This window comes from Ambystoma mexicanum, chromosome 9 (assembly GCF_040938575.1).
Source record: "Ambystoma mexicanum isolate Mex_15411 chromosome 9, UKY_AmexF1_1, whole genome shotgun sequence".
NCBI lineage: Eukaryota > Metazoa > Chordata > Amphibia > Caudata > Ambystomatidae > Ambystoma > Ambystoma mexicanum.
In genome coordinates, this window is record NC_090931.1 from 1,209,929,202 (window position 1) to 1,210,001,290 (window position 72,089).

Below are 72,089 nucleotides of genomic sequence, written 5' to 3' on the forward strand. Positions count from 1 at the left end.
CCACCTTCCCTTTTCATTCTTTCTCCTAGGTTATGTACGGCTTCGATCACGTGGGAAAAGGAACCATTATCTGCATCTTCGGAAGGTACGAAAGTGCAGCAGGCACTTCCGATTTTTCGGCAAACACCTCCGTCCATCGCTGTTAACAGGTCTAAGACATACCTATTTTGCATGGTCATTAGCCGCAGTGCTCGCAGTTCCACTTTTATTACGTTAAATCCTTCTTCAGTGTCATTTGCCAGCTGGATCAGCTCCCAGCGTGTTATTTGGGGCCATTTTGCATGTGCCCTGGCCTGGATGCTGGGGATGAGTGAAGCGAAGAAAGTCTCTGCAGAGCTGAACAATCGATATCTGTCTGGGATCTGTGCCAGTAGTTCTGAGGTTGCTTTTGATACGTAGTTCGACGATCGTCTGTTCCGAGACAGCATCTCCCCCTTATTACCGGAAGACAGGACATATAATTGTGATTCTGCAGTTGGGTGGGCCTCATTCTGCTGAGGGGTCTCTCGCATTTTCGTGCTCCCATCAATGTGGCTCTCCGGTATCACCATTAGTGCAGAATGTAGGGTGGCCAATGAGCAGCTGCCACTCCAGGATTGTGGGAGGTGCAGGTATGCCTGGTTGCCACATACCCAATAAGTGTCCATGAGGGCCGCTGTCCCTTTTCTCAGATCCGGAATGGTGAGGGTCTTGTTACAGTTTTTGTTTCCCCCCATGATAGATTTCCCGTCTCCCTTGAAACAAAGTTCACAGTTTATTTCTTTCTGTAGCTTGAAGGGCTTTTCAATGGCAGTCACCCAGGTCAATTTTGAGATGTAATCTTTCCATACTGGTGTGCATGTCTTCTCTATCCACTGCAGTTTCTCTGGTGCCACACCTCGCAGCGCTTCAGCTTTGCACATTATCTCTTCATCGTTCCACTTATTTTCTAAAAATAATGTCCCTTGTATTATAAAAAATGGTTCTTCCAAACATATCACTCCTTCCGCTTTCGGGTAACAGGTCTTCTCATTCTGCAGCATTTTAAAAGTTACCTCGTGTGCCTGGAAGGTGTTCTTAATTCTGCACAACGTGAGATGAAGGAGGCATTGGGCATCCACAATAGGCAACTCTCTTGGCAGCAATACTTTGGGTGTACCTGAAGCATGGGGAATAAGGGAGCAGACATAGCAACTCTCATTTGTTGTTTGTTTTGCAGTTGCACTCATGTCTGCATACCATTTATTTGTCTGGTGGGGGTGTCGTGGGTCTTCCATCTTGTCCAGCTCCTACCCGTAATATTCATCGTATTTTCTCCTCCCCACCTCCCTTTTCCTCCTATTATTTCTAAGATATCTCCCAGCTTCATGGGCGAGGAACAGTTTAGACCCCCCTTTCTCCTCTCCGCCCCCCTTTTCCCACTCATATAATGCTGTGTATCTCACTGCCATCTCTTCATTCTCTTTCTTTATTCTATCGGGTAGTGTGTTCTCTATTGTGGGGGTGGTTACATGTGTGGGCACGCTGGTCGGGGTGTTGTACAGCCATGATATAACAGAGGGGTTTAAACTGCGGGCATTGTAATCGGAGACATTTGGCGGGGAAGTTGTGCTATTTTGCATTTTATCCTGCATTCTTTCATTTGGCGGGGTAACAACATTAGGCGGTTTTGTGTAATATCCCCATACAAGTTTAGATCCGTCCCACCTCAAAAAATAACCTTCTTTAGTATCCGCAGCTGTAGTTTGATTTGTTACGTTAATCCCGTTATTCCCTCCCCCCTCGCTCGTTCATCTCGATAGAGATGAACGCTATGAACCAATAAGTAACCAAGCCAAACAGCATTGTAAAAAATAATGTAATGCATACAGACAATCCACACTCGTACGAATATCTACACTTTCAGCTAAAGCATCTCTACATCTAATTAATCTATTCATTGCAGGCTGCCCGTTTGTTGCCATGGTAGTTCCTGTTTGAGATATAAAAGTGCATTAAGTACGTGCATGTAAACATTTTTGTTGGCACTGTATGTACCAGGAGGTCATAAAAAGGGAGATAGTTGGGGGGGAGGAAGGGGTGCACAGAGAAGGGAGCAGAAAATACATATATTTTACACCGTTATTTTCAATTAAACACATTTCCTTTTTTTTTTTTTTCATTTATCTCGATCAATAACCTGTAATAGAATTGTTTCATTAACAGCTTTATTTATCTGTTACACTCCTCCATTCATCTATTCATGTTCACTCATCATTTCCATTATTTTGGTTTGCTGTTGTCTGTACTTCCCCATCCACTTCTTCCTGCACACTAGTATATGCCTTCCGCACATCTGTCAAATGTATCCAATACCTGAGTCCTTTCACCTTTACAGCTGTGTGTATGGCCCATGGAACCTTGGGGCATTCCACCGGCGCACAAAGCTCCGGACATAAATGAACTCTCCTGGCATTAGTTGTCCTTGTGTGTCCTGTTCCACAAAGGACACCGTTGTGTTCCCTTCTTCTCTTGTGAATGGTGGTGAGAGCTGCCTTGAAATTGCACGCGCTGCCCTAGTTAGCTTCTTCAGGTAATCTGTGAATTCATCTCCTAATATGGTGGCGCTTCTGTGTGCATCTGAGTGTTGGCGCAGTGGGGAATGTGCTGTGTGCATCCATCTCCCTGTCACGATTTTGTGCGGGAACAGATGATGATCCTTGCTCGGCTGATTCCTCAGCTCAAACAGTGCAAGGGGTAAGCAGTAGATCCAGTTTTTCTTTAATGAAAAACACAATTTAGACAATCTTCCATTTAACAGGCCGTTCATCTTTTCAACAATGCCGTTACTTTGAGGATGATAAATCGAGGAGAGTTTATGCTTTATTCCCAATAACGCAGTCACTTCCTTGAAGAGCTCGCTCACAAAATGGGTGCCGTTGTCTGAGCGAATTACGTCACAAATTCCCCAGCGCAGGAACACTTCCCTCACTAGGAACTTTGCAGCGCTCTTAGCATCAGGTCGCGCACATGGACCCGCTTCCACCCACCTGAAGAATGGACATACAACCACTATCATGTAGCGTGCCCCATTACACCTCTCCCCCATGTCTGCATAATCGATGTGCAGTTCTCTGAAGGGCCCTGTTGGTTTTGGAATTGTCCCCCTGAGTGTCCGTAGGGTCATCCCGGAGTTATATATTTGGCAAGTTGTGTACTCCATTGTCAATCTAGATATGTGTTCCTGGAGACATGGCACGAACCAATCTTCCTGTATCTCTGCTGCAATGTGTTGTTTAGTATTGTGCGCTGGAAAGTGTAATTGCTGGAATGCTATCTCTAACAGTTTGGTGGGCATTACTGCTTTTCCTGAGTTATTTTGGTGCCACAATAAGTCTGTTGCCGATTGGCTGCACCCCCTTTTTTCCCACACCATCTTTTCTTCACAACTTGCACCTTCCTGTAGCTCTAGTATTTGCGATATGGGCATGGCATTGTATCCTTCTGGAAGCTCTTCATTCGTCTGGTGCTGCAATAGGTACTCACCTGTTCCATGTCTTTCGAAATATGACGCCTCCTTGGCAGCAGCGTCTGCTGCCGCGTTTCCTAAAGACACAACGTCGGTGTTGGACGTATGTGCTTGGCATTTCACTATTGCTATCATTGTTGGGCCTTTCAGGGCCTCAATCAATTCCTTCAACAGTTCGGCATGTTGCACTGGGGTCCCATCCGCCCTTCGAAACCCTCTCCGCCCCCACCGGGCTAGTCCTCCGTGTACGGTGGTCGTCATGTAGGCTGAATCTGTGTTTATCGTTACTGCACATCCTTTAGCTGCATGTAATGCTTCTATTAGGGCGATAAGTTCTGCTGCTTGGGCTGAGAAATGGGATGGAAAGCGGTATTGTACTAACACCTCATACTCACCTTCTTCTAGCCTCACTACTGCTAGTCCCACATGTTTCTCTCCTTTGTCCATATCAATAGATGCTGACCCATCTACAAAATACACCTCTCCTTCGCTCAGAGAATTTTCACACACCACTGTGCCCTCCCCTGTTTCTCCTGTGTATGTTGCACAATTGTGTTCTTGCATGTCCTCTAGTGTGCATGGTTCTGTAATGAATGTTGCTGGGTTTACTGTCCTGCACCTCACTACATGAATATTGGCGCTGGACAATATTATCTCATAGGCGGTTGCTCGCTGCGTAGTCAGTGTACTCTTTGATCTTTCCAGTATTGCGAACAATGAGTGTTCCACAAATAATGTGACAGGGCACCCCATTACTATTGTGGCACTTTTCTTAATGGAGAACGCGGCGGCAGCGAGGGACTGCTCGCACGCGAAGTTACCTTGCATTACTGCATCCAATGTGCTGCTATAGTAGGCCAATGGTTTGTGTCCTAGGGAAGTCTTTTGTGTCAGTACAGCCGTCATAAGAGTCCCCTTGCAATGTGAGAACAGGTAAAATTCGCGCCCATAATCAGGATTGGCGAGTACTGGAGCACTCGAGATCAGCTCTTTTAGCGACCCAAACGAGTCACTCATTTCTTTTGACCATTCTATTTTCCTGTTCTCTTGCTGGGCCTCTTTGAGTGCTTTCAGTAATGGTCTGGTGTAAGCTGCATAATCTAGTATCCATGCTCTGCAATAGTTACACATTCCTAAGAATTTCTGCATCTCCTTCACTGTGGTTGGTTCTCTCACTGATCTTATTGCTTCCACTCTGTCAGGTATTATTCTTTTTTCGTCCTTTGATATCAACTGTCCCAGGTACAGCACTTCTGACTGGCAGTATTGTAGTTTCCCTTTGTCCACTTTGTACCCTTTATTGGCCAGCAGCGTCAAGAGGGTAACTGAGTCTCTTCTGCACATCTCTTCACTCTGTGCGCAGACGAGCAAATCGTCTACGTACTGAATGATCATGCTTTCAACTGATAGATTACCCAGGTCTTCGTGTAGTATGCGGTTTAATATGCTTGGACTTTCACAGTACCCCTGAGGTAGCCTGTAATGCTCGTATCTCTTCCCCCCTAGTGTGAATGCTGTCAAGTATCTGCTTTCTTCCGCCAAGGGGATGGAGAAGAATGTATTTTTAAAAACGACCACTGTGAAATGTGATGCCGTTTTTGGGATACTGCACAATATGGATGCAGGGTTCGGGACCAAAGGAAATTCTTTTTGTATGACATCATTTAGGGGGCATACATCTTGGATCATCCTCCAAGCCCCTCCCTTTGCCTTTTTAATCGGATAGATACAGGTGTTACATGGGGAGTTTGAGGGCACTATTATCCCTTGTGCTAGCAATGCATTTATTGTCTCTTTTATCCCTTCCTCAGCTTCGCGGGACAATGGATATTGCTTCACTCGGGGCACAATTGCCCCTGGTTTGAGTTTGATTACCACTGGTCTCACTCCATGCAACAAGCCTACATCATGGGGGCCTGTTGTCCACAAATTGTTTGGCACCAGTCGCATGTCATCATCAAAAAATGACAGTGGTGCTCCCACCAGTGCCATGGCGGGCACTTGTCTTGTTTGAATTAAAATGTCACAGGGTATCGCTATTTCCATTATTATCTTGCCATCACTCTCCGAGTAAGAGAAAAGATCCTCATCAGATAAGTCTTGTAGGGCAATATCAGCATTGATGCACAGTACAGTGCGCCATTCACACCCGTCTATGTCTATCCCGATTACTGCAATCCTTTTTGCTGATACTTGTACAGCATGCAGGTCTAAGGATACCACTGAACCTGGTGCTATGTCTGGGCGTACTATTGGGTGCAAGATAAATTCTGCTGGTATCCTCCACTCTAACTTTTTTAGCTCGGGAACTACTTGGGCCAGTGTTTTTAATCCTTCGATAAACATTCTTTCGTCCACTGGCATGCCGCGTATTTCTGGTGCTGTTGCCCGGGCATGTACCACCAGCATTACGCGTAATGGGCATATTCCTGGGGTTGAGCACACTATCCCTCTTTCTGTAAATGATATTGTCATGTTAAGCTTGCTAAGAAGGTCCCTTCCGAGCAGGTTTATTGGCGATTGTTCATAATACAGTAAGGGTGTCTTTACCATTTTACCCCCCACTGTCACGTCCAAATCTTCTGTCTAAGGAACTTCAATTACAGCCCCAGAGAACCCCTGCGTCTCTAACTTCCGGTTAGATAGCGGAAACCAGCCCCCACAGATACATGATTTCTCGGCTCCCGAATCTACCATAAATATGAACTGCTTGTCTCCTATCTGCGCCCCCACCAATGGTTCCTCCACTGCATCGCGGGTGGTAGATAGTACAGGACACGCAAGTGTTCTCTGTGGGCTGTCCTATGCTGGTTGTCTCATTGCCCCCCCCCCTGGCTGAAGACGTTTCCTGAAACTACTGACACACCACTATAGGGGGCCGGGGCTGGTGCTCCATTGGCATTCGTTGCGAAAGGGTTGCCTGGGGTGTAGTGCATATTGTCGTTGTTTTGTGGGTGATTCTGTGTTCTGTAATGGTGCACTTGCCTTTGCTCTGCGTACCCCTGTTCTTGTTCCCTCTGTTGTCGTCCCATTGGAAGACCGTATGGGCTTCCCGGGTGAGGGTTACCATAGTGTTCCATCTCTTGAAATCCGTTGTTCGATCTACTCCTGCACTCTCTGGAAAAGTGCCCCCACCTCCCGCAGTTCCAACAGCTTCCCTGCGCACCTCTGGGACCTTGCCATCCATTTCCTCCGTTTCCCCCATACCCTTGTCCACCCCCTCTGCGACCCCTGTACCCACCTCGTCCCCCTCGAGGGGCCCAATCTTGCCCTGCGGACCTCCGTTCTGCTCCTGCTCATTCCACTGTAGTTGCCCTGCTCCTGCCCAATTCATTGCCATCCTCCCCTGTATTGCTACCAGCCCCTCCTCCTCCTCTTCTCCCTCCCTGCTGTGTGGGAGCGCGGCTACTGCTGCAGCGACCTTCACCAGTTTTGTCTGTACTAACTTTGCCTCGTCTGCCAATCTTTTTTGCGCTATCTCCTTTTCCCTCTCCTTTATTCTTTTACAGTGGTGAACTATTATGCTCTGTATTTCGGGCCACCCTTTCGCTTCAATACCTGCAATTTTGTCAAATACCTTTTGTACCTCTTTAGGGAGCCCTCTCTTTATTATAAAGTAAAATAATGAGGTTGACTGATACCAGGGCGTGCCCGTTTCCGCTCTCCACATCTCCTGGACCCAAAAAATGTAATCCATAGCATCTTCCCCATCATTCATCGTACATTGCATGACTGAGTGCAAATCTGGGGTGTCTGGGAATGTCTCTCTTAATGCGTCCCACACCCTTGTACATACTGTGTTAAAAGAGGCACCATCATGGCGATCGCAGTCTAACGTTACCCCCGGGAAGCCAGCCTTTACCCATACTCTGTCAGCTTGATCCCCAACTGCCGATACTAGCAGACATTTCACATCACCTATTGCTAGAGGTACCCCTGCTGTGTGTTTCTCAAATGCATATATCCACTTGCTTGCCCCTCCTGATAGCGGTGGTAATAGCTTTAACAAATTGGCCTTGTCCATCTGAGCCCAGGGTATGTAATTCGGCCTCCCTCCTCCCCTGTGTATTAGTGGGAGTTGTAACTTCCCCTTTGTTGTCTTATCTGTACTCACCTTCATTCCATTCTTTCCTAGTGGCGCCATTTTCCCCAACCTATTCCTTAGTAGTCCTGTCCATTGTTCTTCCATTGTTCTTCCCGAACATGCACCATCCAACCCCTCATTTCCTCCTCCCATCGCCATGCTTAATCTTTCACTTTCCTCTAAGTCCTCTTCTATATCGCACAATAGTTCCTCTCTACCTCCTGTGGCCATTATCTCATCGTCAGTACGCTCCTCCCTCTCTTCCAGTTCAATTATTCAAGTTGGTTCTTCTTGTATCATGAACAGTATCTCCCCCTTCTTCCACCCTTCCTCAATTGTTTTATCATAACTCTGTGCTCTTGATGTCAGCTCTGACCGAGCAGCATTAGCCCCAGTCTGTTCACATATGCTTTTTATCCTCAAGAGCTTGTCTTTTGCTACAGAGAGCCTAGACTCTAGGTCTTCTGTTAGTTTCTCTATGTTTACTATTGGTGTACTTACCTGGTCGCGCTCTCGATGGCTCTCATACGGTGGGGGTGTGCCGTTGGCCCTCAAGTCACGGTGACTGATGTTGGGGGCACGTATGTGGGATCACTGTATCCTTCTGCGGGCACTGGTATATTTAATATTGGGTACAATTTAGTTACCTCTACTGGTGGTTCCCCTTCTTGCAACACCTTGTCGTCTTTTGGTATCAGCAATGGATTGTCAGTAGTAGATGGCAGATCAGTACCTAGCTCTCTTTTTTTGAGAGGGGGTACTTCTTCAAACAATCTCCATAGATCTAATATTTCTCTCCTATTATGTAACTGCTTCCCCTTGTATCTTAAACAAATGCATGTAGCTACCATATCTAGGACACTCTTGTCAAACGACCCCCCTTCTGTCCATATTTGGGGTAACCCTTCCCCCTTTAGTTCTGTAATCCATTGATCGTGATATTTCTTAATACGTTCAGCATACCCAGGTAGATTTTTACAAATATGGGCCAATGGTGTCTCTGCCCCCATGGTTCGTGGTTGCTCTATATATATATATATATATATACATATATATATATATATATCACTAGATATATCTATGTATTTGTGTATCTCTGCGTGTAGGGACCTGTGTGTGTTTCCGCCACCTGGGCAATATGAGAATGGGCGTGCATATCCTCTATTCCGTATAATTTAGGGGGCACATACAAAAGCAAACCACCCTTTGTACACCACCAATATCTTCAGCACATTTATTAAAAAAATAGTCACTTTACTGCATCGGGCTCTTCCCCGTAAAATTTCTTCTGGTCACATTTACCATGGCCACACCATAATTATGCACTTTTTACCATTTTTACACATTCATCTTGACAAATATGTTCTGACACATGTGATGCGTACACACCAATAGGCAACACTCTATTCACAGTTCAATTTGTAATCCCTTTCCTCCCTTGCAAGCTGTCCCTTTCTTTCTTAATCTGATATGAATTTGTCTTTGTAGTTTGATATAAACTCGTCTTTTTACTTAGGTTATCTTCTTCTTTTTTATTTATTTATTATTATTTGGGTTTTTTTTGTTGGTACTAACCCTGTTTTTTCCTCATAAACCCAGAGAGAAGAATAGAAAGAATAGCAGTTACTAATGTATTCACCGTGTCTCCCTTTTACCAGACACCTTTATCTCATTTTCCACTTCTTCATATATTCCCAGTACTAGTCAAGATAGCACTATGCGGCGCCGCCTTCTACCCCCTCGCGGAGCCAGGTTCCCGTCTCTTTATCTCTTTTCACCTCTTGATCCTAATGGCCATATGCAAAGAAAAAGTAAAGAAAGCCTATAGTGGTTCTTAGTATTCCCAAAGTGTCCCTTTTCAAACAACCTCGTTCCCTGTCCTGTTTTCCTCCCCTGCTCCCTTTATGGTCCCTCGCATTTAATACTCACGTGCCCGTCTTGAACCGAGAGTCTCCGAACTGGGTCCGTCCAGGCAGTGTTGCCGTACGCTCAACGGTCAGTCCCGGCTTCGGCGAGCGGTACTCAAAGGGGATTTTTCAACCGGGATCCCGTACCCTCTCTCTGTTGAGTGCGCACTTCTGAGCGTACCAGTCGCCGTTGGCGGGCAGCCTACCGGAGCTGGCGCACTGTGCGTATCCCTTTTCGACCGGAGATTTTCGTGCCAAAGGGGACGGTAGGGATATATTTAAGGAAAAATAATCACGCTGTCGGGGTCACCACTGAAGGCGAGCGTCCCCAGATAGCACGATCCTCCCCACAATGAGAGACAATAGTGGACTCTCCCAAGATGGGAAAAAGGCTAAAACAAAGTGCGGGTGAGCTTAATGGGAGTTTATATAAGTCAAAATAGGGCATGCAAAGGACTGTGCAAACTCCGAGAGCGCTCTTTCTGACATTAGCAAAGACAGGCGTATATATTTCCAAAATACGTCATAAGAACCTGCACACTATAGGGGGCACATGTTCGTGGGGATTGAGTGGCGACGACTAACTATAGGTGCAGCTGTGATGTGGTGCGCCGTGGTTGGTGGACGTCACTGGTTGCCAACGTGGGCCGGGCAGGTCAGCTGGGCTCATCCGGGCAGTGCTTTTGTGCCAGGCGTGGCCAGTGTCATTGATGAATGTCTTCCTTGGCTTTCTGCCCTAAGGCCACGCACACCGCATTCATTCAATACCGCAATATTATCTTCCCCGGTAAATCTTCCAATAGGTTATTCTACAGGTTAATGCAACACAGGAGGAATGCACCTAGAGTGGGGTCCTTTGGTAATACATCAATACATGGTTACCATCATCCTGTTGACCGGGTATCATAGGTAATGATGTTGGGTCTCAGGGCGAGGGGCGACCTGTCCAAGTTATCATGTCTCGTTATAAGTCATTATGAATGTGTTCCTACAGTGTTGCTATAATATTGGGTGTCCTAATTTTACAGGGGCCATTAACCTGGGGTGAACTGGTGGGTCGTGGAGCCTAAGAAAGGGCACCTTTTGGCCTGCGTTTATGGCCAGGGTTTACTGCTGGGTTGTAAATAATTCAGGTGGCTGGCCGCGGCCCTGGGAGCTGCGGGGGAACGTGAATGCTTGAAGCGGCTCCAGCCGAATTGGGGGAGGTGAGGCAGAGCAGCACAGGCCTCTGCTTTCCTTCTGGCAGGCTTCAATGGGGAGGAAGGGGAATGGCCTTGGATATGCCCACAATGGTATTTTCCTCGTGTGTTGCAGATTATGTAAAAGAGGCATAAACATTCATATAATGTACAATACTCATTGAGTCTTTTCAAAGCTTATGTTTCTACATTGTTAGTGCCTTTACATGGCCATTTCAAATGCATTACCTATACCCATTTTGCAATTGATAACTATATGTTAAGTATTTAACAACCACGACATTTTGTTACATTTTATGCATGCACGGTAAGCGAGGTAGTATTAAGGTTGGTGGAGCACGCAGGAACAACTGGCCAATGAGACTGATGGCAGTGACACATGGTGAGCTTGGACATTCGAATACATTCTATGCATTTTTGTACACAATTTACATGAACTCCCAATGTGGTTGCATTTGTCTTCCTTTGCACTCTAGCAGCATTAGTTCAGTTATTGACATAGGGCCTTGGAGTACATTCTTCTCGGAGAAACATATAACATAAAAACCCTGGGACACTTTTACCATTTGCACATAGCTCCGGGGATGTGGGTACTTCAACCAGAATGCCACATGAACACACATTCTACCATCTTCATGGAGGTTACATGTTTTATCAAAAGGTCATGGAGAGAAGAGTTTCATCACAGGCAGTTTGCTCATTAGGACAGGGATGCACTGCGGAAGGTGAATGTTACAGTGTTTGCGTCTAGCACTAGCTCATGTCCGTCTGTTCGTGGGAACAGGCTCTCAGCGGATCTGCCAGGGAGCTGCGGCCGCAGGGACAAGTGAGGACTCTCCAAGGGTGGGGGCCGCGCTGCGGCGCACAGGGGCTCATGTCATTCTGCTTTCACAAAATGGTTTCCAGGGCCTAGCTTACTACAGCACGTTTGGTCAATGTTTCAGCCAGTGGCCCACCCGCCACCTGGGCCCTGTTGGCAGGGAGGACCCCCGACGAGCCATGGACTTCACAAGGGGGGAGAGAGCTGTAGGGGAGGGGGGGGTCCCTTGGACCTATCCTCCCATACAGTTCCCTCTGGGAAAACCCCGTTGGTTCGATCAACCTCCTCTCCCCCCTATGTTGGGACCCATCCGGTTGTTAAGGGAGGGATCTGAACCACTGGAAGATCCCGAGGTATTAGAGAAAGATACATATCTATTGTTCCTTCTGTTCGATTGTGCTTTGGCTAGATCCGTGAAGAACCCCTCTCTCAGATATGGGTAGGTTATTTCTTCTCTATAATTGGACACATCTTTTTGTAATTTTTTAATTTTTCAAATTCAGTTGCTTGAACTTCTTTATCTCTACTTCTAAGTCTGCTAGCAGTTTTTTTGCATCTTTGATATTTTTGTTATCTAGGAACAATTTCTCCAATTCCGCCAATTCATCACCCTGCTTCTTTGCCTCTTCTTCTGCAGTTTCCACAATCAGAAGAATCCAATCCCGCGAATATCTGTTGCCAACCCCACTGAAGTTTTTCTGAAATTTGGGATTGTCAACAAATATCCGCGGGATGTTTATAACCTGTAAACCATTGGGAATGATTCCCGCCTTGAGATATTCAAGCATCAGCTTCCCGTGTAGGTCCGTTCTTGTTAATTTTTTCATTTTCTGATTGATTTTTTCTAGGTCGTCCACCCCACCGCTATTTGAAGCCGCGGGTGTCGCATTACCTAGTAATGCCAGAGCACCCAACATTTTTTTTATAGTGCTCATCCATGAAAGAGGAGATATTTACTCCCTCCATATTTTTATTGATTCAATTAATAAATATCTTATTGCCCCTACAGCCACGGGCTGTACCACAATATTATAAATGAAAGGGGTGCCTGATTAAAGTCCCTGGCCCTTCAGGCGTCATATAATAGTCAACATAGATTGGACCAACGGAACAGGGAATAGCCACTCAACACATTTATCTATTTATAAATACCAATAAATGCTCAATTGTCAGTTATAAACAACTTTTATTTTCATATCAAAATTCATATAAAATACTGTTAAAACATTTAAACGAACAAATGTCTACATATTCCACTCAAACTGATTCACTCCTAACATTCATTCCACTTTTCGCTTCTTTATCTACCAATTCAATGGCATATATATCTTTATGGCCTCCTATTAGTCAGCCTCAGATTCTATTAATACAAAGAAAAAAAGTCCTCCATCCGAAAGTCTGATGGTTCCGTCTATGTGCTCCTAATCACATAGACCTACGTCTACACGTGTTTCGGTTGTCTTTTCGGGATGTTAACACTCATCGCCCCTTTGTTTTTGCAACCTTCTTCAGGACAAAATGTAGGGAGTTTCTTTATTCCCATAAGAACCAAGTAAGGTTGGTGACACCGCCTAAAACACAATACAAAATATCAGAACAACTAAAATGACTCAATTGTTGATATCTACAACCATTGGCTATTCCCTCTTATTTATTACCACAGTCAATGTGAAAAAAGATTCTAAACAGTAATCATTATGTCAATGTGCATGAGGAATCATCTTTAACACCCATTTCCCATTGCTCTCTGGGTTAATCCTGTCTCCATCTCTGCATAGTGGCCACCTCCATCTGCCCACACCAAGGATGCAAACAAACATGCATGTGCATTGTTGTACATTGTACTTACTCGAAATTATCAAGTCTAATTATTTAGATTTTTAGCAGAACATTCAGGTTATTTCTTCAAGAGAAGTTCTTCAAAAACACAGTCCCAGGGCGTCCGGTGGTTCAGATTACCTCCTATGGAATGGAATACTCTTTTAATAAGAGGTTGCAAAAATAGGTAATCTATTTATGGGGAAGCTGTCAAGATACTTACATCCGTATCTGGTATTATACTGCATATAATATTTTCTTATTTTCAAACTGCAGCCATTTTATTCAGCCGTGGTAGGTTTCCTTAGCCACGATCTGTAAACAGATTGGGAGAAAAACTGAAAGCTAGGCCTCCGTACTCACGTCCTTCTCAATAGTTCTCATCATCCTTTCCTGTAACTTTCCTCTTGGGTATTGCCATTGATGGTCTCACCCTGTTCATCCTAACGATCTATATCCTCCTCTCACTATACTATTCTCTATTCCTAGTGCATGGTTGCTACAAATTCAGTTAACACCCCATAGTGCAGAAATTCTTATGCATCTAGTCCATTTACCAATGTGTCACATATTTTAGCGCTTGTCCCTATTTCCAGGTATAGTCAATCTAATATATTCATTTGCTTTCTCTCCTGTTTCCTTCTCATTAGATTCCCATTGTTATGTTCCGGACATCGATCCGCCCTCTCCAATTTACCTTGTTTTTCTTTTCCCGAATTCCGTCTGTGTGTCGTCTCGTATTCGGCTTCCGGCACTTTACTTCATTGCGCGTCGCATTCTCATTTAAACTCACGAGTTAGTCAAAAACGAAAGAGGACTGCCTCAAATACTGCCGATTCATGCACACAATAAAAGGACTATCGGCCCTATGCCGATCTCGATGGATTACTAGCCTGCATAGTTCCCACAAGAGGCAAGCAAGATATGCATTATAGTCTCAAACTATGCCCTGAACCCAAAAAGTTACAGGACACACGTCTATTTTGAACGGAGATATGTTAATCCTTCTCTATATCGAACAAATAGAATCTATGTGTGTTACCAATAGATTAAAAACGGCTCTATCAGCAAATGTTATACTGATGTTATGCTGATGTAAATATATATTGCTGGTGTTGCTAGGTCGCCCCGACTATTCTACATCTGTATTATTGTGGTAATACCGGTAAAGTCAGTGTAGACACTCATAAACCTTTGTTTTGCCTCGTGGACATGGTGTGACCCCCAAGGTTCACGCTCATGTTCATTGATACCCATTAAGCTTTAGTTTGATACATATATTTGTTGCCCTAGTGTGTAATTAGGGCTCCCCACTCCACCGAAATGTTCAGGCCATTACCTACCGTATCGAGGCGGTATATCCATCGCTGTTCCAGTTTGTGGAGCATAGTGGATATATCCCCACCTCTTTTTGGTATTTTTATTGTTTAACTGACAATTAAGCATTTATTGGTATTTATAAATAGATAAATGTGTTGAGTGGCTATTCCCTGTTCCGTTGGTCCAATCTATGTTGACTACAGGTACAAGTAGGGCAGTGATAGCGAACATTTTCCTTGGCATCATTTTTCACAAAAGTGAGCAACTGCATGAAATTATTATTCAGTTCGCCCATTTTTGTTGATAACTTGATTGGTTCATTATGTAGATTTAGGCTTAGGGGCTCTCTGTGTAAATCGTCAGGTTCTCTCAAATGGAATTAGGCCCTGGTTTCCTCGTCACCACTATGTACTGTTAAAAAGAAAAGCATATTATAGGAACATTTGAACACATTACATAACATTTTTGTTTTAAAAAAATGTATTGTATACCATAAGAGCTGTTTTCTTCAGTCATTTCATTGTTGGGAAAATATTCCTCTAACCATTCTAGTGTGCTTGCCATTTCTGTTGAAACAAAACAATAGTGCTATTTCTTATAAGTTATGTATACATAACACATGGTGATAATAGAGAAAGAAATACAGTATACTCACTATTTTCTAAGAGCTTTCTCTGAAATAAGTGCCAGGTGTTGCTCAGTCTGTAAGCAGGGTTGTACTGGGGTGCTACTGTAAAGTGTGCAGTTAAGCTTTGTGCTTAGTGCATTCCATTGTATTTTGCACTAAATGAAAACATAGTTGTAGTTTCTGAAGTACAGATTTCCAATAAATATTTATTTTTGGATGTAGCACATATATCTATTGTTTTATGTATATGTCTTTGTCAGTTGAAGGATACAACATTGTAAGATAACCCCTGTGCTTTTGGTAAGTGTGAATGCTGTTTGAAGTACACAGACATTTGCGCCGTCCGCGGACTCTGCGGCTATCACTTTATGCGGCCAAATTATGGTTTTGGTGGAATTATAACTGCAAACCTAATATGAGGTTGGGGGCAGCGGGATCAGTATGATGCAAGGAACATGTAGAAAATTAAGGGTATCCTGGTAAAAACTCATGAAATTCAGTGAAAAACCTTAGTTAAAGAGACATTATGGTTAAGTTGCACTAATAAAAACCTATCAAATTCAGTGAAAAACTTTGTTAAAGGGACGTTATGGTTACAAGTAAAATCCCAGAAATTCGCCAGTTATGGTAAAGTAAGCAATCATAACTCACGCCACCACCGTGCACTGCTAAGACTAACACCCAGGATATCAAAGATGACATCTCAATTTTCATTGATGGGATCACTGATGGCATCACAAATCTGGGCCACTTGGTTTTGTTCACTGACATATCTAAGCCGGCCAGTTTTGTTAACTGACAGTAAGAATTTTTAAATGGAAAAAGTGCTGTATATCTAGACGTTAACATTTTTGTATATTATAGAAGTATTTTCCTTAGGGTTTTGTGTCAGTTTATGGTGCACAGATATGAGGCAATAAGCAGGCTTAAACAAACAATTCATTTGTGTACATGATGATGAACTGTAATGTTATTGACATTTTCTATTGATGTTGATTCTTTCTTCCTTACTTTAGTTTCCAAGTATGTGCCTCTTATTTGTATGCATTGTGGGACTTTATATGTATTGTTTGTCCTAACACAAGTATGTAGTAACTCGTGATTTGTTAGCTATGTATTCCGCGCTTAACATTACTCAAAACTCTCCAAGGATAGCTTTCATTATTTTACAAGCCAAAATTACCAGAATAAAAATATTGTCATTCTATAGTGTATGCTGCAGACATTGCCTATGTGTATGTATGATTAGGTTCCTGTATTTACCACAAGACTCCAATATAATGTTTTCTTTAGATAAGTACATTCTTTAATAAATAAAGTAGTTTGTGTTACCAACATTATAAACACAACCCCTTGTAAGGACTTTTCATCAAAATTAATTTCATAGGTGATGTCATCAGTGACGTCATCAATGAAAATTGTGATGTTGTTCTGACTTGATGGTCGTGTAGATAAATAATACCTCCGTCCCCAAGTACCGCACGAGTAAGAGTAAAAAACACTACTCGAGCAATCTTTGAGGCCACAGGTGTAGAGTGTCGTCAGCCTGGAACCGGGAACACCGGAAGAACCCCCTGACCACTGTAAGGCAATGAAGGGTTATGTTTAAGCAATGATAATTGACAACAATGGTAAGGACAGTAGTGACAATGTAACAGCGGCTTACCTATAGTGGGCAGGTGGGAGGTTGTAGGCGTAGGCAGGTAGTATGCTGACAGCAGCAGCAGGCTGAGGTGTTCTGATGGCACTCTGGGAGACACCTGAGTTAGGTATGGAACAAGAACGTAATCCGTGATCAATCCAAAACACAATCCAAGGTCAGGAGCCAAACGACAGAAGTGTAGACAGGGAAATCCAAGTACCAAGTCCAGTATCCAAGCCAGTGGTCAAAACGTCCAGATGATCAGAGAGCACGCCAAAATCCAGGTAGGGAAATCCAAAGACAGTCCAAGCAAACATTCCGTGATCAAGGTAGTACATAAATAACAAGAGTAATCCAAATGCCAAGCAGTTCTCCGTGAAGAAGCTGTGAAGCAATGTTTCCGCGTTTGCTCGCCCTTTTTCAATACAAGCATGGTCATGTGACGCAGTCACGCGACCGCAGCTACATGTCACGTGAAACGCAACGCAGTCAGGGATTGGTGTTGCGGGCGTCTTCCGGGCATGTGATGCGTGGGTTTCCCTACGCCCTTGTTCCGCCGCGGAGCGTGAAGGAGTCGCCATGGCAACCGCCAGCGTGGAAAGGGGCGTAAAGACACTGGTCCACCAGCCGGGAAACTTCTGCGGCTGTGTCGCTGCTGCTGTCGCTGCCATTGGGAGTGCATGTGGGAACTGGGAACAGAAGCAGATGAGTGATTGGACATGACAGAGGACATGACAGATGTCATCATTGATGTCCTGGGTGTTAGTGTTAGCAGTGCACAGTGGTGGCGCGAGTTATGATTTCTTACCTTGCGATAACTGGCAAATTTCTGAGGGTTTTCAGTTTTACTTGTCACCATAACATCCCTTTAACAAAGTTTTTTCACTGAATATATATGATAGTCAGTTAGCAATACGTGGAATGAACACTATTTTTGGTACACCAGACTGCAATAGAAATACATGTCGATGTGCAAGATGTATCCCAGCTTCAGTGACCAGTGCGTGTGTAACTCTAACTAAATATTGCCTATATAGACACTGTTCTATTAAATGATGGTAATAGTGCATTCATGCGTGTGACGATACAGTGTTTAGAATTATAACTGAAAACCTAATATGATCACAATAGTCAGTCAGTAACACATGGGACGAATGTAATGCTTGGAACACCAGTGTGCATTAGAAATACATGCAAAGTGCAAAATACATATCAGCTAAATGCCCAGTGTGTGTGCAACCTTAATAACATAATATTGCAAATATAGACATTGTTCTAAAAAATAATGGAAACAGTGCACTATTATGTTTGGTAATACGTTATACAAATATACAAATGCAGATTGATAAAGTGTGGGGCATAATTGCTTTAAACAAACAATTCTTTGTCATAACAGACGTTAAATTGCACAGCTCATTATGGGGAATTATTCAGCACCAAAAACACAACACTAAGACCCAAAGACAGATATCATAGCCAATGGTTGAAGGTCCGGAGAGAACAAACAAAAACAGAGGACTAACTCTCCTCTGAGAAAAGGTGGACCCTTTTCAATGTCTACAGGTGTGTGTATAAATCAGCTGAACACATGAGGGCGAAACCATGTGACCAAGCAACTAGGTTGTTGCGAAACGCGTCATTTCTTTTCTTCTTCCTCCCGTTACTTGTTTGGAGCTACAGAAGAATTTTAACTTTGTTTCTAATAAAGAGGACAATTTAAATCCTACGTTGTAGATGCTGGTTTTTTTCGGGGACAAAGAACTGTGAAGTTAAAGATCTATTCTGACTGTGAGTGTGACTCGGCCACACCTGAGTCTTCACACCAGTGAAATTTGGATATATACATATTTAATCGACCATTCTATAGTTAAGATGAAACCTATTTGCACTCACTCTTCCCAAAATTCTCTTGCTAAAACCTTTTCATGGGTTTGAATGTAATTTGACAAATACATTTTCTGTCTTGCACTGGCCTCTCCAAATTAGAATTTTGGTGGAAATGTGTTCAATGGTTCAAAAGTTATTAAGAAAACAAAAAAGCTGTTTTTATCGTATTGGTATTCATTTTCTGATAGAGAAAACTGAGTTTCAACTGAACACCTGGTGGACGGAAATAGGTTGGGCACAAAGCATTGCAGACATTGCTTTTTAGTTGTGGCTATAAGGTGGCACTTTTTCACCCCCTGTAAGCCGAAACAAATCCATTAGAGTACATCTGGTGAGAGATGGCGTAGTAGGAGGGACACAATGCCTGGAGGTGTTGTTTGGCTATTTACCCACCCGTTGACTCCCTATGGCCATGCTGATCCTTATGGCCATTTCCACCCACTTCCTGCCCCTCTGTGCCAAAAACACTTACTTGGGTGTCTTTGAGATACCTTTATCAAGCCTTAAAATCAAACTTCACCCTCAAAGTGCCTGCCAGGGTAATTTCAAAGCTAATGGGGTAATGAAAATGTCTTAACCACACATGGGCCCTCATTCCGAGCAGGGTGGTAAGGGATACCGGGCACCGGTAAGGAGACCGGTGCCGGTAATCCCTTACCGCCCTACTATGAGGTCCCTTAGCAGGTCCGTTCCTTAACGCCTGGCCTGACCAGGTGCTTAGGACGGGACCTGGGCGCAAATAACGGGCTTGGCATATGCCGGCCCGTTATTTGCACCCTCCCCATTCCCATTGAGCCCTATGGGGGCTCAAATAGGAATGAGGAATGGTTTGGTGAATGGGGATTTACCGGTCCCGGCAAGGTCTGACTAGACCGGTAAATCCCCATTGCACCAAACCGGACACAGTACCGCTATTGGTGCCAGTTATGGTGCAAATAGCGCCATGACTACCATCAACCTCGGAATGAGGGCCATGATCTGTCTTCAGTCACATGATTTATAAGCAGTATCTGTGTCCTTCAGTGAGGTCCTGTTAAAAGCTAGCATTGTTAAACCCAACAATTTTGGTGGTATGTACACCATTTTCCAGCTTCAACCATTATTGGCCAGTTAGTACCATTACGGCAATGCCTGGCAAATACCTTTTCCATGTCTGCATAAAAGCAAAAACTGTTGGCATTGCCAATGCTTGTTTTATTTGTTGTAAATCAATCCAGTCTTTTTTGGAAAATGTGATGGATAACAGGGTGCCGGGTCCTCCCAAGGTGCATTGCAGCAGTGAATCTTTTCAAAAATGAAAAGGGTACATTTTGTTTTGGCTCGATGCATGTAATTACGTTGGGTTCGGGGACATTGCTGGGATGGTCACGAATGTGACAAAAGTTTGAGGACATCCATCCATATTTCTGCATTATAGGGTCTTTAAAGAGCAGTTTTTGGATGGCTTATAACTTTGGCGCCATTCAATGAAACTGCATAAAAACATTGCCATGTCATTTTAGACCCAACATTGAATGCTTTTGCAAGGTTTGGTGCCGTTTCGCCAAGAGGGGCCAAATTTAGAGGGGTGGGGCTCCCAAAATGTTTGAACAGCTTATAAATTTGGTGCCATTTGACGAATCTGCATACAAGTATTCAAAAAGATTTTAAACCCAAACACTTTTTAAAAATAAAGCATGGATGGATTTGCAGCAAAATTGTGCGAAGAACATTGGCAGGGACCCGAAAGCAATGTGTCAGTGTTTTATTTTTTGAAGTGTCATAATATAGGTACAAAAAATAGTGATTAGAGAAAGAAAGGGTTTGCTCTCAAACTGCGCACACACATAGAATAATAAGCAATTGCAAATTAAATGAGTGGTTTTAATCAGAATTGGTGCAGCCTGACACGTGTTTCGAGCTTCCCGCTCTTCTACTGAGGCTGCTTGTGCAAAATTATAAAACATTGATGTACAACGAAAACATTTGTTAAGCATGATTCAATAGCAAAACAAACCAGTCCCCAGACCCAGGGCAAGGAGGCAGTTAGGGTTTGCCAAACCAACACATTGAGTATATGGTTTAAAGTAACAGACAGTTGCTACGAATGCACATATCAAATCAACCCAATTCAAAGAAAGAAAATGAAAACACAAAAAGTGCGTAATTCGGTGGAAAAAACATAACACATTATAAAACAATGAAAAGAGGGAGGAGAGAGAAAAAAGACAAAAGAACAACAAAATTATTCAGTGAGAGAAGATGCTCATGGTAATCAGCCAGAAATACATGTATAAGGCCACTGACTGTTAAAATTGTACCTTAATCTTGGCTAGTGTGTATTTTGAATACTAGAGAAAAATGCAAAATTAAAAAATGTTTTATCAAGTGGCAACTTAATGAATCGAATACGATAAAAAGAGGGGTTGCAAATATGTTGCGTCATAGAAAATTGTTTTAATATTATATATATAGTTTTATCCCACTTACCAAAGGTAGAAGTTGAGTAATCTGACAAAGTTAGGCGTGGGCTCCCTATAAAGCAAAAGACGGGATGGCTATTTATGTAGGAATCTGACTGACTAGATTTCCACCTAGCAGTCATTTGAAAATAAAGAAATGACATACCATTATTTTGCAGTTGCACGAATGAATTTTCAGTAAATTATTATCTTGCTGCAGCACAGGCAGGAAACGAAGAATGCAGGTGCGGCAAGAGCCAAAGAAAACAAAGCAACAAAAGGTCAATTAGCTAATTGAGTGGTTTATCTCTGTGGACATCTGAAGCAGCAAGAATTCTTGCTGGAAGGGTCCGTGTACAAATTGTCAACGTTGACTCACCAGTACTTTCACTGCTATGTGGGGAACTGGAGCCAAACGGGAACCCTCTGTGTGCCGAGTATAACTCGGAGATGTGAGGGAAGCAACAGTGAAAACGCCCGTGCACAGGCGAGTCACCACAGAGTTAATGGGAAAACAAGAGCGCCATGATGGACTAGTGTAGATATCATGTAAAGGAAATCATTAAGGCTACTCCATATAGACAAGGATATGTTTGAGGTGTGCGTATGCCGGAAATAAATTGCGCATGGTAAATGCACAAATAGAATTGGAATTACAAAAAAATAAATAAAAAATAAATAAATAAATAAATAAATAAATAAAAAAATTTGAAAAAAAAATTGCGAGACAGAAGGACATAGATCCGGAAGACATTAGTTAATTAATTGGAGTATGAAGTCACTTGAGCTGTCCACGGATGGCAGTAGTGTATTTTAAAACACCTGTGCCTGCATCTATAATAAAGAGTGTTGCATGTGCTGAAAAAGATGCTAAATAAAGGAAGTGCGCCTCGACCTGACTGGATATGCAAGGATTGTGTTAAAACGGTTGCGCCCATGCTAGCAAGTGTATTCATTAAAAAAAAAAAAAAAAAAAAAAAAGGGGGGGGGGCGCTGCACCCGGGTAGATAGCATGATAGTTGAGTAATGACATGTAAATAGCGGCTGATTACCATTGACATCCATACAAATAATCGGTACCTATTGGCATGACATGTGCGAAGACCTTAAAAAACACACGTGTACCATAACTTTTAAACAACATGTAATCACAAAAAGACAGATAGTTCATGGTCTGTGTTCAGGCCAAACTCTACAGTACGGTATTGACAAATCAATCGGGCTTCCAATTGTCTAAGTTTGAGTATCTGGTTGCCTCCACGTTGTGGAAGTGACACCTTCATCATCCCAGCAAATTTGATCATTGTCTTGTTATCCATTTGATGGGATCTTTGCCAATGCAAAGCTAGGGGATATTTGGAGTCAGATTGAGTAATTGAGTACAGATGTTCCCTGATACGAATTTTCAGCGGGCGTATTGTACTGCCAATATAGAATAGGCCGCAGACACATTTAATACAGTAAATGCAGAATTTCGAATTACAATTAATAAAAGACAAAATCTTATGTGTACCTAAGTGTCCGAAGTCGATGGAGGTAGTCTCCAGTGCATGTGAACACGTGGAGCAGCCCCCACACTTGTAAAAACCAGGGCGTGGGGGCTGGTGTAACCAAGTATGTTGCTTGGGTGGGATTGACATGAATGAAGGAGAAAGTATGTTCTTGAGGTTGTTTGCCTTAGTATAGATAAAACTTGGTGAGTTGTCCACCCAAGGAGTAATATCACGATCAAGTTGTAGGATGTGCCAATGCCGTTTGATTATATTGTAAAGCAGCGAACTATCGGAATTAAATCTAGTAATAAATTTGAGTTTCTGAGAATGAACAGTCTCGTTCCTTATTTTCGGAGTGAGTAGATCGCATCTCTTCATGGTCCGTACATCATGTTCTGCTTTTACTACTGAGCGTACGTCATAGCCTCTAGCTATAAACCTTTGGCGTATCAATGAACATTCCTGGTCGAAGTCTTTCGTAAGCAGACAATTCCGTCTTGCCCGAATGAATTCGCCTTTGGGTATATTGGAAACTACAGTTTTCCTATGACAGCTAGTAGCATGCAGAACTGCATTCACGGATGTAGATTTTCTAAAAGTTTTAGTTACAAACTGATTATCTGAGATACTGATAGTAAGGTCTAAGAAATTAACACATATGGGGCTATACGTGTGTGTAAATTGAATGCCCCAATTGTTGGAATTGAGATAAGCAACAAATTCATTTAAAAGCTCAATAGAACCATTCCAAACCAAAAGCACATCATCGATATAACGTTTCCACATGTGAATATGTGGCGTGAAAAGCTGGTTAGAGAAAACGAGTTGTTGTTCATAATTATGCATGAAAATATTAGCTAACGCTGGGGCATAACTTGCCCCCATTGCAACTCCGATCAACTGTCTGTAGTAAGTGTTATTGAAAAGAAATACATTGTTGGTAAGGGCAACAGATAGTAAATCTTTGATCATTTCGATATGTTCGAAAAACGAGGCTGAATGAGCACGAAAGATAAAGTCTATACTGCTGATTGCTTGCTGATGATTAATGGATGTGTAAAGCGCTTTTACATCAAGTGTAACCAGGACAAGATTAGGTAACATAGGCAGTTGGTTAAGCATCTGGAGAATGTGCATTGTGTCACGAATGAAAGTAGGTATGTTGTTGACTAATGGTGAAATGCATTCATTGATGTACAGGGAGGTGGGCTCCAGGATACCACCACCTCCACTCAGTATAGGTCTCCCTTCTGGTATTTTAACAAACGGTTTGTGAATTTTTGGCAGGAAATAAGTAGTTGGCATTGTTGGCCCATCAACAATTAAGAATTGTCTTTCCACATCGGTTAACAGACCTGCTGTAAGCCATTTGTCCACCACTAATTTGATTGTTGCACGGAGGGAGGTCGTAGGGTTACCAGGTAAAATTTCGTAACATCCAGGAGAATCAAGGTGGGCGAGGCCCATTGTGATGTAGTCTACTTTGTCCAGAATCACAACATTGCCTCCCTTATCTGCCTCCTTTATGATAATCGTATCAATTGAAGCCAGAGTGTGCAGAGCTTGTTGTTCTTTGATAGAGAGGTTAAATCTCGTGTTCTTTTGTTTGACAGAGTCTTGTAATTTGTGGATGTCATTGGTTACGACTTGGTGGAAAGTATCAATCAAGTTATCTTTAGGAAATACAGGAGTGAACTTCGATTTGTTTGATAATTCTTTTATTTTCAAAGTTTGTTGTTCAATATTGAGGTCATGCATCAAGTTCATTATATTCATGTTCGGGTCTGATCCATATTCATCAATAGACATGAGTACATGAGTGCTCAACATGGTTTGTAATGTGATGTCAGATGGTTGTGGTTCTTGGGGCTTACTTGTATAAAGCTTAACTTGTGTAGCGAAAAATTTCTTTAGTTTTAATTTACGAACAAATTTGAATAAATCAATCTGAATTTGAACATATTCATTGAGACCAGTAGGCGCAAAAGAGAGCCCTCGGTTAAGGACTGAACGTTCGTCAGAGGAGAGCGAATAACTACTCAAGTTATGAATTAAATCTATCTGATTTGATTCCTGAGAGTCTGTTGGTATGATGCCCGGGTGACTCTGCGTTGGGCGATCGGGGCGTTTGCGCCTGGTTGGTTGGCCGCCCCTTGTGCCCCTGGGCTTGGGTCTGGGGTTGAAATATTGACGGGTGGAGGTAATTGAAATCGAACCTGTTTGGCCGCAGCTAATGCGGCTTGGCGGTTGCCTTTTTTGTACCTGCGTATTTGTTCTAAAAAAGGCGTGGGCAGAATAATGGGTATTTGTTCCCCTTCTCTGGACTCGGTAGCATCAGAGAGATTAGGCTCAGAAGTAGCAATACCTGTTTCCGAATTAGTCTCAGAAGATGGTTTGTCACTGTCGCTATCGACTTCAGAGCTAGCAAGGGATGAAGCCAGACTACTCGTACGAGAGCGAGATACTTGATCATATTTAGGTTGATAAGTATATACCCTGTTATCACGGTAATCTCTATCATCTCGTGAGAATTTCCGTGATTTGCGTAGTTTGACTTCATCCTGATGTTTGCGTAAACGAGTATATAAAGTTTTATAGTTCTTGTCGATCGTAGTGCTGGGTGCATCATAGAGAGCAATTTCTTCTTTCAAACTATCGATTTGGACGACAATTCTGGCATACATTCTAACTAGAGATGATGATATTAAGGCTCTATTTGCCCCTAGGGGCTCGACATTGAACCCTTTCAAAAGGATGACCTCTGAAGTAGAGGACTTACGATCTAAATTTATTAAGCTTGAACGCCTTAGCATCAGAGAGATCAACAAATTTTGGGAAAAGACTACCCTTACCCATTATTTACAAGAAAATAAAATACCTAGAGGCCTACGTATATTAATTCTTCCGGACTTTGAAGACCCCTTAGATAATGACCTCGCCACGGACTGGGAAAGCAACCTATCCACCAGTTCCAATAATATGCTCAAGTTACTAATTGAACATGCTAAAAGAGAACATGCCAGAATTGTCGTCCAAATCGATAGTTTGAAAGAAGAAATTGCTCTCTATGATGCACCCAGCACTACGATCGACAAGAACTATAAAACTTTATATACTCGTTTACGCAAACATCAGGATGAAGTCAAACTACGCAAATCACGGAAATTCTCACGAGATGATAGAGATTACCGTGATAACAGGGTATATACTTATCAACCTAAATATGATCAAGTATCTCGCTCTCGTACGAGTAGTCTGGCTTCATCCCTTGCTAGCTCTGAAGTCGATAGCGACAGTGACAAACCATCTTCTGAGACTAATTCGGAAACAGGTATTGCTACTTCTGAGCCTAATCTCTCTGATGCTACCGAGTCCAGAGAAGGGGAACAAATACCCATTATTCTGCCCACGCCTTTTTTAGAACAAATACGCAGGTACAAAAAAGGCAACCGCCAAGCCGCATTAGCTGCGGCCAAACAGGTTCGATTTCAATTACCTCCACCCGTCAATATTTCAACCCCAGACCCAAGCCCAGGGGCACAAGGGGCGGCCAACCAACCAGGCGCAAACGCCCCGATCGCCCAACGCAGAGTCACCCGGGCATCATACCAACAGACTCTCAGGAATCAAATCAGATAGATTTAATTCATAACTTGAGTAGTTATTCGCTCTCCTCTGACGAACGTTCAGTCCTTAACCGAGGGCTCTCTTTTGCGCCTACTGGTCTCAATGAATATGTTCAAATTCAGATTGATTTATTCAAATTTGTTCGTAAATTAAAACTAAAGAAATTTTTCGCTACACAAGTTAAGCTTTATACAAGTAAGCCCCAAGAACCACAACCATCTGACATCACATTACAAACCATGTTGAGCACTCATGTACTCATGTCTATTGATGAATATGGATCAGACCCGAACATGAATATAATGAACTTGATGCATGACCTCAATATTGAACAACAAACTTTGAAAATAAAAGAATTATCAAACAAATCGAAGTTCACTCCTGTATTTCCTAAAGATAACTTGATTGATACTTTCCACCAAGTCGTAACCAATGACATCCACAAATTACAAGACTCTGTCAAACAAAAGAACACGAGATTTAACCTCTCTATCAAAGAACAACAAGCTCTGCACACTCTGGCTTCAATTGATACGATTATCATAAAGGAGGCAGATAAGGGAGGCAATGTTGTGATTCTGGACAAAGTAGACTACATCACAATGGGCCTCGCCCACCTTGATTCTCCTGGATGTTACGAAATTTTACCTGGTAACCCTACGACCTCCCTCCGTGCAACAATCAAATTAGTGGTGGACAAATGGCTTACAGCAGGTCTGTTAACCGATGTGGAAAGACAATTCTTAATTGTTGATGGGCCAACAATGCCAACTGCTTATTTCCTGCCAAAAATTCACAAACCGTTTGTTAAAATACCAGAAGGGAGACCTATACTGAGTGGAGGTGGTGGTATCCTGGAGCCCACCTCCCTGTACATCAATGAATGCATTTCACCATTAGTCAACAACATACCTACTTTCATTCGTGACACAATGCACATTCTCCAGATGCTTAACCAACTGCCTATGTTACCTAATCTTGTCCTGGTTACACTTGATGTAAAAGCGCTTTACACATCCATTAATCATCAGCAAGCAATCAGCAGTATAGACTTTATCTTTCGTGCTCATTCAGCCTCGTTTTTCGAACATATCGAAATGATCAAAGATTTACTATCTGTTGCCCTTACCAACAATGTATTTCTTTTCAATAACACTTACTACAGACAGTTGATCGGAGTTGCAATGGGGGCAAGTTATGCCCCAGCGTTAGCTAATATTTTCATGCATAATTATGAACAACAACTCGTTTTCTCTAACCAGCTTTTCACGCCACATATTCACATGTGGAAACGTTATATCGATGATGTGCTTTTGGTTTGGAATGGTTCTATTGAGCTTTTAAATGAATTTGTTGCTTATCTCAATTCCAACAATTGGGGCATTCAATTTACACACACGTATAGCCCCATATGTGTTAATTTCTTAGACCTTACTATCAGTATCTCAGATAATCAGTTTGTAACTAAAACTTTTAGAAAATCTACATCCGTGAATGCAGTTCTGCATGCTACTAGCTGTCATAGGAAAACTGTAGTTTCCAATATACCCAAAGGCGAATTCATTCGGGCAAGACGGAATTGTCTGCTTACGAAAGACTTCGACCAGGAATGTTCATTGATACGCCAAAGGTTTATAGCTAGAGGCTATGACGTACGCTCAGTAGTAAAAGCAGAACATGATGTACGGACCATGAAGAGATGCGATCTACTCACTCCGAAAATAAGGAACGAGACTGTTCATTCTCAGAAACTCAAATTTATTACTAGATTTAATTCCGATAGTTCGCTGCTTTACAATATAATCAAACGGCATTGGCACATCCTACAACTTGATCGTGATATTACTCCTTGGGTGGACAACTCACCAAGTTTTATCTATACTAAGGCAAACAACCTCAAGAACATACTTTCTCCTTCATTCATGTCAATCCCACCCAAGCAACATACTTGGTTACACCAGCCCCCACGCCCTGGTTTTTACAAGTGTGGGGGCTGCTCCACGTGTTCACATGCACTGGAGACTACCTCCATCGACTTCGGACACTTAGGTACACATAAGATTTTGTCTTTTATTAATTGTAATTCGAAATTCTGCATTTACTGTATTAAATGTGTCTGCGGCCTATTCTATATTGGCAGTACAATACGCCCGCTGAAAATTCGTATCAGGGAACATCTGTACTCAATTACTCAATCTGACTCCAAATATCCCCTAGCTTTGCATTGGCAAAGATCCCATCAAATGGATAACAAGACAATGATCAAATTTGCTGGGATGATGAAGGTGTCACTTCCACAACGTGGAGGCAACCAGATACTCAAACTTAGACAATTGGAAGCCCGATTGATTTGTCAATACCGTACTGTAGAGTTTGGCCTGAACACAGACCATGAACTATCTGTCTTTTTGTGATTACATGTTGTTTAAAAGTTATGGTACACGTGTGTTTTTTAAGGTCTTCGCACATGTCATGCCAATAGGTACCGATTATTTGTATGGATGTCAATGGTAATCAGCCGCTATTTACATGTCATTACTCAACTATCATGCTATCTACCCGGGTGCAGCGCCCCCCCCCTTTTTTTTTTTTTTTTTTTTTTAATGAATACACTTGCTAGCATGGGCGCAACCGTTTTAACACAATCCTTGCATATCCAGTCAGGTCGAGGCGCACTTCCTTTATTTAGCATCTTTTTCAGCACATGCAACACTCTTTATTATAGATGCAGGCACAGGTGTTTTAAAATACACTACTGCCATCCGTGGACAGCTCAAGTGACTTCATACTCCAATTAATTAACTAATGTCTTCCGGATCTATGTCCTTCTGTCTCGCAATTTTTTTTTCAAATTTTTTTATTTATTTATTTATTTATTTATTTATTTTTTATTTATTTTTTTGTAATTCCAATTCTATTTGTGCATTTACCATGCGCAATTTATTTCCGGCATACGCACACCTCAAACATATCCTTGTCTATATGGAGTAGCCTTAATGATTTCCTTTACATGATATCTACACTAGTCCATCATGGCGCTCTTGTTTTCCCATTAACTCTGTGGTGACTCGCCTGTGCACGGGCGTTTTCACTGTTGCTTCCCTCACATCTCCGAGTTATACTCGGCACACAGAGGGTTCCCGTTTGGCTCCAGTTCCCCACATAGCAGTGAAAGTACTGGTGAGTCAACGTTGACAATTTGTACACGGACCCTTCCAGCAAGAATTCTTGCTGCTTCAGATGTCCACAGAGATAAACCACTCAATTAGCTAATTGACCTTTTGTTGCTTTGTTTTCTTTGGCTCTTGCCGCACCTGCATTCTTCGTTTCCTGCCTGTGCTGCAGCAAGATAATAATTTACTGAAAATTCATTCGTGCAACTGCAAAATAATGGTATGTCATTTCTTTATTTTCAAATGACTGCTAGGTGGAAATCTAGTCAGTCAGATTCCTACATAAATAGCCATCCCGTCTTTTGCTTTATAGGGAGCCCACGCCTAACTTTGTCAGATTACTCAACTTCTACCTTTGGTAAGTGGGATAAAACTATATATATAATATTAAAACAATTTTCTATGACGCAACATATTTGCAACCCCTCTTTTTATCGTATTCGATTCATTAAGTTGCCACTTGATAAAACATTTTTTAATTTTGCATTTTTCTCTAGTATTCAAAATACACACTAGCCAAGATTAAGGTACAATTTTAACAGTCAGTGGCCTTATACATGTATTTCTGGCTGATTACCATGAGCATCTTCTCTCACTGAATAATTTTGTTGTTCTTTTGTCTTTTTTCTCTCTCCTCCCTCTTTTCATTGTTTTATAATGTGTTATGTTTTTTCCACCGAATTACGCACTTTTTGTGTTTTCATTTTCTTTCTTTGAATTGGGTTGATTTGATATGTGCATTCGTAGCAACTGTCTGTTACTTTAAACCATATACTCAATGTGTTGGTTTGGCAAACCCTAACTGCCTCCTTGCCCTGGGTCTGGGGACTGGTTTGTTTTGCTATTGAATCATGCTTAACAAATGTTTTCGTTGTACATCAATGTTTTATAATTTTGCACAAGCAGCCTCAGTAGAAGAGCGGGAAGCTCGAAACACGTGTCAGGCTGCACCAATTCTGATTAAAACCACTCATTTAATTTGCAATTGCTTATTATTCTATGTGTGTGCGCAGTTTGAGAGCAAACCCTTTCTTTCTCTAATTCCAATTTCCAGTGGGAATTTGGCAGGCTCCTACTCAAGCTCTCAGCCGCAGCCCTATCACAGCCACATAAGTTACCGTTCTATGCGCTGTATCCTGCTGGCCTTTTCTGCCACTTTTTCTACAAAAAATAGTGATACAACTTTGGTGACTGGGCAGTGGGCCCGGCCCTTGACAAAGGCAAATGACTACTGTGATGTGCTTGTTGGGACATGCAGCGTGGCCAAAACCCGAGGTTTGAATGGTAAAAGATATTCTGCTCTCAGCTACAGCCTGAAGTGCTGGACAGGATTGCAGCAAACTTGCGCAATGAGCTTCAGCAAGGACCTGAATGCATGCTTTTGCAAATCTGTCATGTTTTCATTTTTCCAAAATGTAAGTACAAAAAATAGTGATATAACTTTGCAGCCTTTGCAGTGGGCCTGGCCCTCGGCAAGGACAAATATCTACTCTGATTGCTTATTGGGGAATGTGACATGGCCGAAGCCTATGCCCCATGGATTTTGGAAACATGCCACGGCTCTAAGCCATGAGTGCTGGCCACTGGCTACATTATGAGGGTATAGTGAACACTGAACTGGGATGCTGGGTAGGTCTAGTGAATAACTGAGGTAGTTTGGTGGGGCTAGGGTCATGGTAAAGCCTCATGCCCTAGGCAATTCAACCATGACTTGTATCCCCAGCATGCGCTGCTGATAACAACACACATCAGTATGCGCTGCAAAAATTATGTTTGTTAAAGGAGGTTTATAGTTCTTTCATATATTTTAAAAGACGAATTATTGATAACTTATATACAGTGATGTAACATCAGGAAACATTTTCACTAATAAAAACCTTTGAAATTCACTAAAAACATTGTTAAAGGGAGGTTATGGTTAGGTTGAACTAATAAAAATCTACGAAATTCAGTAAAAAAACTTTGTTAAAGTGGCGTTATGGTTAAGTTGCACTAATAGAAACCTATGAAATTCACTGAAAAAACTTTGTTAAAGTGGCGTTATGGTTAAGTTGCACTAATAAAAACCTATGAAATTCAGTGACAAAGCGTTGTTAAATGGACATTATGGGTAAATTGCACTAAATAAAACCTCTCCTGGGTGTTAGTCTTAGCAGTACACAGTGGTGACGTGAGTTATGGTTGCTTAGCTTACCATAATTGGTGAATTTCTTGGGTTTTCCAATTTTACTTGTAACCATAACATCCTTTTAACAAAAAAAATTCTCTGAATTTGATAGGTTTCTATTAGTGCAACTTAACCATAACGTCCCTTTAACAAAGTTTTTTCACTGGAGGTTTCAGAGGGTGGGACAAAGGAAATGGACAGGATGGAAGAAAGGAGGGCCTGGGGGTATTACAAGAAAAAAGAACAAAGTTGAAATACCAAGAAAAGTTCATACCAAACCATAAAGAACCAACTATTACTAACACCAAGGGAAATAGTAAGACTATCCACAGTTAGGAATACCTGCATATAGCATTTCTGCCTTCTGATTGGGCAATCTGCAGGCTATACCAACTGCAGATTGTTCAATGTGTCACTCAGCTCTCGCCTGCATACCTTTGTCCGGGCATCATCAGACTATGGAAACTGCTTCACGTCTCTTCAGCCTTCATGCCGCGGCTGCCAACACTCTTATCTCGCGTGACCTACATTCGTGGTCCCATGGCTCCGGCCTGTCTCCTCAGACCTGCGCTGCCAACCGTCTGACACACGTCAGTGAAGAACATGGCAACCCGGCCCCCACCAGTATCTGCCTTGCAGTGCTTAATTTGCAAAAAATAAGTGCCAGGGCCCAAATACTTCCTAGCATGCCTATGACACATTGGGGCATGCTGCTCTGTGCCATTGTTGCCACCGCCCACAGTATCATCATATTTGGTCTTAAAGCTGCAAGTCACACTGGCACTTTGTTGATGCACTGACTATGGCAGATATGCAATTTACAAATAGAAATCAGCAAAAAAATATCACATGCTAGTTATGTCTTGAAATGAGACATGATTAAATGCTTCTTTAAACACATCATCATGGTGAACATTATGCCTGGGTTCATTAGGTGGCAAAAGGAACGCATTGACTGTCTAGCCACAGAAAACGGCAAACATGCTTTCCCCCATTGGTTAATTGATGTACAAATGCAGGCAAAACCTCAAATGAACTCCTCTGTCAACACTGCACTCAGGACAGGTACTCCTCCTCAGCAATGGCCTTTTCCTTGGTATTGCCCTGAAGTTGCTACTACTGGATTTCCTGTTGTTGTCAACCCACCCTGCTATGGCATTGCTGCTGCTGGTGGAGCTGCATCATTGCTATGCAGGCTGACTGGAGCGGTTTGCTGGCATGGCCAGCATGAGTGCATGGCATCGTCACTTTCCACCTCATTGGTATGTATGAAAAGTAATAACTAGCACTTCCGCCCCAGAGCGACTCGCATGTTCATGAGTTACAATGAGGTACCTCAGGATGCAGACACATGTGACCCGGGAAAACTGTTGCTTGTTTTGTGACTCTTACTGATTGACCGTTACAGTTATAAGGTTGTTAAAACAGCACACCATTATTAAACGTAGTCTGGGAAAATAAGTGCCAGGGCTAAAAAATAAGTGCCAGGGCTGTGCCCTGGCAAACACCCCCCCTTCCCCCCCAATTTAGCACTGTGTCTTGCCTTCTTCCCTATCCAACTAGATCTCTTGCGCTTAGTACCCCTGAGCCACCAGGCCTCGCTCAGGCTGTACCGGGGCACTGAGAGCTGTAGATTCATCTTCCATGGACTTCATCAGCCTGTAATGGCCCTTAACACATGTTAACGCCCTTGCCTTGCTTGAACATTACGTTAAACCTCTTCCACTCGATCTGAGTCTCGTAAAGCTGTGTTACTTCTTTTGCAAATCTCTGTTCTCCTTCCCTTTATCTCCTCCCCATATGCCCACTTTCCGCATGCTTTACGTATCCCTCCTGGAGCTAGGAAAAAGCAGCAATAACTGCTGCTATAATATTGGCACAGCAGACTGGCAGGTTGGTTGACCTCCGGCCTCCTGCCCCGTGCATCTCTTGGGAGCATGTGTAGCCTGTCTCGCGTGCATATTTAAAGCACTGGCACTTTGCTGATTAGTGCCTGCTCCATACCCGTATTCTCTTTTAAGGTCTAAATACACACCTCCATATGCCACTCGCTAAAGTGACCAAACCTACGGCCGCCGAGCCTCACCGCCCACTTCCCCCATCGTGCCATCTGAGGATCAAATGCTGCCAGAGAAGGGGCCAAGCGCCAGTGCACATGACCGATTTTCCAGAGGTAGAACGGAGTCCTTTTGCAATGAGTCGAGTGCAAAATTAAAGGGTCAAAGCTAGGAGTAATGCCGTGATGCTTTTATTTTGCAGTCCGTCTACTTTGAAGGCCTAGGAGGAGCACACAGCAGAGTTTGCATCTCTGCATTCCTCTCCTCCCCTGCTTTGGAAGACTACAACATTTTACACCTGCATGAGATTTACATGCTGACGTAAAACCAATGGATTACCAGGAATCCTCCTTGCATTTGCACCTGCTAATGAGCAGGTGGCTTCCATAGAAATGCATTAGTAAACGCTGCCTGCAAAGAGTAATTTGCAAGCAATTTAGACGTTTTTGAATAAACGGAGCGTAAAAGTTAAGAGTATAGGTGATTTTGCCTTGTTTTTACTCTTAACTATTACAGTCCGCCTTTCAAATGTTTTCAATTGCATGCAGAAGACCTAACAGCGGGTAGGCTGGTGGGCCCCTGCATGCAATTTGCACTCATTTTTACATCACTTCCTAATTCCTATATGATTCCTCAGCAGCATCGGACCACCACCAGTGGCCCCCTGGCTCTCCCACGAGGCTGCAGGAGCAGCACTGGCACCCTCGCATCTAAGGTAAGCCCAGATGGGCTTTGTGATCAGAATCTGTGCACGTTATGCAATTGGCAAGGCAAGCGTGTTCCAGGCAGCATTGGTTTTTGCCCAGTTTTGTTCATACTGTGCACTTTTCTTCACGAAGTTGGGCTGCATTGATTGCAGTCCTTTGTGTGCTCCTTTCCTCATGGCCACCATCTGCACTCACCTCGGAGTGCCTGCCCGTCCGCTCCCACCCACCCCACCAATTGGCCCTTTACCTCCTCTAAGGGCCAATCACAGGAGCCAGAAGGCAAATGGAGCCGGTCCCCCGCAAAGGCCCCTGCCACCACAATTTGCCTCCCCTCATCTGAACTTCCCGCTGCACCCTGCACTCAGGAGCTGGATCAGCACACTGCAAACGTGCATCACCAGCCTTGGACTTTGACTCTCCTTCTGTCTGCTGTCTGCTGTCTGACTCCTCCTGCTCTGACCTGCTGCCTCACTCCTACAGGTACTTTGACAGTCTTACAAGGATTCTTCCACCCAGGCGTGCCCTAGCATCTGCGCACTCCTCCAATTGCACTGCTTCTGAGTGCTTCTGGCAAATTCGAATCTAGGTGTGCTTTCTTCATCTGCGCACTCCTCCAATTGCACTGCTTCTGAGTGCTTCTGGCAAATTCGAATCTAGGTGTGCTTTCTTCATCTGCGCACTCCTCCAATTGTACTGGTTTTGAGTGCTTCTGGCCTAGGTGTGTCGTACAGCATTGCATCCTTCTGTGTTCTGCTAAAACTGAACTGTAGACTGCTCGACATCCTTGTACCCTTTTGCCTTCTCTGCATTTCCTTCCTCTCCTGATCGTCATCTTGTCCGTCCCTTCCCCTCTCTTTCCCCCACCCCTCTCTCCTTATTTATGTCATAGCTTTGGCACGCTCTGAAACGCCGCCCGGCCTAGCACGACAGTTCTGTTCTATGTTCTTGTGCCCATTGTCTTAATGTCTCCTAATAGTGTTATAATGATTGTTCCTTAATGCGTGTAGCACTTGCCCATTCTAAACGACTCAAGGCCCAGTAGGAATGTTTTATTTTGAATTTCCCTTGTTCCCTCCCCTGCCTTGAAGCGCTTTGAAACACTGTTTATCTGTGTGTAGGAGCTTTACAAATGACCAATAAAATAAATAAATAAATAAATAAATGGGTGCAATTGAGCTCTCTAGTTCAGTGGTTGTGAGCATACATGCCTTTGCGATTGTTAGTTCCTATGGCTCTTCATTTCTTGGCAGCAATGAACCCTTCGCTCATATCACGTGGTGGGATTTTGGGAGCGGAGGGAAGGAGGGTACCGTTGCCCCCACATGGATGCTGTGTCATTATTATGTGTGTGATGAGCAATAAAGTCTGTCTATGGCAGTGGCCTTCAAACTGTGGACCCGAAGGATGCCCAGCGGGGGTGGGCGGTTTTAGGGGGCAGGGGGCTCATCAAAAAGGGGTATAATAGAAAATAAAGCATATATGGCATCTGCCGGGCCCAGCAACAATAGGCTGTTATGCTCAGCATAAAAGAGTTTGAATGCCAGTGGTCTAGAGTGAGACGGAAGGGCAGTGATGAAAAGGGGTGACCGGATGCGCCCCCCGAGCTTACTGCTATCGTTCCTCCTTATTCTCTGAGGTCGGGTAACATCGGTCCACGCCTCCTGGGTAGCTAACCTTACTCTGACCATCTAACAGAAACTGTAGTGCTTTTTTAGCGTAATCTACTCAACAGAGCTCTTCTAGATAAAATCGATGGGGCCAACGAACGTGAAGTGCAAAGGCCTCGCTTTTATCATTGTGATGTGCCTCCGCGAGACAGGCTCTAAATCCGGATTGGTCACGCGCGTCAGCTGCGTATTCATCTCTGAGCTGACCCGCCCCCTGCTTCTCCCACTAACGCAATTGGCATCATTGACCTGTCAGCGGCGGCGCATCCATCATGCGCCAGGACGCGCCGCTGAAGGCTCGCTGTCTGTAATGCTCCTCTAGCCTCTCCCCCAGCCCCCCCCCCCACCCAACCTGGGATCATCCTCCATGATGGATGGAATGTATAAACCCGATCTTGCGCCGAAAAGCAAAATCTCAACCTTAAAGATGCTAAGAATAGGGTATGGGGCGAGGCGAGGCCTGGGCAGGTGCAGCCGGTTCCACTGTTAAGAGACATGTTTGATGCACAGGGCTAGGAATGGAGAAATCGGCAGTAAATTTGTCTATATACCACCAAAATCCTCCACCCTTAGCACAGCGCTGTTAGTCCCTGGTTTCCAGATGTACTGTGAGCAGTAATACTGGCCAGTAAACCCGACAGGTATTTGAAGGTAAAGGGAGGATTTCCCTCCAGCCTTATTCATACGAGGGCCATTATTATCATTAGAGAGGCTGGATGGTGCTTTTCCTTCTGCTAGAAAGAGACAGCCCAAAAGAAGTAAAACAGAACATCCCCATAATTGGAGGACGAGAGGACCCTGTGCAGGAAGAGACACATCGGGCCGAATTCACAGAAGTGTTTTATAATGGCAAAACATCCATTGGAACGCGCTCTGTGTAGTTGCATTGAATTGAGACAATACAGACAAGCAGGTACATTGTTGAGCATTATTTACAGTCCTGTGGATTGTTTACAGTGATAATGTGTGTACTTGCTGTGAATGTACTACATGCAATGTATTGGGGGGATTGCAGAAACTTTGCACCAGTGCAAGTGTAAGGTTTCCTCTAGTGCTACTGATTGGCCCTGGTGCAAAAGTGCATTGAAAGAATATTTTTTTGTTGTTGCACTAGGGACATTTTTGCACTAGTGCTGCACTTGCACCGGTGGGGTGCACTTCCATTTGATAACGATCTTGGCTTGCAGTTAATGACTGCAGGCATTTAAAGTATCGAGCATCAAGTGTGAAGGTCTCCTCTCTTTGCGCAGGGCCAGCGTGTACCCCTTGCATCCCCCCTTCCCTCTCCCACGTACAGCCCCTTCCACCGCCCCCCCTTAGGTGCATAACATGATACTCCCCAGCAGGTTCTCCATCAGTTTGTCACTTGACACCGAACACGCTCTGCAGCTGGCGGTGTTAGTCAGTAATTATAATAATCAAAGTGCATTTGTCTGCTCTCATGTCGTGTCGCAATTAGGGATAGAACCATGGCACCAAAGGCCCCCCTGCCTCCCAGCCCCCCACCACAAGCCTATCCCCCAGGATTTCTCTAGCATGCTTCATCTTGTGTGATGACTGTGTGTGTGGCTGGAGGTGTGGAGCAAGCCACAGCGGAGATGAGAAGCGCACGATGACATCATTCCATGTTCTGTACTTGATTACCAACAGAGCAAAGCAAGGGCGCGCCTTATTGTGGGGTACACAGTAAAAATAGCTTCACAAAGTGGAGTGCGCTGACAAAAGAAAACAATATCTACTACAAATAAAGTAAAAACGAAGTCAAAAATAACAAGTGTTCAATATTAAATCGCAACAATATTAGCAATATGACAGATGAGGTGGGCTACCCAGGGTGGAAATGGGCACAAGCAAAAGCAGGGCTGCTGAGTTGAGCTGCGATTATGTGTACCCTGCTACTGGCAGGTGTTACTAGGCGAGCTCAGGTATAGCCCAGGAATATGATTTTCAAACCAAACGCATAGATTTGGTCGGCAGTTTCTGTTATTTTAGGGACAGGTGGTAGGTTTTAGGGAGCTGCGAAAAGAAAGCTACAGTTACTCGAAAACGAGGTCAAACACATGTGGCTATTCGTGTCTCATTTTGATCACTTTACTGCCTTTGATGTACACTTTTGTTCTTATATACAAGCCCACTGTTTAATGAATTATCAGGATATGAACACCCTCCATTGCCTGACTGCTTTGGCATGAGGAGAGCCAGCTGCCGTAACACCTCACTGCCCACTATTGCTGTGACCCTCCCAAAGCCTCACACCAAATACACTGATTGGATGATTCATATGAAGAGTCCACATGGATTTTGGGGGAAGATTTTATACTCACAGAAAGTTTTAAAAATGATCATGATGGATATTAGTTAAATATGTTGCTAAACGTAATACATGGCAAACAACTACAATGCTTTTCATTTTAAATGAGGTGCAAATAACGGGGAAAGGACCGAGGACGTTCGGACTTGCGTGGGCGTGGCTCTTTCCATGCACTATGAATTGGTTTTATTAGGGGTGTAAGAACGGCATGAAAATCTGGGTTCCCATGCCTTTTTATCCCACTATCAGAAAACAAGCGGTAACACCGGCAGCCATCTACGTCCACGTTGGCCGGCATTGCTTATCCCTGTAAAATGCAGGGCAATCCATAGGGATTCAAGCCTCTCCGCCTGCCTCATTATTAGATGCAAATGGAGATGCTGGCGTATTTCCTGCAAGGAGCCATGGCATGAGCCGGAGCAGTCCATATCGCAGCTCTGGGAATACGTTCAAAATGCCCAGAGTGTACTGAACAGTCAGGGTGGTTGTATCGGCTTGTTAATCCGGCTTGGAGCAGGAACGTGAGTGTCACAATGAAAAAAGCATAATAAAGCACAACCTGATGGTGTAACCACAGATCTCCACCACAACAAGATTGTTTCAGAGAAAGCCCCGTACTGCTCCTGGTACTGCTCCACCAAACCGTGGTTTTCTCTGAACTTTGTCCTGGGATCTTTTTGCCGCAATTGCACTATTCCTCGGTCTGTGACCCACAAAACAAAACACCCACTAACATATCGGAAAAGAATCAAAGCATGCCTCAGCTTCTTCTTCCTCAAAATAGCTAAAAACCTCATGCAATCTGCGTTTCCCAAAGACTCACACCAACTCCCTTCCGCATCACTGACTCATATGACGATTCCTCCGTCATTGCAATGCTGCCGGATTCAATTAAGACCCCTGGATCACATGCCACCACTTGAAATCCACTACATGTGTGTCCCATGCCACTGGTCAACCCTGCAGAAATTGCTGAAATTCCTCATTAATTGCAAATCTTATCAATGACTTATAAGTCAACAAAACAGGACTAGGTTACTTCAGCAATAAATAAAGCCTCTACCAAACTGTTGTATAGTGCTTGGTTGTTGATGGGTGTTAAAAAGGAAGGGAGATGTGTTGTATAGTGCTTGGTTGTTGATGGGTGTTCAGAGTTGAGAAGGAAGGGAGATGTGTTGTATAGTGCTTGGTTGTTGATGGGTGTTGAGGGTTGAGAAGGAAGGGAGATGTGTTGTATGGTGCTTGGTTGTTGATGGGTGTTCAGAGTTGAGAAGGAAGGGAAATGTGTTGTATAGTGCTTGGTTGTTGATGGGTGTTGAGAGTGGAGAAGGAAGGGAGATCTGTTGTTTAGTGCTTGGTTGTTGATGGGTGTTGAGAAGGAAGGGAGATGTGTTTTATAGGGTTTGGTTGTTGATGGATGTTGAGAGTTGAGAAAGAAGGGAGATGTGTTGTTTAGTGCTTGGTTGTTCATGGGTGTTCGGAGTTGAGAAGGAAGGGAGGTGTATTGTATAGTGCTTGGTTGTTGGTGGGTGTTGAGAGTTGAGAAGGAAGGGAGTTGTCTTGTATAGTGCTTGGTTGCTGATGGATGTTGAGAGTTGAGAAGGAAGAGAGATGTGTTGTATGGGTGGATGCATGGGACGTATGATGTCAGAGAGATTGTGATGAGAATGTTGTTGTATTAGTGAGAGAGTGCTTATGTGAGAAGGTTACAATCCCAGACAGTTAGAGAGATCAAGCCTGGGTGATGTGAATAATTCTGTGACTGTAAATTTGGCAGCATGGAACATGACAGACTTACAATGGAGATATGTTTTATCCCACTTTATCCAATCCAAGAATCCATCTCGTCTGTCGTATTGGAAAGGGTACATATTCTTGAATGAACCCTACTAAAAAGAACACAATAAAATGCTCATAATCCCAAAGCTAATTGTCCTAAATCTAGGCAAATTTCAAAACTCTATTGGTGCCCAGCTAGTCCCCACAAGCTCATGAATACCGCAGCAATTCTAGAGGTCTCCGTCATTGTGACGCTATATCTATTTCAGAGGAATGAGAATGTCATTGCCCCGTTCTCCTCACTTTCCTCCTTCTCTGTCTTTGCCCCAATGGGATCTAGAATGTGATCTGCTAGCTTAGCTGTGAATCACCTTAACCCATTTTCGCCACCCCCAATGAACTTTTAAGCAATTTGGATTTCATTGTAGCCATGTGAAAGTGTGAGTTACGTATTCCTGGTTGTGATCTTGTTGCTGGATGCAGGACCTATGCCAAAATGTTTTAGAGCGCTCAAATGCAGTGTGTATGGATCGGGCTGCAGCATAAACATTTTTGACGTGCATCCTGCATCCAGCAACAAGATCACAACCAGCCACGACGGAAGGCTACATCCTGATACACTTCAAATACAGAGACATTGCTCTGACGCTGTGAATGATACGTCCCCAAACGATCCACCTAGAGGAATTTTCCTTGAAAAAGACCAAGCTGGTCTAATCACGTGTTGGCAAACTGTACTAACCAGAAATGTGTTTAATACAATAGGTCATCACATACATAACCTGTTTTCTTGTATAATGTGGCAATAGCACAGTACTTATCAATTTGGAAGAAGCACATTTGAACTTGGCACGTAAAGTGCTATGTGGGCTTGTGGCATGAATGGATCAGAGTGTATAATAAGTAATGTCACACTGTCTGCAGGATCTGTTTACTATATGACAAAGCATGTATTATGACAGTTGGTTAGAGTACCTAGGCACATGATGACAAAACCACACAGGTGCTTGGAGTACCTCGGCATATCAGACTGAACCTGCACTTGGGGCATTATGTGGTCTATGAAGTTGAACCTGGCTATACGATGGATGTAGGGGGCATCAATGATGGTGGTTAGCATACTACGGCAGTACCTGTGCATTTGTGGATCAACCTGCAGTATGAGGGCAGTACCTGGTTATGTCAATTCTCAGCTGCCATAAGATCGCAGTCCTGGGTAATGTGAGACTGCATGTGGTTTTAAATAAAGCCAGGTGTAGAGTGATGTTAATGTTTGTTTACTTTTGTGCATGCACTTTTATGACCTAAAGAAATATAGATTGTATTAGAGCAGTTTGAAGGTGCAAAACCATGAGGCGATATGCAGAATAGGTCTGACATTGCATGCTGTTTATAAGGACAAGGAGAATATACTAATCACACTGCCAAGAATATACTCATCATAATGCTCAGAACGTTATGATCACATTTTCTAGAATAGGTTCAGCATATCACAGGTTGTGAACCTTTCCGGGCCTAATTGCTTTGAAGGCTTTTGTTTGTAAATGTTGGTGTGGTCAGGAAGGGTCCCCATCAATACGAAGGGTTCCTGTTGCGTGCACCATATTGATGACTGGGGGTGGTGGTGAGCTGGATGCCATTTTGTAATTTCATAGGTATCAAGGTATAGTTAAATATGGATGGGATTTGTTACTTTAGTGTTCCTGTTGGTCTAGAAATTGATACATATTAGCTTGCACGCATGCAGAAAGATAGAGTATTAAATCCACCAAATGTAAAAACATACATGCACACTAATATAAATACATGGAGAATTAATCAATCTCAATATAGGGCCTTTTCACAATGAATCAAAACACAGTAGTTGGGACTTTCTTGCAAAATGCACTTTTGACTTTTTAAACTGACTTTTCAGACAGCACAGGTGAATGAGTAACTTCACAACCTTCGTGGTTAGCAGTTGCAGAAATAGCCCTGAGTTTTATGATCTGTTAAGTCTTGTAGATAGTAGATGTAATCTCCTGCTGCCTGAGAGCATGATAGAAGTAGTTTCATTATTTGTTTTGGTCAGTGGTAAAACACGAGGTAAGCTGGTGCCTAAAGCTATTTAGGCGTTTCAATTGTGCGATGAAGTGGGAGTTTTTATAGATTGGAAAGTTTCAATGGAACTGTGACCTGGGAAATAAGATAGCATCACGAACAAAGAGAAATCATTCACCCAGCCTCCTCATATCAAGGGGAATGTCCATGCGAGCCATGTGAAAATCAAGAGTTAGTGTTTAAATGGCTTAGGCCAGTTATTGCTAGTAACAAATTATATGTTTTCAATACCAATGTTTAATCATGTGTTGATGTCATGACCTAGTATGGACAAATCATAAGAAGAGTGTGTTATGAATATAATCTGAAGATAATTATTTTGATAAAGCTGGTCAATGAAAATATAGGAATTGGGAAAAGATGGGATTTCTTTGAAGATGGTTTTGTCCAATCATGTTTTGGGGGTGGACTGCAATAAAGTGTTTGGAAGTGTTTTAACTGTTGCAAAACTGTATGCAAGATGTAAAATGATGTGGTTTGTTGAGACTTGGGTTAGTTTGGTTCTGCAACACCATCTAACTGCCCCACGGAAAATTATACAATAAACTTGCTTTATGTACAATCATGTACTCACTTCTTAAGTGGTGGCCCTGTTTGGGTAAAGTTGAATAAAGGCCCATCTGCACATTAACGTGTGGAAGCGCCACTGCACATATTTGATATTATCATTGCAATTTCTCTTAACAAGTGGTACCATTGTATTTTTACCAACAAACCCAAAACATACTGAGGTGCCCTGCACTCCTCATTACAATACAATGAAAGCACACTTTTGGGATGGGATCTTGTTAATCATACAGTGTATGTGTGTGTGCACGTGTCCATTTTCAAGGCATGATGTGAGAGTAGCACTTAAACACAAATACTTTGAATATGAACAATTTCTGTTTGCTTTATCCCCTCCAACCAATGATTTCAAGTTCATTAGCACCGCTGGAGGGCATGCCAGCCAATTATGTTGTTTCAAACTGGGGCTACAGCTCTCGATCAAAGCCTAGGTTTGAAGCAAGCTATGGGCTGCATGCACCCACCCTCTTGCAGTCAACCTGTCACTTACAGCCCCCTGTCTTCCACCTCTGTCCCCCATGCCCAGTCCCCTTCCTCTGGCACCCCATCTCTTCTGCCTTGCCTTTCAGATGCTCTCCACAGCCTATGGCACCACTGCCTCCCTCATTTGCCATTGAAATGAAAGAGAGGCTCAGAGAGGAGCCCTTCCTTCCAGCTTCATTGCAACCAAAACCTTCTGCCCACATACTCACCAGGGCCCATGTTTTTTGTTTTTTAATTGCTATTAGCACGATCAGGGTGTGCCTCGAGGTGCTAATAGTAATAACGACCTATTATGTGGGCTGAACGGGTGGTAACAGCCTATGGTCCCTCATTAAAGACCCTTGGTGCACTCAGGCCTATTAAATTGGTCCCTGGGCCATTACCACCCAGTTCAACCCCCCCAGAACGGTAGATTATTTCTATATTAGCTCTTTGAACTGATTGTCTATGCAGCCAGCAGGGTTGCACAAACAGTAGGCTGATACTGCTGATAATGGCCCACATTCTCAGCAAGATTCCTGCTCAGACACTCCCCACTTTCACTGGCCTCCCCATCTCCATTACAATGCCTTCATCCAGAACCCCTCTCCCACCCAATGCATGACCCTCTTCCCCTTCACCTCCTCTAGGGTCTCACACAGAGTTCATGTCTCAGACTTGGAATTAGAAAAGCTCCCTTCACCTACCCATGGTGGCTAATGTCTTCTTTGTAGTTTTGTTGTCACACAAGAAACGTCTTCCATTCACTACACAAGCTGTTTCTGGAGTCAAAAAATGCCTTAGCACCCTTAAATTGTTTGCACACAGACATGTCAACTGGTGTTACTGCCGGGTACTGCACTTGTACAAACCTCAGAACCCCACATTATAACCTCAATGAAGGGCATTGCGTAGGATGAAATATTGTTTTATTAATTTGTGATAATTCTATAAAATGTGTAAGGTTTTGTAAACCAATCACAATCAAAATAATTAAAACATTTAAAAAAAGAAGGGCATAGTAGAGCCAGTCCACTGACTAATACGAAGCAAAACACACATACCAAGTATTTTCCTTTAACTATGGGGAAATATTGCAGTAGAAAACTGTACATTTTTCAACATTCATACTTAGTTAAAACAGGCATAGGTGGCTGATAAACTTATAGAATTCCATTCCTTCTGTCCCTTGCTGTGCTCTTGTGATTGAAAACAGACACTTTCAGAGATAGTTTGTCATCTAGATTATACTCCACTTCATACATTACTTTTCATTGTGGTCCAAGCCCTCATGATCTCACATCGACCACATGACTGGCCTCCCTCAAGTCAGCTCGCCACAGTACAATCCGCCTCATTACAGGTGCCTGAAATGCAACTGTATGTCCCCAACACCACGGGAGCTTCACTGGCTCTCCCTACAGACCAGGATAATTTTCAAAACTGCATGTATCACCTGCAAAGCAATTTCATATGGAAGTTCGCCATACTTGGCGGCCTAACGTCACACCTCTGGAGGCTCGCAAGTAGCAAAACTATTAAAAGGTTGCTCAGCTAGCTCATAAAAAGAGAAGACTTGCAAGCCATCCTTCTCGTGTCACACTCGAACATATGGAGCTCAATCCCATCAGATGCTTGAAATGCCCTGAACGTCCCCCAGTTCTGCAAAACAATAAAGGCATGGCTTTTTCAACAATACCTACCGGATTAATAACATTCCCTCTCACTCCCAATAGTGCTTCTCTACTGTATAAAATGTCAAGCTCAATGTAAAGTGCTCCACTTACAGAGACCTGTAGGCAGCAGGTATGGAAGCAATGTGTGAAGGAGATGTACTGGGGATTGTAGGCAGAAAGTGTGGAAGAAACGTGTAGAGTAACCTAACCAATGAAGTAGGAATGAGGCATGGAAAAAATGTGTAGTTCAGCCTTAATGATGACTGAAGGCAGAGGGCAGGGATGCCATATTTAGAGCAATGTGTAGCGTCTTATCTATGGGGTGCATTTAAAGGCCCTAGACAGAAGCCCCTCTCACTTGAACAGCAGAATTTAAACACTGCCACCAAAAACGGCCTTGCTGTGCTTTTATTTCATCTGAATGACAAGAAGTTCTACACTGCAACCAAAAACAGTGTTGCTTTACTTTCATTTCACCTGAATGACAAGAAGTTATACACTGCAACCAAAAACGGCCTTGCTTTACTTTTTTGTCACATGAGGGGCAAGAATTTCAACACTACATCCAAAAACGGCTTTTGCTCTCCCTTGCACATGAACAGCAGCCCTTTAAACACTGCAAACAAAAAACAGCTTGGCTTTTCTTTTGTTCACGTCAAAGTAAAGAATCATGTGGAAGGGGGCCTACCCCTCATTATCAATGGACCAACAGCAAATGCAAACTTGCTCAAAAAGCAGAAATAAAAGAATCCTGTGACCCGAAAGACAGATTTTAAACATTAGAAGCAAAAACCATGCACACGTGTGAAAAGAAAAACGGCTTTAAAAAGCCACATTGGGAAGATAGCACTGCTCACGCAGAAAATGTCAGGGAAATATAATGGGGGGTTTGGCCCAAGCAAATGTACATTATGTTCCAACCCACAAGACTCCACTCAACTTTGAAGAGACACTTACTACAGAAAAAACCAGTTCGGGCTAAGGCAGGAAACTTCAAAATTAAAAGCCCCGCTCCTAGCTGGAAGTTGCACCTACCAGTTAACCATCCCGCAATAAAATATGATGCTGCTGAGGGAGTCAGAATTCCCTGCTCTGCCAGACATGAAGGCAGGAGCCCAAAGATTTCAAAGGAAGCAAAGTGTGGCTAAAGCATGCCCAGGAGATGTGAGACCTTCCTACACTCACCTCAAAGAGCAAACTGAAAAGTTCATAGGGACTAATAAAATCTCTATTTACAGGCTGAGCCCGGAGGAAGACAGATGGCTGTGGGGGAATGAATGCTGCCCCCCCACAGGGGGGACCAACACTCCCAATTGACATTAAAAGACTGATTTCATTTTAGGCATTTTTTGCAGCACTCAAAATGAGAATTAATTTCGTTTTGGCAACGCAAGGAAAGGCGATAGATAGAAAATGTGGCTGCTTTTCCCAGTCTTAAACTTTTACAAGTCAAAGGTCATCCCCACAGTGACCCATGGAACAGAGGCTATGCCACGCCTACTCAAAATGATATGGTCTAAATTGGAGGCCTACGTTTGGAGGATGGTGCTGGGGCAGCCTCATTGATCAAACGTGAACAGAGTCTGCAGTCATTACAGTGTATCGTAGACTGCAACACACTGATGCTCTTCAGGAAATGCGTTATTCCAAACAGAACTTTCCTTCATGGTTTGATTACCAGAGAAATACGTGAATCAAACTGCAAAATGCTAGAATCATGGAGAGACATCAATTTAGTGATATTGAAAACTGTTGAGTGCTTGGAAGAAGACTTGATTAAAAATCCATTGAGAGTCCTAAAAATAAATAAAAGAACTGGATTGGATACTCACATTATCTGTGGCAAGTAGAAGTAAACTCACGATCCATCCGCCTCCAATTATGAACAAACTGAATCTACTACGGGGTTACATCAAAAATTTCCCTAGCAGAGTAGCGCAAAACTTCATAATGAGAGCTAGACTGAACCTTCTAGACACCAAGGAAATACGCCAAATCAGAGGACTTTTGGCAACCAGTACCTGTAGAATATGCAGCAACGAGAAAGAGACAATTAGCCATCTACTCATGCCCTGCCCTGGCACTGAGGGTATTCTAACCCAGTACATAAAGCATTTTCTCATTTACCCATTAATGAAAGATGAAGAAACTTGGTGGCCAAGGATGATTAGCGGAGACAGAGCCTCTTGGCAAATAGCCACTTTTAAAATTTTACAGCAAACAATGGCAAAACTCGATCAACAGAAATGAACTACTGTAGTCAATTAACAAACTATTAAAGATGCTGTAGATGTGGTAAAAAATCAATTTTATGATTAAATTCAACAATTAAAAAAAATGTAAAAAAATAATTTGGTTTCTGATATCTTTTTCAAGTAATTTCTAGGCGGTTTCAATGGTATTAATTGCATTTTCCTAGGACTTTTGGGACTGAAATGGCCAGTTAAGACTAGATTCTGGCTAACCTAAAAATGGGACAAATGTGACAGTTGGTGAAAAGATGGAAAATTAAATTAGGAACATGTTTGATCATTTGCAGAATCATAACTATTGTACAGTTTGAAAATGACAAAAATGTGCCAAATGGCCATGCTATGTCATACAGAGTTGGCGATCAGCTCACCTAATTCCTTATGACCAGCTAAAACCGCATATCTGTTTCATTTGGTGATGGCTAGCATAGATATGAAGTTATGGTACATAACTCGTTTTTGCAAAAAGGTTGAGTTGAGAACAAAGCAGTGTAATAAATGCAAACAGGCAGATGGTGCTCTCTTCCCTTGAACCAATCATGGCAGGGGGCAGAGAGAAAAATAGTAAACTGTCCCATGCAAGCTGCAGGGATAATTACAGGGTACTCCCCCTAGATTGTAAAGTTAGTGATGTCATTCATGCTATATAAGAGGGACTGTACTAGGTTGGAGGAGACAGAGCAAAAATCTGGGGAGACAGAAGGAGGACGGCGAGAAGGTGGCTGAACCTTACCATCTTTGAGAGTGCAGTGACCAGACCCCTTTCCCTAGCTGTCCAGAGTGTCCTGAGATTCAACTGGCTTTCCTGAATCCTAAACCAAGGCTTGCATTGTAAGTAGGATCCACTCCAGCCCTAAATTGCACGAGCCCTTCATTTTGTAACATTGCATCCAATATGTCTCCAATTGAAAACCGCATTGAAACCCCCAAAAATTGCCAGTGTAATTCAGTCACCTTCCCATAGAAGAATATATTACTAGCCTGTGTATGTTAATAGATCTCCTTTGGAAAACCTCTCAGTGTCTGTGTAAATCCATAGTATATTTTTAAGTAAATTAATTAATTCCCCCATTAAAATGCATGGTACAATATTGTTGCAATTCTAAATTAACCATCTTGTACCTGGTGTTTGTATTTAATTGCTATAATCATGAAAGTGTTGCCTCAAAAGAATTAGTCTCCTTGTACTAAAAACCAAATCTCTCTGTGTATTGTGTGTATTACCAAACAAATTCCTATTTGCATCTGTCCTATCAAAGGCAAACCCTTGTTCCCATTGTGAGCAATCCCTTTTGCCTAGAAGTTTACCTATTATGTGCCCATGTCCCTGTCATTGAAAACCGATTTTCCTATTGTAAGCTGAACCCCTTCCCTGAGCTGCCTGTCATTGTAAACCCAATGTAAACAAATATCCATTTGCCCCTGTAATTTTCCCTTTTGCATTTTCTTTCTCCCAAAACCGATTTTCCTACTTCATTTCTATTTTTGCTCTGGTTTGCTAATTAGTATTCTATAAAGTTTCCCAATCTCCTAAAGTGCAAGCAATACGAATTTCCTTGAATTCTGTCCCTAGCAGTTGTGAATAATAATCAAAATCCCATTCTGCCATTTTGCTCCAAAAATTGGTTTCCACTTTCTTTGCTAGCTTCCCATTTTGTGGTGGTGGGCTTTAACCCAAACCCGATTTTCTCTCTCTATACCTAGTCCTTGCCACTGCCTTCCATTCAAAGAAATCAAGTTTAGCTGATTTTTGGGGTGAGTGTTTGAGGGGGGAGTGCTAAACTTTTGGTGCTATCAATTGGTAAAATGTTTTCTTTTTTTCTGTTTTTCCTTTAAAGAACTGTGTGAATTGTAATGGGACATGTTAACCTAATTGTTCTCTACCGATCATTGCAGTAGTGTTGCCACAACATTGTTGGCCGTGAAATTGTTTGATTTTCCTTTTTCATTAAATAATAAATTAAGAAATATCTTATTGATACACACCGGCCTGGTTCCTAGACCATTGTGACATGGGGTGTTTGTGGAGCTTGGGTGCGAGACGAGTTGGAGGCCTACTGAAAAAAGAATCCGTAGTATATTAAAAATAAAAAGCGTTTTATTGTACGCCACATTCATTGTCGGGGAAGGAGTCCCTGGCTGCAGTGTGCCATGTTATAAACCGTGACACCTTAGTGTCAGTTGTCAGCAGGGGACATAGGGCCTCATCACAAGTTGGGCAGTACAACGCAAATAGCGTTACCGCAGCTCATTCTGGTGCTATTCGAGCCGGATCTCGAGTTGCAGCAAGGCTGTAAGGCCCCATTTTATTAAGAGTCCATGGGACTCTATGGGGCATGTTGGGCGGCTATAACCGCCAGTGCTAATAGCGGTGCGGTAATAGCACCGCAAATGGGCAGACAGTGACAAGATTTACCCCCAGCTCAAAGCAGCGATAATAACATTACTGTCGCATTTATACTGCTCCGCCCCACCCCTGATGAGGCCTATAGAAGCAATGTGTAGAGTAGCCTTACTGAGTGAGAATTGTAGGCAAGAGGAATGGATGCAATGTATAGATTGGCTTTACTAAGGAATGTAGGCAGGAGGCATGGAAGTAACTTGTAGAGTAGCCTAAATGATGACTGCAGGCAAGAGGCATGGGAGCAATTTGTAGAGTAGCCTTAGTGCTGAGTGAAGGCAGGGAGCATGGATTCTATATGCATTTGCCTGTCTGGGGCTGTACTACACCCAAGCCCTGTGCCCCTCATGCACCTATATCCCCATCATACCTACATGAAGAAGGAGTCCTCACCAGCACCTCTGCGCCATTCTAAGATGTCTGCCAGGTTGCTTGGCATGGCTGCACAGGCATTATGGAGCTGCGGTTCAGCCTTGGACCAAGACTCCACCTAGGACTTTACTGATTGATTCCTGGAACAGGGTAATTACCCTGTGTAAAGGCGCCATCTGGCGAAGCCGGCCTTACTCAAAGGCCGGACTACAAGGCCTTCATTGCCTGTCTGGGCTGGGGCTGTACTCCACTTAAGCTCTGTACCCCCCTATGCACCTGGATCCCCGTCATACCTACACGAAAAAGGAGTCATCACCAGCGCATCTACGCCATTCTAACATTTATGCCAGGTCGCTCAGCGTGAGGGACACAGGCAGTATTGAGCTGCGTTGCAGGCCTGGACCAAGCCCCCTCCCATGAGTAACCTGACTGGTTCCTGGAACAGGGTAATGACCCTGTGAGACGGCGCCGGCCTTCCTCAGAGGCCTGACTACAAGGCCTTCATTGCCTGTCTGGGCCTGTCCGGGGCAGTAACCATAAAGGTATGCACTTGCATCCTCATACATCGCTTATGATCTTGCTGATAAGCTTTAAGCTTTTGATAATTATACTCCTAATTGAGGAACTCGTGTCCATGACTATTCCACAAAATCCCCTTTCACATCGATGAAGCCCCCAACCCTACAGGGTGCGGCTTTTCCAGAGTGGGCCCGCAAACTACCTCAATGCTCCCTTTTTGCCTTAACTCACACATTTATGATATGATATGATAGGTTATTTATAACGTGCTTAATACCCAGAGGTTTCTAAGCGCGGACCTGGGGATCAAACCTGTGTTGCTTAGTGTCGTCTTGCTTCCAAGGTGAACACGTTGTCGCTGAGCTATCCTCCCGAGACAACTGGGTATGACTTTTACGGTGTGCACCTACAAACTACCTCAACGTTCCCATGTTGCCTTAACTCACACATCCGACGTAGCCTCCACTCCACTGGGTGTGGCTTTTTCAGTGTGCACCTACAAACTACCTTAATGTTCCCATTTTGCCTTAACTCACACATCTGACATAGCCCCCAACTCCCTTGGTGTGGCTTTACCGGAGTGTACCCACCAACCCCGCTCTTCTGCTCTGTTCGGATGAGTGGCTGTGCTCCCGCTAGCTCACCATGCCTCAATATAAACCCAGTAAGCAGGGCATGCCTCAAAGATATTTCCACAGTCTATTATTACACTGTCATGTACCTCACCTAGCCATGCTTCATATATGTAGCGTGTAACCTCCTTATCGTTGTTTATTTTGTATACGTTCCTGTACCTGTAACTAGTGCCTAGATGCCCCAGGGCTTTGAGTGCTGCTCTAAATGTAAAATAAATAAATAAAATGTCAAGTAGCCTTACTGAAGATTGTAGGCAGGAGGCCTGAAGGCAATATGTAGAGTAGCCTTACTGAGGACTGTAGACAGGAGGCATGGGAACAATCTATCAATTAGCCTTACTGAGGACAGTAGGCAGGAGGTATGGAAGTAACAAGCAGAGTAGTCTTAATGATGGCTGGAAACACGAGGCATGGAAGCAATGGGTGGAGTTGCCTTACTGAGGAATGTAGTCAGAAGGCATGGAAGCAATGTATCGCTTAGCCTTACTGGGGAAAGTAGGCAGGAGGCATGGAAGCAATATGTCGATTAGCCTTACTGAGGAATTTAGGCAGGAGTCATGGAAGCAATGTGTTGATTAGCCTTACTGGGGAATGTAGGCAGGAGGCATGGAAGCAATGTATAGATTATCCTTACTAAGGAATGTAGGCAGGAGGCATGCAAGTAACAAGTAGAGTAGCCTTAATGACGGCTGAAGGCAGGAGGCATGGAAGCCATGTGTGGCCTTACTGAGGAATGTAGGCAGGAGGCATGAAAGTAACATGCAGAGTAGCATAACCGAAGACTGAAGTCAGGAGGCATGGAAGCACATTTTGTACAGTAGCCTTAGTGCTGAGTGAAGGCAGGGAGCATGGATTCTATATGTCGAGTAGCCTTACTGAGGATTACAGGCAGGAGGCATGGAAACAATGTGTGGCCTTACTGGGGAATGTAGGCAGGTGGCATGGAAGTAACAAGTAGAGCAGTCTTAATGATGGCTGAAGGCAGGGGACAGGGATGCAATACATAGAGTAACCTTACTGAGGATTTTAGGCAGGAGGCATGGCAGCAATGTGTGGCCTTACTGAGGAATGTAGGCAGGAGGCATGGAAGTAACATGCAGAGTAGCCTAACAGACGACTGAGGTCAGGAGGCATGGAAGCAATTTGTACAGTAGCCTTAGTGCTGAGTGAAGGCAGGGAGCATCGATTCTATATGTTGAGTAACCTTATTAAGGATTGTAGGCAAGAGGCATGGAAGCAATGTATGGCCTTACTGAGGAATATAGGCAGGAGGCATGGAAGTAACAAGTAGAGAAGTCTTAATGAAGGCTGAAGGCAGGGGGTAGGGATGCAATATGTAGAGTAACCTTACTGAGCATTATAGGCAAGATGCATGGAAGCAATGTTTGGCCTTACTGAGGAATGTAGGCAGGAGGCGTGGAAGTAACAAGTAGAGAAGTCTTAATGAAGGCTGAAGGCAGGCAGCAGGGATGCAGAAGAACCCTACTGAAGAATGTAGGCAGCAGGCATGGAAGCAATGTGTGGCCTTACTGAGGAATATAGGCAGGAGGCATGGAAGTAACAAGTAGAGAAGTCTTAATGAAGGCTGAAGGCAGGCGGCAGGGATGCAGAAGAACCCTACTGAAGAATGTAGGCAGCAGGCATGGAAGCAATGTGTGGCCTTACTGAGGTATGTAGGCAGTTGGCATGTGCGCATCGCATCTAAACCAGTCCCACGATGCGTACCCAGTATTCATAAAGCCACTACACACAAAGGTTTTTACGTTTTCTGACTAACAATTCTAGTGTCATGGGGCAAGTATTCGGGTAACAATAATTGATCCATCAATGAAGGCACCACAGGCAAGCCAATGTTAAAAAAATGAAGTTTGTTTAATCATATTATCCAGGATGTAGAGATTACATGCGTTTTGTGAAAATCTCACCTGTGCAACATGGTACCACTTTCTAAGTTACCTCTCTACACATACACTACCAGAAAATTGTACACGCAAAGAGGATTTTTTGCTGGGTAGCCTGTCAGTGTTTGATGCAAAAATCCGCCTAATAGGCAATGGATTCTGTACATCACGCACTCCCCTCCTTGCCACTGAAAATCCATTCCTACCTTACCTTCCACCCCTATGGATCCTGCGCTCCCACTTTCACTCATGCTCACTTCAAGCAGCTATTTATCTTCTCTGGATCCTGTCCCCAGTGCCAGCAGCTCTTCTCACTTCTAGACAATCACCAGCACTTGTCAACATGTCCTTTTCCATCTGCTCCCCGAGCTACTGGCGGCATCATTCCTTTCTTACACCCCTCCCTTGACCCAGATACCCGCGTCATTGTTGCCCTATCTTCCCCCTCCGCTCGCGGCACTCAAGGGAGAGCCAGGGAAAGCGCCTTTTCTCACAGATCCCTCAGCGCCTGGCTAGTGATAAGGCCCAAGACTGCGTCCAGTCTGCTCGCCATGGCAGACACCGTGCTGAGAGCAGCCCGTGCTCGGCACTTATTGATCATCCGTTCTGCTGACACAGGCTCCTGCCCCTCCCCAGCACACCATTACCTCACTTGCTCTTCAGGACTCTACATTAGTTAATGGGCTGAACGTATGAATCATTGTCTGAGCTCATAAACGTCACGATTCAGAAGGCAGTTTAGAATATTCGAACAAGAGGTCTAATCGCAATTGAATTAAAACATCGGCCATTTCAGAGTCAGAGCTGGGAAAATCCGATAGAAAGACTTGCACTTTGCCAGCAAGCATTTAGGAAGGCATTTTGCAAAATGTGCAAAAATGACTTCATGGGTTAGCTAAGTAGTCCTATTTTTTAGTCAGGCCCAGTAAGATAATTGGTTTTGGTGGATTTTTGTGTGCACCACAAAATTGCAAAAACACTGTTACAGAAGACAGGACGAGTTAACAGGGGTTCTGAACTGAGAATATCTGATTGGCATAGGAACGGGCAATGCCATGGCAACTGCCAAATTACTAAAATCTCCTTTTCCTAACTCCTCCACCATACTACCCAATGAGACCGTCCCCAACAATATGTTCTCCAATCAGCAGCTTTGTAAGAAGCAAGTCGGGTGCTAGGCTTTCCATTTCTCAGCTGCACAGTGATTTCACATTGGGCTGCAACAGATCTGTTTTTTGTGCTCCTGAAGATGCTTTTCTAACCCACCAGCCCCATGCCCACTTTCTCTACCCCCACTCTCTTTGCCCCCACCCACCTCACTCCCACTCTTTCTACCCCACCCTACCTTCATTACGTATGCTGGTTGGGTTTTGTATGGGCTATTGAGTACCATAAAATGCAGTAACAGCAGCATCTAAGAGTATGGTGCAATGAAATGGCAAGAACTGTGATAGAAGGCTAAACATGCATAGTCCTTCAGTGTTATTTGTGGTCATTGCTCTAAATCTAACATTTGGCAACAGTTTCACTCACAGGAGAGAGCAGTGAGGGGAATATTTGACTCAAATGTGGGCGTTCCCAAATCCTCCCTTTTAAATAGCCACAGCAATGCCCCTGATGCTTCAAGGTAGAATGATTCTAACAACACGACACATTTTTGTCATCCTGAGGAAAGAAGACCTGCCCTCACCCATCCTGCATGAGGCATAGAGTGAGATTCCAAAAGCCTGCCGCAAGGTAAGCTCTGAAAGGATTGTGGGATGTTGCCAGCAACCCACCATTGTTGGAGAACTGTGCGCTGTGAGATAATCACTAAAGAAAAAGAAATACATTTTTAACCAAAATCGAAAATAATTTGATTTAGTGCTAATCCACCAAGTGCAGCACCATACGGAAAGGCTGGTGGGTGTATTGTGCGCACTTTCTCCTGAGTACTCGGCATGCTGCCTTTGGATATTTCATTGTTGGCCTTCTTCTAAAGATGGCTGACCTGTAATTGCAGGCACTGGTGTGCCCGACCACCGCTGCTTCCCCCTCACCAATTGGGCCTTGCGTGCTACATCTTGCCCAATCAGCTAGGCCGACAGGCAAACGCTGGCGCCCCCCCAAGGCCCACCTCCAATGTCCTGACTGAGCCTGTGCAGACCGAGAAGGGCCCGGAGTTCCTCCACCTGTTGTCCCCCTCCTCAAACCATGAATCGGCCTCCAGACGTACATACTGCTACCCCATGAACTTGGGCACCTGGACCTCTACGCTCCCGGCAAATCTGCCAGTGAGTGATGGCTGAATTCTCCCATTGCCTCCTCCACTAACTTTCTGAACCAGTTACTGTGCCTATGTACTCTGCCTTCCTTGCTTCACCTAACCTACTTCTTCTCCCACTGTATTTGTACCCCTGTTTTTAAAATTCCAATTTAGGTGTGTGTGCTCTTACAGCTCTGCAATTTCCTTTTTGGATTGCATGTGTGCCTTTTGTGGCTACTAGGCCACATGGTGAATTTAGCTAACACTGTGCTGTGCAGCCACTCTTCTTTCCTCTGCCCCCCTATGGCTCTCACCATCTCACCCATCTTCTCTAACTGATACACTATCACCTATCCTCCCTCTGTCACAAAGTCTGGAAAGAAAAAGCACAAAAAAGACATCTTGTCCATGAACCCTAGATTACCCATCGCAGACACCTACGTCAGCGAAATTCCAGACATTTACTGATATCCTCTTCTGTGTCTCCAGATCTATGGACTCCTCATCTCATCTCCACTCTCCTCCCTTTCACATCCTCTCCCATTAATTGTGGCATCAAGTTAGAAGTCCTCTTGGCCGGCCTCTCGTCATCATGCTGCTTCATAAATGTCTACCACACAGGCAGTATCTTTGTTCAGGGTCCTCAACCCAACCTCCTCCTCTTTGACCGGCACCTGACTTCCCTCATCAACTTCCTTCCTTCACCTGCCTCTCCCCTTACCACTCTCTCTGTCCCTCCCCCTTTGACTGATGTACCACGTCCCTGTACTCCACCTCAGAAAACCTTCAAAGGTGGAGACCTCCTTCACCTGGCTACTCTTAACACCCGCTCAGCAAACAAACACTCTGCCAACATCTGCCTCCTTCTTGAAGACACTGGCCATGACATTCTCACTCTTACCGAGACATGGTTCAATGCCAGCTCACTCATTGCTTTTGACTCGCTTCTCCCTGATGGCTTCAAGATCGTCTCTGAGCCACAACCTCACTGTGCTGGCGGCGGGTTTGCCTTAATCTTCCCCTGAGTGAGTTCCTTCTTCCCTCATAACCACGCAGCACTAGTCTTCCTTTTAGAGCATAGTCAGCAAGCTAGTCATCTCTCCCTCCTCCCCTCTGACCATTGCTACCATTTACAGGCCTCCTGGCACTACCACCCTGTTCCTCTGTGAAGGGGCTGATTTCTGTTTCTGCCTACGCTCAAAGACCTCTATTCTCCTCCTCATGGGCGATTTCAACATCCAATTGGACTCCCCTGTCACAGCATTTACTCTCTTACTTGACCTCTGCACATCACCATCCCTCTCCATTCTCCCTTCTGGCCCAACCCACTCGGCTGGACACACTCTTGACACCCTCATCCATTCTGACCTCTCTCTCACTTCCCCCTCTGGTCACTCCATTCTCTTGGTCAGACCATTCTCTCCTCTCCTCGCACCTGGGTCCCCTCAGCCATTTGACCGCCCCTCCAAAAGCCCTGCCAACCTCATTCACAAACATCCGTCAGATGAAATGAGTGTCAGAGGCTGCCTTTGCACCCACCTTCCTCCCCCCACTCCCAGACTCTACCACCAACTCTGCTCTCAGCAATCACCATTTGGCCATTACCAACACCCATGACATTCTTGCCCCAGTCATGAGGTTCCGCCTGAAACTCACCTCCAAACGTCCAAAATTGCAGCCCTGAAATGCAAGTGCAGAGCTGTGGAATGGAAGTGGCAAACCTCAGGCTCACCCTCTGACAAACTGGCCTGCCCCTTGCTTCAAAGGCAATACAGACTCTCCATCCCTGCTAGGGAAAGGGCCCATATGCATGCACGGGTTTCAGGGGCATCCAACAACACAGCTGAACTGTTTAAAATCTGTAGGGAAATAGCCAACTCATCCACAGTCTCCTCCTCCCCTCTTCCGCCACAGGCCATCTGCAATGCACTAGTCACCCACTTCACCACTAAAACTCTGGATTCCTGAGTACCCTTGTTACCCTCCGGTCCAACCCCTGCATCACTCCCTTGCCTCCTATGGCTTCTCAAACTCCCTCTTCCACTCTCTCCTCCATCTCCCCTCCATGAAGGTCTCTTACAAACAGGTCTCCCCTTGCTCCTCCAGAACCACCAAGGACAACATTGGCTCTCTCACCCCTGTACGTGCTGATCTCTGCAACCACTATTCTGCCACTGGACCTTTCCCACCCTCGCTCAAGCACACGCTTGTGCGCCCCCTCCTGAAAAAACCTTCAGCAGACCCTACCTCTCCAGCCAACTACCGCCCTATTTCTATCATCCCTTCCTTGGGAAACTGCTGGAGAGCAGGCCTTTCCACAACTTACCTCACACTGAACTTGTTGGTGGTCTCCATGATCATCAATCTGGATTCCAAGCATCCAGAGGAATGGAAACTGCTCTTCTGGACACCTGTGACGAACTGCTTGCATCTCGACTCTAATTCTCCAGCTGTCCTCATCCTACTCAATCTCTCCTCTGCCTTCGACACGGTTAACCATTCCATCCTCATAAAATGGTTCCATGATACCCTAGCATCTCGGAGTAAGTACTGGACTGGCTTACTTCCTTCCTAACTGTCCATTCGTCCCAAGTAATTTTTGGCACCTTCTCACCTACTTCCTTCTCCACCTGTGGTGTCCCCCATGGCTCAAACCTCTCCCCCTGGCTCTTCAACACTTACCTTGCTTAGCTAGCACTCCTCATTTCTTTCTTCTCTGCCAACTTCTAGTGCTACGCAGATGACACACAACTCTTTTTCAAACTTCCTGCTGACCCTCTTGAATCTTCTATAATCCCTGACTGCCTATCTGCCATCCAGTCCTGGAGTTCTTCCAACAATCTCTGCCTCAATGTCAACAAGACCAAGATCATTCCCATTTCAACCCCTGCTCCCTCTTTTTCCCCTCACTCTGGCCATCCTCTATGGCAGAGGTCTTCAAACTGTGGGGCGCGGAGGAAATGGGAAGGGGCAGCTCACATGGTCAGACTGGGCCATAAAACAGTCTTAGGCACCAATGAAAAAATGGCCAGCAGTTGCAAATGGATATTCAGTGTTTAGTCACAGACTGTTTGAATAATACCCAAGAGGTTGTTTTTTGTTCAAATGTAAACAAATGGTGATATTTAAAGAATATTTATTCAGCAACACTGGTCAAACTGGCCCACATTGGCCAAATAAGTGGCCCATTTTTACTGGCCTACACTAGAATTTGCATATTTGGTACGGTCATCACCCTATTGCCCTAAAAGCCAGTCCAAGCCTGCCGGTTCATCCATAATGGGTGAGGGGGCATCCACCCACTGGCCACCTCACCCATTATGGAGGAGCCGAAGAGCCCGCCCAGTGAAACACTGAGCACTCCCTCAGCTGCTTTATCCAGCTGAGGGAGTGCTCCTGGGCTGGCTGAACTGTCAAAGGGAAATTGTTTGCCTTTGACAGTTCCTTCCCCCAGCCGCACATGATCACTGAGCCATGCAACGCGGGGGGTGTTTTGCTTTGCCAGCCTTGCATAGCTCATTGGAAATTCTGGCTGGAGCACTGCATGTATGTATGTGCGAGGGGGTGCTCCTGCCCCTCCTCGCACATACGGGCAGGGCAACCTGGAGCGGGGCATTTTAGCAACCATGCGAGGTACGTTTATGGCGTTATTTATATTTTATTTAAATGTGTATGGATGTGTGTATGCTTGTGTTATGGGACTGTGGTGGGAGCAGCATGGGCGGCAGCACTGGGATAGTGGTGGGAGTAGGGTGGGGAGAGCCGAGGGTCTGTACTCGGAGTAGGGTGCAGTGACGGCACGCAAAGGGTCATAGCGATTTATACATACTGTCCATCTGGCACTTTTGGGGGGGCCCGGCCTGCCCAAACTTTGCTCAGGGGGGGCGCAGGCCAAATAAGTTTGAAGACCACTGCTCTATGGGCTCTCCCCCTGCTGCTTCTTCTGAAGCCAGAAAACTTAGAATGATCTTTGACTCCCCTCTCTCCTTCCTCCCTCACATTCGGGACATTGCTAAGAAGTCCCACTTTCAACTCTTCCTTCTCAAAGGAATTCTCCCTTTTCTCACATTCCCCCAGAAGCTGTTACCAGAGTCCTAGTTCTCTCTAGGCTTGACTACTACAATAACCTTCTCCTTAATCTACCTTCTTCCACTTTATGACCCCTCCAGCTTATCCAGAATAGGGCAGCAAGCCTTATCCTTGGCCTTAAGCCCAGGGACTGCATCTCTCCTTCCCTAAAAACTCTTCACTGGCTCTCAGTCGCGGCACAGATTAAATTCAATCCCTCTGCATCTTCCACAAGGCTGTCTGGGGGTTGGGACCACGCTATCTGCAACTTTCTCTCACAAAATACTCTTCCTCTAGACCTCTGAGGCCCTCTGCCACCAACTCTCTCAAATTCCGAAAGCTCCTCAAGACTTTCCTCTTCACCTCCTCCTTCACTTCGTCCCTCTTCTGCTAATCTCACAGTCGCTGTGATTGGTGGCCAGGGCCCTTATGTATCCCTCGGGCACCTGGCCCCCGATACCCAATCGCCCCAGACACTGCCTACCTCTCAGCACTTGCCTCGGCACCCACCGGCCTCAATCCTGTAGGCTTGCACTTTCTACTCAATGCAGCTCCAGGCCACATATCACTTACCATACTATGCACTTCATCTGCTGCTCACCCACGAGCATAGACATTCCAGCACTTCCCCCACTTGCCCTCTTCTCGCTGTACTTGCACGTTCTGAATACTCACAAGGCATAGTAGGTTTGTCTTTATCTTCCACTGTATTCATTGTTTTTCAATCCTATGTTGCCTCCCTGCTGCCCTGTGGGCGCTTTGAAACAGAATTGACTTTCTGTATAAGCGCCTAAAAAATGCTCTATAAAATAAAAAAAATAAAAAATACTGTTGTTAAAATAACCCCGATGCCCAGTCCTGACAAAAGAAGTGAGCGCGAACGGTCGAGAGTGATGTTCCACTACTTTTATTTTGATCTGTTTACCATTCCTCTATTTTTACGACCATATTCACCATTCTGTATAGAGGATATGTCCTTTCATGTCCCTGTGCAAGTGTAAAGTTGTAATAGGAGCCTTAGTTACTAGTCACTTAGACTATTGCAATGCCTCGGCTGCAACACCTTGTCACATGTTGCACTATGCTTCCGCCTACCCTCTCCCCTGCCGGGACCACAGTTCCACTACTTTGTTTGGTACACTTCTACCACTGAACAGCATAGAAACCAGCGTGATGGATGCCAGGAAGGAAATACTACATTAAACCGATCTGGGAGAAGCCCATTCTTTGTCATCACGCAACCAATTGGGAAATACTCACACTGCTGATAGAGACATTTGATTTAACAGCATAGGTTTCTCTAGCCCAGCACTAAAATAGTTCCTCAGATTTTAAATAAGTTACAGGGCAGGATCATTGCAAAGGTAAAACTACGTCAAGTGGGGTCAGGGTGCAAATCTTTTTTCCAATTTTAAGGCGTGAATTAATTACACACAGTTTTTCTCCTCTACGAACTATGCATTTGGGTATGCCTTGCAACACCTCACATTTCTTTTACAGAAGATAACTTACATAATATAGGGATGGGTAACTAATGTCAACTCCCAGGGCAACTTTTCTCCTGAACCTATGGCGCAGCTGGACTGCCATCTGCAACACACCCCTCAATTCTTTGGATTGTGGAAGAGCAGATGTATACATGCACAGGAGATCCCGCCCCCCTACCTCCTTTGTATTGGAGACCTGAGACTGTGCCTTGCCTAACGTACCAATACTGCAGCGAGTATTTGGAAGGGGATGTCCATTGAGATAGCCCTATCGAATGTACCCTCGAGTTGATGGCAACCTACAGGAAGAACTCCTTGAAGGAATATGAGAAAGAGCTAAGAAGATGAACTGATAACATCATAAGAATGTGTGCACGATGTCCCGAGAAACTGAATGAAGACGGTCTATGGATCCTAGAGGACAGATGATGAAGTAAAGAATCGAGTGGACTATCAAAGTGGAAAAGACAAAGATTACACGTTAACAAAGTGCTGCAGAAAACAGACGTTCAATGAATGTACAGATGCTGAAATGCAAGGTAGATCAAGTCTTTGTATAGGCTAGCTATGAGTAGTGAATAGAATGCAGGCAAAGCCGCCATTGTGTAGAAACTGGATATTGGTATGATAAAATAAATAAGACAAAACCATGAACGGGAATGAAAAGCTGTGTAGCAGAAGAATAACAGGTTGCTGAAGCTGTGTGTCGAGGATGTCTGGCCTGAAGTCAAGATCCTAGAAATCAAGGTCAGCCATCTGCTCTGAAGAAGGAGTCTGCGGAGGATGAATCCTCTCATGTTAAGGTGCAAGAAAGAACACAAAGCATGCCAAGTTTTGATTCATTTAAAGTATCTAAAAGCTGCAGAATGGACCAAATTGTGGTCTCTTGTCACATGAGCCAAGGATGGAAATAGAGTTCGAACTTGGAGTTCCAGACACGATAACAAGTGCCCTCACTCCCATGCATTCCTAGGACGAGAATACTCCACAAGACCAAGCACAAAGACAATGTAATGGCAGAAGGCATGGGTATGAGAGATGTTGGGCTAATTGGTTGATGAGGTAGCTTCATGTCCTATCTCCCTGCACCTGGGTCTTGGCTTACATGCTGCTAAATGAACCGAAATATTCCAGACATGGCACAAGTATGCCAACCAAATTTATTAGTCGGTATAACGAATGACCTTATAGCTTAGAAGACCAATGACACCCGGTGTAACTATTTTTTCTTATAAGTTGTCCACCTGATAAAGGACAGCCAATAATAATACTAGCTCCAACATGGTTGTATATCTTGATGTTTCCCTTAACCAATCTCGAGCCTTGATAAGTTTTTTCACTATTCCCACGTAGTACGATGTCACTCTGATTCATAATGGAGTATATTAAGTGTAATTTTTGTGGAAATCATTGAGAGACTGAGCATACGTCCGTTGATGTTCGTTGTTACCTCCCTGTTTTAGATAACTGTTAATAAAACAGTAACTTGACATCTTCTTGAGTTTGTCCGGTTATTTGGACTCAGAATTATTCTGGTGTAATCCAATCCATTAACAGATGCACGTTTCAAGGGCCTTAAGCTCACGTGGTAGCAGTGCGGATGGTTCCAGATCCAAACAAGTTTGACTTCAGAGTTTTGGCAGATCAGGCATCCTCTGCCCTTAGCTGGAAGATCGTAGAATTTCCTGTGGGGAGCGTCCTATAGAAATAAACTTGCAAGAAGAATCGAGATGGTGGACAGGTCACTCTTTGAAGAAATCCCTGCTCGGTTTCCCCGGGCACTCCGCGGATGGAAGGTGAAGTGGTTCAATTGGAGGACGAGTCAATACCGAAGACCTCGAGTTGATTAATGAATGTAAGTAGACTAAGAGAAATGGCAATGTAAAGGGGTAGGATTGTGATATTTTAGGATAACGGGAAATTTTGTGAATAAAAAGGAATTACTACGTAATCTTATTTCAAAGGAGATAGAAGAAGATGTCCCAATTCCAGTCGGAATATTAAGAGAGAGAATACACACAGTCAGGACTGTGTAAGGTGATGACCTTAAACCCTGCATGGGGTAATATAATTGGAGGCAAGGAAAGAATACCTCTTACTATAAATGATTATAGGGAAAAGGGAAGATGATCACAAAAGTTATTAATGTGTATTGTGTTATTATTTTAAGTATTATTTGATGTATGAAGTCTCGAGAGACAACAAGCTATGAAGGTTGGAAGTGACGTTGTTTTGAGTTAAAGTGAAGTAAACAATTGGTGCCAATCAGAAGGCAGATAGGTTGTTGAAACAAAAGAGGATTGAGCGGCGATTGATAGCGCTTGATCATATTTATTGTTTTGAGATTGAACGCTTTGAAATAGGTAGAGATTTATTAACTATCTGGCAAGAATCAACAGTCAATTATGACTTGTTATTATGGATGACACTCCTTTCATGCACCTTTGTAAAACATTACCATGACATGCGTCCAAGCTCAAATAGTACAGTGCAGAATGGTTAAAGGGCACAGCTGATAAAATGTTCATGCCATGGCCACAAGGGGGATCATTGTCCAAAGTAGTATTACAACATATGACTGCATATATGCACATTGCGTACACGGGGAAGAAATTAAGGAAAAGATTGGCAGTTTTAGAACTTTGGAAAATGTACCAAGAGGAGAAAGAAGACCCAGTGCAGGAGGAGTAGATGCTTAATCAGCATAAAGGGGTGGGCATTGAGCTCTCAGCTCCTCTTACTTTATCTGAGATTAAGAGCTTAGATACAGAGGAAATAGGAGTTTATCCTTTAAAGGAATTAAAATCAGCGGCAGGGTATAGTAACCCAACGTATGAACTCCCCGCTTATAGTAGTGATAATAGTCCAGAAGAGAGCAAAACGAAGGAAGATGCCTGTAAGTTCGTACGAGATAAAGAAGAAAGAGGCGAGAGATCAAATATACCGACAGACATAGACAGAGAAATTAAGAGATGGAAAGGATAGAGCGATAGCGCTGATAAGGTAACACTCATACAGAATGAATGAATGGGACGACAGACATTACTCAAGTTAGATGGAAAAAGCATCGAGGATGTTAGGCAAAGCGAAGGCAATTTCGAGCAAGAAAAGGGGGATAGGGAACGGGAAAAACAGTTGAGGAGGATAAGAAAAAGCAGGGAACGACGGGAACATATATATATAGGGAAGAACAAGAAAAAGATAAAAAAAACAAGCAGAGGAACAAAGGAATTATGACACTAGAAAGAAAGAGATGGAAGTATAAGGAGAGAAAGAGAGAGGAAGAACAGGCACAAAAAGTGAAGGAAAAAAGATTACAGAGAAGAAGAGAAGAAGCAGAACAAAGGCAAGAAGAAGATGGGTCAAGAAGCGACGTGAGAAAGTGAAGAGAAGTGGACAAAGAAATAAAACAGAATAGAAGGCAGCAAGGTCTTCATGCTAGTCTCAATCGTAAAGAACATGTAAGACCAAGCGATGAAATACAGGGGCAATGGGACACGATAAGTGAAGTTCTCCTGATGAGAGAAAAGAGTCAAGAAATACCTAAAGTAGCACAGGAAGAGGAACGTTTTGTAGAAAGGATTGATAACATATATCAGCAAATAAGGTATATAAGAGAGTATGGACTCAAGGGAGTGGCAACTGATTCCCAATACCAAAATAATGAGATGGGGAGGAAAACATGTTTAGTGTTCAACGCAGAGCATTGTCTTTGAGTAGATTAAATTTAGATAGAGAAGAGGAGGATGATAGTCACACTAGTAGAAAGGGAGTCAGGTCGTGAGATAGAAGGTGAGGCTACATGCATCCCTGTGGGAAGTCAACAGATGGATAAAGAGGTAAGATGGTCAGATTTGGAATGCCCTAAAGAAATAACACCAGATCCCATACCATATCCTGAACTTCCCCGAAGACGATTGTGTAGTGAGAGAGGAGAATAACTACTTTATGTGAGTAGGTTAAGGTTGTTACCAGCACGAAGACTAATAGGGACGATTATCCCTGTATTAGGCAAACTAATAATGGGATACGATTATGGGATCGGTTTCTCACAGTTCCCCTTGCTAGTTAGGGGGGAACAAAACCGCAATATATTCCATGGCCTCAGATGGACAAGGATAACTTAAAATGCAAGCTCCCTAGTTTGACTTCGGGTCCTGAGAAATGGATATACAAATTAGACAAAATGACAGGGGTAAACAGGCTGGCCATAGGAGACATAAAAGGTCTACTAGCGGGATATGCGGATGTGACAGCACAAAATACAGCACATGATGGAGCACCATTTAATAACTGCAGGGCAGATGTTTGGAGGGCTCTCAGGGTACACTATCCTGATAGGTCAGATATGGGCGCAATTGGGGGGGTGCTGTTGACCAGCCGTAACATGGCTGCCACTTTCTGAGCTCCTGCAAGAGCCGTCAAATAAATATGTTACAGGGCCAGCTTTAAGTGCATCAGAAGATTGACAACATTTAGCAGTAGACCCATGAAGACCCCCTGCATGATCTGTGAGAATTTCAGCAAGCCACTCACAGCTGTCTACTAGCTACGTGACCTTCTGGCTGTGGCAGCCTCCCATGTCTGAGACCACTACGAAACCCTGCGACTGGCTGAGGGATAAAGCAAAGATATGACATGAGGAGCATCGGCTGGATGCATACGCATTGGGCTAATCACAGATTAGTGGGGGCGTGAGTGAGAAGCACAGCACCATGACCTGACGCCAGAGTGAGTACACGAAGGACTCACCGGAACATACAAGGTACTGAAACATGAAGTAACTTGCTCCGTGCACGCCCATTCATCCCTCTCCCTCCTGCTGCTTCCAGACCTGCCTGCAGTGTTACTGTGGGGCCCAGGGTTTGATTGGAATGAGGGAAGCGCAGCAGAGTCATTAACAGCGTTACCCACAGGCAACGTGTCGGCAGCCACTCTTTTTATACTGATGGGGTTGACACGAACCGTGGACTGTTAATATGCCTGCAACCATACTAAAGGACACTAAACAGGATATGTACAGGACCCCCTGGTGGCACCACATGACGAGGAAAAGCATAATTCTGTGGGATGACGTGGATGAACTTGAAGAATTACATTTGAGGCAAACAAAAGGATGATAATACTGTTTCGCTGGATATTGCTTGCTTGATTGTGGTGGCTGGCAGTCATCTGGTACAACATTTAACTGTTTCTGCAGTGGAGCTATCTTTGCATGACCACACTTAATGTATGCATAGAAATTGAACCTACCCCTTTGCTGAAAGATACTTTGCTGTAGCCTGGTACACTGCCTTTGCTGCTGCATATAAACTACCATAAAGAGTGATTAGTAAGACACATGCTGTATTTATTGATTGCATAAAGGAGAGATAAGACATTGGCGATAGCAACTATGGCCAGAGGAGGAGGGAGCCAGAAGAAGCAAAACACACTTGACGCATATGTGTGTCAAGTCAACCAGTCCAAGACAGGAGTATTATCTGAAACCCATAGACCTGCACCCAGTATGGAGGAAACCCCAGAGGCTCCTAGCCGCAAGCAAATTATGGACAATATGCAGGCAGGGTTCGCCTCACTCACAGGCAAACTTAATGACATAACATCGGATAAAGTCACTCTTAGTGGAACAGGTAAGTACACGACTCTCTGAAGCAGAATCACGCATCAGTACAGTTGAGGACGATGTACATACCCTCAAATCCCAGATGGTGACGGTGACCACAGACCTGAGAAAAGCCCTTGCCAAGTGCAATGACCTGGAATCCAGATCTAGGGGAAGCAATATACGTATCCTGGTTTTCCCTGAAATCTTTGGTCATGGCCCCATGGAAGTGGCCATAGAAGATCTATTGAAATAGCCACTTGGAGCCCAGCACTTCTCTTCTATGTTTGTTGTGGAGCGGGCCCATAGAACACCTATGGCAAGAGCCAAACCTGGCCCTCCATCAAGAGCAGTTTTAGAGAAGTTCCTAAATTACCGGGACAGGGATACCGTAATCCAGTTGGCTAGAACTATGAAACACTTGTGTACAGGTTCGATATAAATAAAATATCATTTCATTTCATTTAGAGAAAAGGGGCCGTTGAAATATGACAATACATCTTTTCATATATACCCAGACTATTTGGCTGTGGTACAGCAGGAGCGGAAAACATTTATGGGAGTCAAACGAATGCTAAGTGAAAGATCTACACTGCATGCTATGCATTTTTCAGCAAGACTTTGCATACAGCACTGGCGGAAGAGGCAGCCTCCTTCATCGACGTTAATATGCCTATCAGACCCCAGCTAACAGAGATTGATGAAACAGGATAATCCTCCACAGGTTCTTGAACGAGATAGTGAACGAAGAGGGTTTGGTCTCACTCGCTTATAGGTTATTTGCTGAAATCCATAATGATGATATGGACTATCTGTGCTGGTATGAAGATGTAAAGGCAAGTTTAATAAACCCTATATAATATAGGCTCTCCAATCCTTAACTTACTGGCGGATGGCGCGCCGTCTCCAGGAGATCCACATGCAGAGGCAGTAGCCCCCAGGCAAGGTTGCACCTGTTTTGTTGTTCTACTAATGCACAAGTTGTGATTAAGTGCGGTAACAGGTGGGTTAAAGAGGGAGGTGGTTTCAGGATGCATAGCCCTAGTGGGGGGGGGGGGCAAATCAGGTGGGGGGCATGGGGAGAAGTTGGTGGTTGAAAAGTTAAAAGGAAAATGGTCAGCAGGTCATGAGATTTAGCATGACAAGTGTATGAATGTTCCAAAAAGTACAAGGATCCGCTCATACTCTCGGTACACAATCTACTATCTACAACACACTGAGGTTGCTTAATGTTTTGTGTTGGAATGTGTGTGGTCTTTGCAACTTTACAAAGCAACATATCCTATATTAATCGTTCAGATATCCAGATCGTATTCTTGCAGGAAACTCATGCGAGGGGGGGGGGCGGTGAATACCATGTTTCCCAAGAACTGGGGCCCAAACAGATTCTTTACCAATTACTCTTCACAGTCCAGAGGGGTATTGACACTGGCCCATAAGTAAGTTGCTTTTAATTCGGTAAATGTACGTACTGACCCGGAAGGTATATATGTGATAGTTCATTGCAAAATACGCACTGTAGAATCATTTCTAGTAAATTCATATGTCCCTAATTTAGATGACCGAATTATTACTGAACACTCGCTGATGATATCATGGGCTATCCACTGATCCCGATGATATGGGGAGGTGAGCTGAATACAATCCTTAATCTAGCCCTGGACCACACGGTTCGAATGCCCAGACCTATATCGAAAGCAGCTGACTGCATAATAAACCTGCTGAATACATTGGAGCTACAAGATATATCCTGACTATGAGGGGCTATACATATTACTCCACCATTCACGATATGTCATCTAGAATAGATGTTTTTTTATATCTGACCGTCGGGAGCATCTCCCCCGCACTTATTCGGATCATTCCCCAATCAGGATGTCCCTACACTGGGGTAATGCAGCCCGCACCCTATATCCCTAAACCCACCGTGGCCAGATGCTACGGCAAAGGCGAAAGACCAGGAAGGGTATTATCTACATCTGTTGAGCTGGATAGAGGCACAGACACATAGTGGCAATAATAGATAGAAACCACACACCACGATACTCGGAAATGGAAATCAATGAAGAATTCACAAAATTCTATAAGAAATGATATCAGTCACAAAATTTGGGAGGTCAATCGGAACTCGAGGCATTACTCGTCTCCATCCCCTTATCTGAGTTATTGCTAAAGTCAGAACTCAAATGGGTGCCCCGTTTACGTTAGAGGAATTATATCAGGTGATAAAGAAACTACCAAGACACAAAGTCCCCGGCCCGTATGGCCTTACACCAGAATTTTATATGGAATACGGTGCCCTTTTGACACCTTACCTATTAACGCTGTGGTTAGAAGCAGTGGAGGAGCGAGAGCTCCCGCAATCTCTTCAAGAAGTGGTCATTATGGTCTTGCTTAAACTAAATAAACCAGGTGACGAATGCAGTTTTTATAGACCTGTATCGTTGATGAATGTCAACACCAAAATCTATGCAAAGCTACTAGCCAATAGATTATATCCACTCATGCCTGCATTGATACACCAAGATCAGGCCGGCTTTATACCTGGGAGGGTGACATCACTTAATCTTAAGCGGTTGTTTAATGTGATGTTCCATATTTCCCCTGAGTCTCATGCAGTCGCGGTGGCCTTGGACGCCCAGAAAGCATTCAATATGGTGTCATGGCCATACTTGTTTACGGTCCTCCGAAAATACTTACTGCGCTAGTCTTTCATAGACTACATCAAAATACTGTATACTAAACCCATGGCATCATCTCTAACCAACACAACACAGTCAGCCCCATTTGAACTGGGTAGGGGGATGCGCCACGGGTGCCTATTGCCCCATTTACATTTTGCTATGGTAATAGAGCCCATGGCAGATCTCATCCGAGCCAAACATGCGAATAAAGGTATACGGATCGCTGGAACCTCTGAGATAATCTTGTTGTACGCGGATGACGTTCTGCTGTATGTCAGAGACCTGCAACCAAACCTAGATCCCATTATGCAGGAATTGGGGCATATTCAGGATTCATAATAAATTTTGGAAAGTCAGAAATGTTCCCACTCACAGATGCTATGCCTCGACCTCTGACACACATCCCTTTAAAATGGACAACGGATAAACTGGGATACTTAGGAGTAACAGTCTCCAGATCTAAAGATCGGTTAATATCAGAGAATTATACCACCCTAATGAAAAATGCACACACACGAAAAGATCTGCATGGCAGCGGATTCCCCTCTCAGCAGCTGGCAGACTTTCACTCATTAAAATTAGAATTATACTAGTATCCAAGATGTTGTACACATTTGTAAATGTACCCATATGGCCAGAAGCCTGATTTTTTGCTGGACTCTACAACACTTTGGCTAGATTTCTGTGACATTCCGGGGCTGTATGGAGAAAGTGGGAACCAATGGCACTGCTGTATACAAAGGGCAGACCTAACCTAGAGATCTACTGGATGGCAGCTCAAGCGCAATTTGTCACCTACTGGTATGATCAGGCATAAACCCTGCGACATGTTATATTAGAGAAATCAGCGGCTAAAGGCCTTGAAATGAGGGCACTTATAGTGGACGATACACACAAGGATGACTGCCCCTACAACCCTGTGTCTACTACACTAAATGCTTGGAAACGTATCTTCCTTAGAACAATAGGAAAGAACCCATTCTATCATTGGCTACCACTGTGGGATTTCCCACACCTCTCCCCTACATGTGACATCACTATTTGTAGACTGATTGAACCCTTGGATATACATGTACATGTATGGGTGACCTATTCCCTGAGGGGAAGTTTTAGACGGTCGAGGAATTCAATACAAAACATGGTAACATGCAAGTAGGATTGTTACAGTACTACAGATTACGGCAGCAATATGCACTATATGGGACTCATACCCTATTGAACCACCTGAAAATAAGTTACTGGCCTACATATCACATTTTTGGTGGCTGTAGACACGTACTTGCTACCTTATACAGGGAGATTCTACTTGGAACTCCGACACAGGCTGATCCCTCCCGGGAGAAATGGGTGAGGGAATTAAATCACAAAATAAATGATGTACAATGGGGAGAAATGTGTACCTTTACCATGTCAGTCTCCATGAATAGTTGACTGAAATTAATACAGCACAAGATACTACATATGTTACATTATACGTTGCATAGACTTAAAAGAATATTTCCTGATCACGCCAGACTTTGCCCAAGATGTGGGACAGGGAAGTGGGATATTTACGTATGTTCTGGGCTTGTCCGAATTTGTCACAATATTGGAGGCATATATATGACGTGATGTCAGAAATAACTAGTAAGAAGCTGGATGGGAAATAGCAAGACCCCTTGGAAAACAAAACCAGATCCTTCCTCAACATCTGTAACATGGTAGCAAAAAGATAAATACTTCGAAAGTGGAAAGCCTGCTCCCCTCCATATTCACAAGAATGGCTGAAGGAATTAACCTGGGTAAATGAACATGAGGAACTTTATATGTTACTATCACCACGTATGTCCAGGCCTAAGGATGTTTGGGGCAAGTTCAGAACTTACTTGATGAAAGATTAAACAACATGATGATAAATGTGTACTGGGGAGGAGCATATTAGTTACCTCGATATCCATATCTGAACCATATTGTACACATCGAGATAATGTGTACTTGACCAATGCACTTGAAATACCATTATTTTGTCTTTTTGTCATGTATTAGTTACTGCTGATCTGAAAAAATAAAAACTTTAAAACATTTAAAAAAAGATATGGGCACAATTATGACACGTAAAATGAAAGAAGATGAAGACCCTATTGCTTATATTGAGGATATTCAAGAGAAATGGCACCTTGAAACGCGTGAACCGTGGAAAAAACAGTGGCGCTTTTCTATCATATTTTGTGTAAGGGATTTCCAGAGCAAGTACAGAGACAAATGAAAAAAACAAGTAAGAATGGAAGGGAAGCCGTGGGCTGAGATATAGTTGACTATCGTACATCATTGCCGATTATTACAAGAGAAGAACAGAAAGAAAGACAAGAACAGAAAGATTGAGGAAGCCAAGTTAGTTCAGAAGAAATTGTCAATGTTTGCTATAGAAGGGGCGGTATTGACAAGTGGAGAAGAAGGGGGAATGCAAGAAATAATGGGTGCATTGCAGGTGAATAATGTACACCCAGTAGAGCAAAGTGGATATTGATTTTGGCCACAAGTTAGAGATGTATGCTTCTGAAGAAGAGGAGGCAGACTTCAGAACACCCAAGGTGGATTTCATAATGCCCAGGGTCGAAGTCAGAATACTCAGGGAGGATATAATGGAGTATTAGTCAGAGGGCCACACCCAGTGTGTTGGAATTGTGGGATGACAGGGCATATTGCACATGTAGGTAGAAGCCGAGGAGTTCAAATCAGAAAGAAAATCCAGAGGATACAATTTGAAAATGCCATATTAAGGGTTTTATTATACCTCATACATTTGTTAATGTCGAGTTTAATCACAATTTAATCTGCACTCAGGCAATTATTTATTTAACATAGCAGGAATACATTTAAAAACATCATAATTCCATCAAAGTCATACTATTAAATCATTCA